This window comes from Mastacembelus armatus, chromosome 9, assembly GCF_900324485.2.
Source record: "Mastacembelus armatus chromosome 9, fMasArm1.2, whole genome shotgun sequence".
NCBI classification, from domain to species: domain Eukaryota; kingdom Metazoa; phylum Chordata; class Actinopteri; order Synbranchiformes; family Mastacembelidae; genus Mastacembelus; species Mastacembelus armatus.
The window spans coordinates 18376563-18443348 of record NC_046641.1 but is presented as its reverse complement, the minus strand read 5'-3'; the positions used below and the strand labels follow the sequence as shown (position 1 = coordinate 18443348).

The following is a 66786-nucleotide window of genomic DNA, read 5'->3' as shown; positions in this document are numbered from 1 at the left end:
CTCCCCCGGGATCTGGTAGAAGCTCTCTCGGAGGTGTGAGTTAAAGACCCCTCTGACAGTGGGTTCGGCCAAACATTCCCAACAGACCCTCACAGTACGTTTGGGCCTGCCAAGTCTGTCCCGCTTCCTCCTCCGCCAGCGGATCCAACTCACCACCAGGTGGTGATCAGTTGACAGCTCTGCCCCTCTCTTCACCCGAGTGTCCAAGACATACGGCCGAATGTCAGATGACACGACTACAAAGTCGATCATTGACCTCCAGCCTAGGGTGTCCTGGTGCCATGTGCACTGATGGACACCCTTATGCTTGAACATGGTGTTCGTTATGGACAAACTGTGACTAGCACAGAAGTCCAACAACAAAACACCACTCGGGTTCGTATCGGGGAGGCCGTTCCTCCCAATCACGCCCCTCCAGGTTTCACTGTCGCTGCCCACGTGAGCGTTGAAGTCCCCCAACAGAATTATGGAGTCCCCGGTAGGAGCACCTTTCAGCACCCCCCCGAGAGACTCCAAAAAGGCCGGGTACTCAGCACTGTTGTTCGGCCCATAAGCCGAAACAACAGTGAGAGACCTATCCCCGACCCGAAGGCGCAGGGAAACGACCCTTTCACTCTGGGGGGAAAACTCCAACACGTTGCGGCTGAGCTGGGGAGCTATGAGCAAGCCCACACCAGCTCGCCGCCGCTCACCGCGAGCAACTCCAGAGTAGAAGAGAGTCCAGCCCCTCTCAAGGAGCTGGGTTCCAGAGCCCAGGCTGTGCGTGGAGGTGAGCCCGACTATCTCTAGTCGGTACCGCTCAACCTCCCTCACAAGCTCAGGCTCCTTCCCCCCCAGTGAGGTGACATTCCATGTCCCTAGAGCCAGTTTCAGCCCCCAGGGATCGGGTCGCCGAGGTCCCCGTCCTCGACCACTGCCCGATCCACTGTGCACCGGCCCCTTATGGATCCTCCTGTGGGTGGTGGGTCCACAGAAGGACGGCCCCACGTCACTCTTTCGGGCTTTGCCCGGCTGGGCCCCATGGGGGGAGACCCAGCCACCAGGCGCTCGCCTACGAGCCCGAACCCCAGGCCTGGCTCCAGGGTGGGGCCCCGGCTTCGCCATGCCGGGCGACGTCACGGTCTTCAATTGTCGCTCCATAAGGGGTCACTGAACCGCTCTTAGTCTGGTCCGTCACCTAGGACCTGTTTGCCTTGGGAGACCCTGCCAGGGGCATATAGCCCCAGACAACATAGCTCCTAGGATCATACGGGCACTCAAACCCCTCCACCACGATAAGGTGGCGGTTCGAGGAGGGGAACTTGCTTTCATGATATACTTATTTTGCAGTTTCTTAGTCTAACTCTAGAAGTAATGTAATAAATCCTCCTTTATGAATGTGATGAATTAATTGCTATATCATCTTGGAGGCTGTAGTTAGTGTTATTTGTAAAATGTACTGTATTATACTATCAGGTGTTGTCCACCCCGTGTATATCAATGGAGATTCAGATTCAAGTTTATCTTACAACGTATTTATTTATTTCTTCTTGAGAATTAAAACGACAGTGCTGCCGTGTTGTTATCAGTATGTCTTAGCCAACAGTGTGGCCAGACTTATCTATTCGTCTGAATACCAATTACTCAAATATACTATAAATGTTAATCTTTAAATTATTGTCCTCCATTGTGGCTGCCAAACATCATCTCATGTTTACATTTCATCATATCTATTATAAATGTATTGCACTACCTAGTTTTGTACCTTATTCACTACAACTCTGTACTGTACTGTGTCTTTGTCTTGTACATTGTCTAATGTATTGTCTGCACTACCTGCACATGTGCACTTCTCCACTACTGTGCAGTGTATTAATTAGATATGTCTAGTATAGTTTTTTTTAAAAATGTTTTTTGGTTTTTTTTGCACCATAACCCGTCAGGAAACGTTTTGCTTCCCATGACTTTACTTGACCATGACAACCAGCATATTGTATCATCAGGCTTTGTTAGCTTTGTTAGGATGCCAGCAGAAGTCACAGTGATTAGAATCTAAATTTCAGCAAAGCAAAACAAAATCATTATAACTGCGTGACAACCCCAGGTCTAGGAGGAAATATTTGTTTTCTGTCATATGAGTAATCAGATTTGTATCAAAGTGAAAGAATAAATGTGACTGTGGTAGGTGTTATATTCAGGATGGGCATGATATGCTTCAGGAAATGTTGCAGATCATGGATTAGATCACTGGAAGTTATTTAAGTTTAACATGGTTCGGTGCATACTCGTACACTAGTTGCATCACACTGCCTTTAATGGTGCTTATTTGTAAAATATGAACAGTATGAGGCAGAGAGGAAAATACGGTTTGATAATGAGCAACCCTCAAGTTCCCAAGATGTGGGAAATGATGTGATAAAGACCTATTTCACACAGTATCTCAGTACAGTATTCATCTGTGGGAAGAGTGGATAGGATAAATAGATTTAAGGCCTTTATTTTAAGTTTTTCTTAGACAGTAAGGCTTGTACTTGTTCACCTACAGTGAAGATGAAGGAGCCTCTAAGATCACCATTTGTGATCTAACTCATTTTATTGGTGGTTTTGTTACTAAGCAGAAATGTGGATAAACACTGATTTATGGTGCCTAGTCAAACATTTCTAGGAATTGTGATGACTACCCCCTTGGACCCAAATACAAAGCAATGACACCAGGAATTAGCTGCTGGTATTATCTTCTTCATAGTGGAAAATTTGCTACGAAAGTCAGAAATTTGCTATCAAAGTCAGACAACAGCGGAGGCAACAGGTACACAATATTCAGGTCAGGTGGGTAGGCTGGAAATTTAGACAGAGTCCTGATCAGAGAGCTGGGTCAGAGAGACAGGTTGAATATGGAGAGTTACCAAAGAAGAGATGACACAAGGCTGAGTGCAAGACAGATCGGTTCAGAATCAGGCAGACAGAAGACTTGATCAGAGGAAGGCAGGTTAGAACAAAATGACCAATGGGAATAGGCAGATTAGGATAACCAATGGGAACAGACAGATTAAGACAGGATACTCAATGGGAACAGACAGATTAAGACAGGATACTCAATGGGAACAGACAGATTAAGGCAGGATACTCAATGGGAACTGGCATATTAAGGCAGGATACTAAATGGGAACAGAAAGATTAAGACAGGATAACCAATGGGAACAGAAAGATTAAGACAGGATAATCAATGGGAACAGACAGATTAAGACAGGATAATCAATGACAGACAGATTAAGGCAGGATACTCAATGGGAACAGGTAGATTAATGCAGGATACTCAATGAGAACAGAAAGATTAAGGCAGGATACTCAATGGGAACAGGTAGATTAATGCAGGATAATCAATGACAGACAGATTAAGGCAGGATACTCAATGGGAACAGGTAGATTAATGCAGGATACTCAATAGGAACAGGCAGATTAATGCAGGATACTCAATGGGAACTGGCAGATTAAGGCAGGATACTAAATGGGAACAGACAGATTAAGGCAGGATACTCAATGGGAACAGGCAGATTAAGGCAGGATACTCAATGGGAACAGACAGATTAAGACAGGATAACCAATGACAGACAGATTAAGGCAGGATACTCAATGGGAACAGGCAGATTAAGGCAGGATACTCAATGGGAACAGGCAGATTAAGGCAGGATACTCAATGGGAACAGGCAGATTAAGGTAGGATACTCAATGAGAACAGACAGGTTAACATAGGATAACCAATGGAAACAGGCAGATTAAGACAGGATAGCCAATGGGAACAGGCAGATTAAGACAGGGCCAGGGAGATTAAATCAAGTGACCGATAGGGACAGACTGATTAAAACAGGATTACTCGTGGGAACAGGCAGTTACAAACAGGATGACCAGCGGGAACAGGCAGATTAAGGCAGGTGATGAATGAGAACAGGTAGATTGAGACAGGGTGACCGACAGTAACAGGCATATCAAGACAGGGTGACCGACAGTAACAGGCATATTAAGACAGGGTGACTGACAGTAATAGGCAGATTGAGACAGGGTGACCGACAGTAATAGGCAGATTAAGACAGGGTGACCAAGAAGAACAGGTAGATTAAGACAGGGTGACTGACAGTAACTGACAGATTAAGATAGGGTGACCGACAATAATAGACAGATTAAGACAGGGTGACCGACAATAATAGACAGATTAAGAAAGGGTGACCAAGGGGAACAGGCAGACTAAAACAGGGTGACTGACAGTAACAGGCAGATTAAGACAGGGTGACTGACAGTAACAGGCAGATTAAGACAGGGTAATTGACAGTAACAGGCAGACTAAGACAGAGTGACCAATGGTCAAGTTAAGAACACAGAATGCAGGTGCAAAGGCTGGAGGTCATAGACTGGAAAGAATAACTGCAGAGCTACATTTTATACAGGGGAATGTGTTGAGGGGTAATGAGATGCAGGAAGGGATGGGTGGAGATTAGACAGGGCCCAGAATGAGGACTAGGTCTCAGCTCAGCAACTTTTTCTGCACATCTGATTGACCCTTCACTGTAGTCATTACTGCAGTTCCCAACAAGTTTGAAAAACAACAAATATGTTGGACAAATCCATGCTCTCCAAAACTTGTTTCATGATCAGGAGGACATCTATCTACTCTTCTAAAGCCCTTGGATAAATGTAGCAGTTTTTCTTGTCTGACAAATGTATAGTTAATGTTTAATTGTTTTGTTTTGTTTTTTTTTTAGCTCTGGGACCTTTGTTTAAGTAAATAAATGATACTGATGCTGATCAGCACTCCATGTGGGTTTATTATTACTTCAGTACATACCAACTTTTGATTCATAAAACCTCAACATATTAACATTTGGCATCATTTTTAAACTACAGCCTGCTGCAATAATCCTTGCTTTCAGGCTGATAATAGTTCATTTGCATCAAAGAATTTCAGTTAGGTTTTCTAGGCTTAAATATATATTTTTATTTTCTCCTTTAGCAAGAAAAGTCTCAAGACAGGAGATGTTTATTATTATTACTACTCTTATTATTATTATACAAACAGCATCCAAGGCCTTGCATTATGTGACAAGAAACGGAAATGCCAAGAAAAAAAAAAAACATGCAGAAGCAAGATAAGCAAAAGAAAAAATAAAGTTTTTCTCAGCAGGAACTTGGAGGCACTTCCAGCATAACATTTCTGCTCTCCTTCCCTCCCCTGGAACTGTATATTGCTGGTGTGCAGTTACCAACCTTTGATGTCTTCTCAAGGGTGCTAGTGTTTGTGTATTTTTGAGCATCTCTCTTACCCGTGTTCAGTAGTTCAGCTGCCTCGTGGGGTACTGGAAACAGGGAAGGCAAGAGAGAGAGAAAGACAGGGAGGCTGAAGGAGTGAGGAGATTACCCTCACACGGTTGACTGGTCACTCACTAATCACTGAATAAAATGTTACATAATACTCCTGGGTTTGGAGAAACAATTGATGAAGAAACTAATGATTAAAGAGATTATTGCCAGTGGATGGATTTCTACATCACAACATATAATTTTAGCAGAACAGCAAATCAGTCAGGGTGTTTGCTGGATAAAATAACTGCAATACTCAACAATACAGAACAATGGCCCTGTGTTTTAAATACATGTATGAGGGCATTTCTAATGGCTTGGCTGCAAACAGTTGCAAGCAAAGTGCTTGTCGGTTTATCTAACAGGGTCTGTGAAACATGCTTTCTTATTTGAAATAAAGAGCCTCTGTCTCATCACCTCTGCACCTCAGATAAAGGTGTGAAAGGTACAGTTTGAAACTTTGAAGCAGTATACTTCAAGCAGATAATATGCATCCTAAATACAGGTGAGTCCTGTGTGTGCGCAGTGAACAAATCTAAACTGATGAGCTATTTACAACTGGAAAAATTCAATGCAGTTTTGCACCCTGAAAAACTTGGAAAACAAAAAATAATAGTAAATCTTTTTAAAAAAAGCATCTTTCCTTCTTCAAGTTTAACTGAGCAGTGTTTCAAAATTGCAACTTGACATCATCATCTTCCTCTGCTCCATTATTGAAACACTAACAGTGAAGCTGACTAAAGTTTTCCAAGTCTCACAAGACATTTTGAAATTGGTTGTGAAATATTCTTACTCAGTGGTGGTGGTGGTGGGCGGGAGGGGGGTCAAAAAACTAGTTTTGGCTAGCCTGAAATGAGTTATTTCTGGTACAACATGGCCAAAAACACATCTGAATTATATATAAACAGATTTGACTCATAACTGAATAAATTACATATCTCATATCTACAGCAAAGTAACATGACATGACATGAAAACTAAACTTGCTCAACAATCATTTTCCTATAAATACATCTCTTAACGTCTTGCAAAGGATGAGTACATTGTTCAGGATATACGATTTATTAAAAATTAGCTTATATTTACAGTTTAGTATCAAAATTACAAAATTATATTAAAAAAAATAAACATTTGGATCATTTCTAATCAATCACGTTTTTGTGCAAAAAACATTTTTTTTAAAAAGATAATCACCTTCAGAGATACATTAGTCAAAAAGTATAAACCCCACCCCCAGTACCAGTGCCAATACATCAAGTATTCTAGGAAAGGTTCACTAGTCGTGTCTTTGAAAGTGATATGACAGTAAGCCTAGTGATAATGGTGAGAGTAATTTCATATTAGGCTCTGAGACCAACTTAAACATACCAGCAGGAATAATAAAAAAAAACAGAATCAGAATCAGTTTTATTGCCAGGTTCACCAAGAACAACTTACAGTACTAGGAATTTGTCTTGGTGTCTGGAGCAAGCATATATACAGGAGTATGTACATCGTTTTATAATAAAATAGAAAGAAGAATAAGGAATAAAAATAAAATAAAATAAAATAAATACTATGTATGTACAGAAAAGTGAAATGTGTGTGAAGTGTAGTGCACTTTAAGACTGTTAAAGTGAAAAGTGACTAACTGTCTTGATGGACCGGAGTCTCTTATACACATATATATATATCAAATGAAAAGATAGGAAGCAAAGGGTCCAGTATTTTGGAACCATTGGACTTATTATTTAAGCCATATTACAAAATACAAATCTACATTAGTTACATATATATCAATAAAAACATACTATATGTATATAGTAATTAATACATTCTTGTACAGAATCATTTTTTGATATCCCTGACACCAACACACTTCCCTTTGTCCCTAGAAAGGATGAATCGAGAACGCTTGGGCAGCGTGGACAAATACAGCGTGGGTTTCCCTGCATGTTGCACTTGCAGGCCGTAGTGTTCACCGGTTTTCAGATCTACCTTCTCAAACCAGTGATGGTCACGTAATTGTTGGCGGTCGGGACAACGAGGAACGTTTTCCAACTGTAAACACAAGAAAGTCAATGTTTAGATCCATGTTAGGTAAAAGAAAAAAACCATGGACAATAATAATAATTGTGACATTGCACCCATAATCTCACTATATGTATGAAAGCTTATATTTACTTTCAGGTTTTCTCCTTCCACCTTAAGCATATAATGACTACTTCCATTTGAGAAACAGAAAGCCATCTTCGTATTGTTTTTCCAAGCAATGTACACCACAGGCACTAAAGATGAGAAACAAAAATGATTATTTTGACAATGAGTCACTAAATTTACCACAATAATTCAGAGCAATTCAAAATCAAATCAAAAGCAAACATAGTCACTCTAAATAAAGAAGATGGAGTGTAACACGTAAACCAATGGGTCACCAAATTTGTGCAGTTAAAGTTATTTTGAAATAAGTTTTTTACCCGCTGTGCCTTCTTCATCCTGAAAGTCAACAGCATGCAGATGCAGTGCATCACTGTACCTACGGGCTATCACAAATTTCCCATCCTTACACTTCAGAAGATATTTCCCATCAGTGTGGATCATGTTGTCTCCTCGGTGGCTTTCTGATGAGAGGAATAAGTCAGAAACACAATCAGAAGCGCTCAAGTAAAAATGATATAGTTTATGTCATCATCAAGAAACTTTAAAAACTTTAGTTTTCCAGATCATATTTGAATACTGAAAAAAAACATTTGCATGCCTTTCATTTGGTGAGATTTCCATGTAGAATGCTCTCACAAACTTTCTAAACAGTGTTTATTTTTTCATCGCCTATATATTAAAAAGGCCCAATGGGCGCGCGCACACACACGTGTGTATATACATATATTTATATGTGTGTGTGTGTAAAATTAACTTCTAAAATATGATGCACCGCTGTATATTATCTTACACACCTTAACCAGTAAAACCCCACTGGCTGATTGATTAGTGTTAAAGTCATATAATAAATAACAGGAGCCGTTTTCTGCGTAATGATTATTTTAAGAACATTTTGAACATTTTTCCAGAAGGGCACGTTCTCACACTGTGGGCTATTTCTGACCACTTCTTATCATTGACGAGTGTCAACATAATAATCCTGGGGAAGATTAAAGTACACTGTCACAAAGATCAAACTAAAGATTCATGACTAAAACTAGACACTGTAAACACCTATACTTACGACATATAGGTAACTGTGAAACGCATGCAAATTTTATTGTAAAGTAGTTGTAGTGGTGCATACACCCTATAGCTATAAACTATAGCGCAAAATTTAGAAAGAGAAACGCAAGAATAACGTTAAGCAAATGTGCAGGTATCACTTACCCTCAAGGGCAGTGTCGTGAGGCTGTGAAGTCGAGCCTTTGGATGTGTCGGTCTCCAGGAGAGCGGTTTGCATTCAGACTGCAGGCATGGAGACGCTTTAAGTAGCCAAGTATGCGCGCAATGACGCAGGCGCCTGTGCAAGTAGGATGCGGTAATGGGACGGACCGGAAACATATTTGGAATGAAGGGGTAATATCCCGCTTTGTGATGCCGTTTCCATTAACATGCAGTAGCATTTCATTCGTCTCTGCTCATTTAACATTTACCATATTAGAAAACGAGGCTAGATTGTACATTGAGCCCATTTCTGCTCCAAAGCATTACTGAAATCATCACAACACCAACCACCAGGGTTTTCCCACAGCAGTCAGGATTAAAACTTGTCAGATCAAAGAATGGATTAGGTTTTCACTGTAGACACATGAATACAAATGCTCATCTACTCAAATATCAGCACACCCTGGAGGAGCACACTTCAGCCAACAAACACATCTGGAATTGCATTTCTTTTCATGGAAAGGGAAAGCTACCTCACATACCAAAATTACTCACCTGCAAGGAAACAGGGCTAAAGTTAGGCAAAACAAAATCAATATGAATGTGTGGTTTTAAAAAGTTTGGTTTAGATCACTGAGTTCAGCAACAAAACCACTTCAGTTTAGTTTAGGGAAAAAGCTCAAATCCAGTGTGATAAAATGATAAATATGTCTAATGCTTTAAGCCACTTGGACAACCAAGACAATTATCCTTTTTTAAATTTTAAACAAGTCTGCAAAAACAGAGCCATACACTTTTATCATAGTTTAGTTGCAGAGGAGCTACTGTAAGAAAACATGTTTTAAAAAGTTTATATATTTACATATAAAACATGTTTAGCTGTAATTTAATATTAAAGCATGAAACAAAGTCAACATAAGTCACTTATTAAAAAATGTTGCCATTTTAATGTTTAAAATGTTAGATACAAGGATACAAGGTATCCTCTTATACTGAGAAACTATCACACAAGAATAAGTTACAGTAAAAAACTTAAAACCAAACCAGCATATAAATGTTTAGTGTATAAAATGATGCTAATTTGTTGTGAAGCAGTGTTATTTATATATTTACTAATTACTTTCGTTGTCAAGTTGTTATGTGACGTCATTTATCCACAAGTGCGTACTCAGGTTTTAATTTTTTCATAACTGATCGCTTACGTTCCCTTCCAGCTGGGAGTCACTAGAGTAACGCATGACTGGCACTTAGAGGTGTGTCGAAACCGTTCCCCAAAGTTTCATGCATGTTTTGTAATTAAGTTCAGCTCTGTGTAGATTCCCAGTCGTCCAGGGGAGTTTGAGTCATGCCAACTGGGCGTTCTGTTCTTTAAAGCTGAAACGTTTTGCCACCCATCCAACTGGCCGAACGTCTAGTTGCCATGACTCAACATCTATATACGTTCAATTGTAGTCAGTCGTGCATGACTTCAGTTACTCTGCTTGATCTAGCACATCTGAACATAGAAAAAACATTTTTTACTGATGTATAGTGGAGTCCACATTTCAGATAAAAATTGATAAAGTGGAATGTATGTATAATATGGTTCAGTTTTTTTTTTTAAATTAGCAATTTATTTTAATTATGCACAGAATATTTAAAGGCATGAAATAAAACAGGAACCAAAAGGAAAAACCTCAAAACTCCATAGAGAAAATTTAATATATAATGTTCAATGTGTAAAACGTCAGCCTCCAGCTGTTTTAACGAGAGAAAGGCTGAGATTTGACAGCACATAAGCCATACCTTCTACTGCCACTTGCTGTTGTATTTCACCTATAAGCTGACCGGGGACAATTAAAGCACCTAGAAAAACTAAAAGCCTTCATCTCAAACTAGCTGGACTGAGACCTTGTCATCAAGCGCCTCGTTATGTCTGTAGATATACATTGGTGTGTTGTTAACTGATGGGCTGGTGTCCCCAACCTTCTGCTCCTCACTTTTGTCTTTATCCTCCTCAGAGAGCAGGTCGTTGTATGAGGCCACGCAGAGATCGTGGTCCTGGAGGGACTCAGGGTATCGGAGTGAGGCTCTCTCAATTCGCACTGAGCGCCTAACTGGGGTAAAGAAACGGACCTCCTGACCGTTGACCCGTGCTGGTTCTCTCCTCTGGCTTGAAAGACCACTGAGGAAAAAAAAGACAAAAGTCAATCCTAATTTTCAACTTTAACCGTAGAAAATAACTACCATTTTTTAAAAGTAGTTCTTAGCTGTCATCACTAACTGATGGAACAATAGTAAATTAACCTAAAGTCAGTTCAGGTTGTGACTACTTCCATGTCACGTATGTTTAGATGAGGTCACTTTGGTTAACGTTAATGATAAAGATAAGATTTTAAGTGTTAAATATATGTCTCATGCTTCAAGTCATTATGACAACATTTAACCAAGACTATTTCAAACACATAGCCAAGTTTCATCACGCGTTAGGTGTTTGCGAGTGAGAACTTTCAATGCTAATACAAGCATCCAAATCACATACTGTCACATAAAATTAAAAAATGCACAAATATTGCTTAAGGTACTACCACAACTTGTCAACAAAGTTAATACCCATTGTTAATGCATCTACTGTATTTTCTGGACTATAAATTGAGCTTTTTTAGTGCTCTGGCTTGTAGTGTGACTTATAAAGTGAAGTGAAGTCCTGTCTAATTCTTTTATGAAGTTTGTCGAGATTTTTAAGGGGATACAATGAAATAAAACAAACTTTGGTAATAAGTTCATCTTGACTGCATTAATCCTACCAATTAGCGACAGAGGCAGATCTACAGATTTACACCATTTAAAGCAGAAATGCTTTTTAACTTTGCTGGACTGAAAATTGTTGAATTTAAATTTAGTTGTTGGATGTTAATAATGTCTCAAACATACCCAGGAGTTGCTGTGATCTTGTACTTCACTACTGATGAGTCTCCTTTCTCCCCACAGATAAGGGCCCTAACAGGTTTAGGAGTTATCACTGGGTTGTTGCAACTCTCAGGAGTGCTTTCAACTGTGGAAATTTGGTCCTCCTCCTTCTCGTTCTCAGCAGATGCTGGTGACAGCATTAAAATACTTGTAAGATGACTGCCGAAACACAATCATGTTAGATACTGATCGGAAGACACACGACACACAGGCAAACTACCTTGGATCTCGTCCTTCTTCTTCAAAATTTCAAACACCACAGTCCGCAGGTCATCCACTGGCTAGAATAAAACAGAATAAAAAGAAGTATAAATGCATAAAATCTAAACTACTATGGCAACAATATCATTATAAACAGTTCTTATTGTTCAGGTTTTGACCTGAGGTACCCTGCACTAAATACGTCAGGGAACAGATTTTCCCAGAAATAGAAAATTGCACCGGGAAGGAATTGCACTAAGAAGATGGGACTACACTGTGCATGTCCGTATAAAAACAACATCTGTGAAGGGGAAAGTATAGTCACCTTTTAAATAATCTTTGTTTTATTGATTCTGCAGCTGTAGCAGCCATGTGCATCTGTGACCACAAACAGCTGCTGAAACAAGTTTCTTTTCTTCTCTTTGCATCTCAGGAGCACACAAACTGAAATCCAGTCTGCTAATGGGACAGAACAGAGCCAAACTCTCTGCAGCTCTGGTCTAGCACTGGGGCTAATGACTGAGCTGTTTTTGTTGGCAAGTAACACTAAATGTAAACTTAACTTTTGTTGTTTACAAGACAACCCAAAGATTTACAAAGTTTAAGCATAGATGGTCTTACCTCCAACACAACACGAACAGCTTCCTCAAACATGGGCAGAATATCCAGGTTTCCCTCTTGCTCCATCAAACGAGCCTGGCAGATCCAGTATTTGGCAAACTTTTTGGACACTGCCGGAAGCCGTGACACAATTTCCTTCACCAGGTCTGGAAGGCAACCCTTTGTATGCAAGGCAATCTAACGTCAAACACTTAAACTGTATGGTCAAACGGACAATGATTTCAAAAAACTTCAAAAAGGTAAAGTAAGCAGGATGCAAACTTTTCTGTCAGGCTCTCATTATTCTTTATACTATCATTTTCTTTAAAGTACAGTGGCCTTTTCCTTATTTTCGCTTAATTTTCTATTTGGTTATACAGTGCCCATCAAGCATTGCTTACATATTTCAGCTTCACAGAACTTGTACACCAGAGAACCTCCACTGAAATGTAACATCCCCACCATATACCTCTCCAAGCAATTTGATGCAGTCATCCAGGGACCTATCCATGGCACTGATGAGGGAGTGAGCTTCATCTTCCTCTGTCATGGCGGTCCAAAAAGGCTGGGGCACAGCCACAGTGCGCCTGACCTGAGGTTTTACTGGCATTGGAGGTCGCTTGTAGGAAATGCCTTTGGCTTCCCGCCATTCTTGCAGTTTTCTCCTTGAGCCAAATAACACAGCAGAGGGTACATTTTAAAATCAACACATTAGGGGCTCTGAGAGTTGAGATTTTCTTTAGATATTTATTGCCTCAATCTTGTAATTAGATCATTTTGAGTTCCCCGTGGTACTTTAATTGAATCCAATGGAAGCTGAAGCACACAGTTATTTAGCAGTCCACTTCACAATGCAAAGAAACATTCATCTTTAAACAAAACAGAGGAAAATCAGATTGGCAGGGTCTTTCGCTTCCCAATTCTCTACACCAGATCTTTAACAAGCCACCAGGAAAACCCATGGAACAGAGTGTGTAAATAAAAGGCTCAACACAGGACCTGTCCAGAACTACAGATTCAAGAGAAACAAGATACTCCCAAATACTTTGTATCAGTACATGTGAACTCACTGTAACCCATGAATATCTACAGTAGGTGTTGAAAATGGTGCCATCATGCTATGCAAGTTTCTGTAGTTGATTTGTTCTACTTACATTCTTTCCTCCTGGGCAGCAGTCAGTTTCTTTCCCTCAGTCTGAGGAATGACCGTAACTGGGACCTTTGGCATGTTCATGCCTGTGGCCTGGCCTTTACAGCTGGTGGTTCTGGTTGGCTGTGGAACTGTCTGCGAAGTCACTAGTGCACTTGCTCTTTGTGTTTCTTTTTTTTGTGGAGCAACATGTGATGCACTCTGTCCTTTCTTGCTTTGTGTCTCTTTACATGTCCTGGTTTTCCTATCCTGCTCAGACACAGCAGCTCGTGTAACTTCGCTGACTGCTCTGGAACTGTAACTGCTTGCTGGCCTCAACGATGTTTGGGGGATGATTTTGCAGGGTTGGCCATTCTCATATCTCTGCTTTGTGGACCTGTCTGCGGGCTGACCAGCTGACCTATTAGTTTTGGACATCCCTACCATCCTCTCTGGCTTAATAGGTGCTACTGTGCACTTGGAGTGTATAGATGTTGATTTCAGGCCACTTGATAACTGATTCTTACAAGGTGGTTGGGAATGTTTACCCAATTGTGATTTTGAGTTTGACTTTTTCTGACCTTGAACATTAATCCCAGCTCTTGAAGTTGAAGAACCTGGGTTGTTTAGAGCTGTAGCAGGAAGTGTTCGTCTCTGAGCCATGGCAGACCTCTGGGAAACACATGCTGATGGCAATGTACTTGGTCGCACCTTGTTTGCAACAGAAGTAGTGCGTAGAGTGGTGGCTTCAGTTGCTGTAGTACACGTCTGTGTTAAGTGTGGCTCTGTGTTTCTTGGCTGGGTGACAGCGGGAATGAGTCCTGTTTTTGTTTTAACAAAAGGGCCAAGACTCATTCGGACACTAACTGTCTTCATGGGACCTGACGAGACAGCATTTGAGCTTCTGTTGAATCTGCTGTTGGATGTTACTGCAGCTGTACGATTCGCCTCTGAAGACTGAATTCCTGTATTTGCCTGCTTTTTGAGATGACTGACTGCGCTCAAGTTGGATTTAAAGGACACAACAGTGTGTGTGTTTGTGAGCACCAGATTTTGATTAGGTTTAGGCCGTGCTGGGCCACTGCTTGCAGATGGACAATTGGTATTCTGCTCTCCAATCAAGGTTCTGCTTTTTACATTCGCTTTGTTAGTGACACCAAATGCTTTTCTGGCAGGGTGTGTTGTGGATTCAGCAGAAAAAGTGAAAACTTTTGTGCCCTCATATCTGGATCTGTCAGCTGGAGCCTTGTTCTCTTTTCCCTTCACAACCTGTGAAAACAAAAAACTAAACCAGTCAGAAAATTAGGAAAATTAGGAACTGAAATTAACTAGGAACTAGGAACTAGTTAATTTCATGAACTCTGATTTCATGAACTCTGAGTCATCGGCTTTATAGGAAATCGAAATATTAATTTATATTAAATATTTATTTAATTTGGGGACTTGAAGGAGCCTCTACCAAACGCAGCGTGAAACAATGCACGAATCCCAAAAGAACATAGCACTGTTATACATCAAATTTCATTTATAACAAGAATATATAAACCTTTTTTTTACACTCCCCAAACACAACTCAAATGAATTACTTAAATATAAAATTTCACACTGCACTGCTCTACTGCTACAACACTTTACGTCTGTCAAGATTCAAGGTCATCCAGGTGAAGTCTTTCTGAAGGGCTTTTCGAGCATAGTTCTAAAAATCAGCCTCTGGCTGAAAGGGTTAAGCAACAAATTGTTGAGTCTGACATTCAGGCCAACTCTCAACCACTAAATTAATGATGTCATTCTTTTAAAATGATCCTATTACTCAAAGAGTTGACATACCTGACTCTTTGGTGGGATGGTTGAGAATTAAGGTAATCATTGCACAGGGTAAATATGCAGTTCTTACTAACTGAATTACACTGAACTGATGACAGTGTGAAAAAATACTGCAAATTTATTAAATATCAAAAACAGAAGTCTCTCAGTTACAATTATTATTATTATGGCCTTAAGTTACTGGAGTCCACTTGAGGTAAACTGAATGACTGACATAGTTTAGCAAGACCACATCTGTTTATGTAAGCCCCTAATTCATAGTGCATGTCAAGACAAAGCTCAAGCTATGAAGTATTTAAAATTCCACAATAGCAATCCAGTGAGGCATAGCTCAAGGCAAGAATTCAAAACCACTTCTAAAGCTTTTTTAAATGATACCAGCAGCATAGTGCGCACCAGAACTCAAAGGCACTACACGGGTCAAACTGCTTATCATCTGACTAATAATAGTAATAATACCGACAAGCCTTGCTGTGGCAACAGAGTTGCTTTTCAGTGGCAGATACAAATACAGAAGTCTTTCAGGAAAACCTGCTCTAGACTTTACATGACCTGACACTGAGGTTCATCTTTCAGCACAACAATGACCTGAAGCAAACAGCAAAACAGTATCAGAGTGTTTCTTAGACAAGTCACTCTCCTTGAGAGCCCCAGCTAATGTCTACATGTTAAAACTCATATAACATCTGTGAAAGGACTTAAAGATGACAGTTCAGACACTTCTCATCCAGTCTGACTGAGCTTGGGAGGCGCTGTCAGGAAGATAAACTGCTTAAATTCAGGTAATGCTTACAGACTTGTCGGTACAACTGGTGCCAAATAGACTTCTACAAAGTACTGAATTAAGTCTTTGAAGACTTTCATAAATGACATATGCTTGGTTCGAAATTTGATACACTGGCAAAATTTTATTTAAAACATGTTTTCATATTGTCATCTGGGCTTATTAAATGAAGGCTGATGCAAAAAAGACAATTATATAGCTTTAAAAAAAACAAAAAACAAAACAGCATAATAAAAAGGGAAGGGGCTTTCTGATAGTCTTGAACTTGTATGCATTCGCATACATGCCTACCTTTAGCGCAGACGTCACAGGATTTTTGTACTGATAGTCATCTTGAAGGTATGGCCTGAGGATGAAAACTTATGAAATAACTTTGCCCAAGAGAAAACAAACAAGGGCATTTGATGAAATTTAATGGAAACTATCATGTAACAAAACATAACATCACATAACAAGCTTTTTTTCTTACTTAGGATTGGGGAGTTTCAGCTTTCCTTTTGCTGCCAAGTATTCCATCAACTTCTGCTTACGCAGCTCTGCGACAGAAAATTACAGAAAACTTAATCACATGTACCATGACAGTCTTTCCATTATCTTTAACTTGAAAATCTTTTTAGATTCAATATCAGAATCAGAATCACAATGAGCTTTATTGCCAAGTGTGTGCACACACACACACACAAGGAATTTGTTTAGGTACAGGGGGGTACTCCAGTGCAAAGAGACATAAATACAAATGCTACAAAGGATCAAACAGTAAACATAAATGCTACAGAAACAAATGCTACAAAAAACTAAAGAAAAATGCACAGATAACCTGAAGACAGAAGTAAGGGGAACTAATTGGTGTGCAAAGAGCAAAAAGGTGCCAGTGACACAGTGCAGGTGGTAGGAGGGAATGGTGGAGAGCTAAGAGTTGGATGGCCTGAGGGAAGAAGCTTCCTCTGTGCCGAGCTGTCTTGATGTTTGGAGCTCTGAAGCGCCGGCCAGAGGGTAAGAGCTGGAAAAGGTGGTGGCTCGGGTGGTTGGCATCCAGAGTGATTTTCTGAGCTCTTTTTCTCACTCACTCTTTTTCTCACATCCTGCCACATATTGTGCTTTGTAATAATGATGTCTGTGTACACTAAAACTACTCAGACTTCTGTTTAATTTGGACTTAAAAAAAAAACCCTGAAGAACAGAAGTCTTTCTATTGCATTTTATTAGTAGTAGTTGTGTCACCTTAATTGAGACTCAAGTCTCCACAGGAACTTACTGCCATCTGGCTGCAGGTTATAGAAAATCTAAATTTGGAAATAGGACTTCATACTAAAGCTGCAACAGTTAGTCAATTAAAAAGAAAGCCAGCGATTTATTTGTTCCAACTTCTCAAATAATGACACTTGCTGCATTCTATGTTAGAGCCTGACCGATATATTGTTTTGTCGATTTTATCTGCACATATGAGCCTATCGCAGATATATCGATATCAGCGAATATGCTGCAGATATTAACATTTTTAATATGCGTTTAAAATGCTTTTATGTATATATATTCTGTTTATGTATACTGTATTCGATATACAGTACCTGTCAAAAATTTGGACACATGAATTGAAATGCCAGATTTATCAATATCAGAATATGTTTTTTTTTTTTTTTTTTACTTCATAATATCGACATCTGTATTAAAAAAAAAAAAAAAAACGGTGCCAAAAAAAAAAAAACCCAGACCCAGAAGCCACCCCATTCGGACCCGGACCTACAGCCAAAACAAAAGATTGTGATTTAAAACCTAACGGGGCGCTTCTATTTCCACCGGCGCAGCTTTTTTAGACTTTACAGTAGTGGAAACGCACAGACCAATTGCATGCGAGTTGAGCCATCCCATGTGATACCACTCAGCCAATCAAGTCTGTGCATCCCAGGCGGTAAACATTACGACTCTACAGTGTAAACAGCGCTAGAGGCAAGTTACACATGAAAAGACAGTACATAGAAAAAGAAAGATAGCGATACATGTATAAAACAAAGGGAGAGAAACTGTAAAGTGAGACAGAGAAAGAGAGAGAACTCAGTTAATGGGAAAACATTATACATATCTACAGCCATACATATATGTTCAGTTGTATGTTACATGACAATAAATATTGTCATAAAGTATTTGAATTGTACTGAATTCATTTGATTTGACAGTCAATTATTGATTACATGCAGATGTTGATAAAACTACTAGGCTACTTAAATATATATCACACTAACTAGTTAGACATTATGATCTTGCTTCAAGAAATTTTCTCTAACTGGACCTCTTTAAATTTTAGTTGAATACCCCTGATCTAAAATGTTCTAGAGCTTTGTAATATGGCAATTTAATAATTGTACCAAACAGTTACATATCAGGGAAAATCAGTCTGGAATTTATTATAACACAGGCAAGACCAGGAAAAGCATCACAAAATACAAGGATGAAATGTGAATTTAAATTAAAAATTACTTATTTTAAGCCCACAATGACACACACATAAGAATTTTTTGCTGCTTAAAGAACCAAATTTTAGATTTGAAATGAATATTAAAAATTTAAAAGCACCATCCAAAAATTAGGAGCACCAAACAAATTTTAAGAAAACACAATAACTAAAATATACAATGTTGTGCAGAAGTTTTAGGCATTTTAATGTTTTAGGCACTTTAGATGTTTTAGGTTCTTATCACACAACACCACCAGGTGTCAGGCTGATCCCAGGTTCATTGTGCAGCCCATTGCACTAGAGTTCATGAGAAACTATTTTCAGAGGCAAAAAGAACCAGGAATCCTGCAGGAGATGAGACAGACAAATACTGGGACAGTCTGAATCTACAGAAGAACTGCAGCAGCTAATTAAAAAATTAATTTGTAATAAAATGGACTCCTAGTTACTGTGGCTCTCAGGAAATAGGCGCCACCTGCCTATTAACCACTGTCACCCCATCTTCTTGTGAGTTAGTTTGAAGATGCATGATGTGTCCCAATAGCCCACAACCACTCCAAAACAAATTTTGCTGCTTAAAGAACCAAACTCAATGTCTGAACCTAATGTTACAGATGCAAATAATAAGGCACAAAGAGATGCCGAGCTATAACATATCTTCTCCCGACATTCCTTTGATAACAAACTCAACACTATCGGGCAACTAGCAAAACACACAAAATAAATAGTTATCTTAGGATGAGTTATAACAGTCTAAAGCCTTGCTCATAAATAGCTACATTTAATGATGCTTACGCGTATAAACGGAGTACTAGCGCTATACCGTGAATTTATTTCGCTAACAATGAAACCATTGCTGCGTTAGCATTAATCGACGCTATATAACGTTAACGCTGCTAACCTGCTAATGCCAACTAAGCTAGCCTTAGCTACTTCAGCAAGTTTTTAACGCAAATTAATAGCTCGCTAACCTTTTCTGGAAATCGTCGATACTGTTTCTCCTTCTTCCATATTTATTAAGTTTCTCTCGACTTTGTCCAGACTCGTCATAAAAACACGTCGCTGGACTTTTTTTTAATCGTCGTTGCTCAACAGTTGCAAAACAACTAACTAGCTACCCAGCACATCCGGTTTGAATTTGCCGGGTGTACCCGCCTCCTGTCTTGCGATTGGACGATTTGAAAGTTTGAAAACTCAGCACGTGTGCCCAAAGCCCTGCGCTGATTGGAGCAGAAAATGTAAACAACAACAAAAAAAAGCAAGTAAAAAGAGCTAAAGTGTAAAAGGGCCAGAGCAGTCAAAGGAGCAACATGTATTCAAAAACAATAACAAACCTGAAAAAAAATAATAATAAGAGGTCGAAAGTTTAAATTAAATCTAAAACAATTTTAGAAACATCTTAGACTTTTTATTCACTCCTCAATGCAGATCTTTTCATGTTTTGAGATGATTTGAGACATTCTTGCACATATAACTTATTTAAAGCTCTATCTACAGAACTTCAATGATGTTCATTTTCAGGGAAGTTTAAGGGCCATTCTGTGTTTTTTTTTTTTACTTACTTACTTTTACTTTTATTACTTTATAATTTATAGATTAACATGGCAATACTTGTGCAAGCAAATTTAAAATGTCCTTACAGCGTATAACTTGCTTTTCTTCTACAATGATATAAAAACTATAACCATACTCTAATAAGTCACATACCTCAATAAAAACATTGAAATATCTGAAATATAATTATTAGCCATAGTCTAAATCACTTTATTAGGTTATTATTATGAAGGCACCTGCTAGTTCAGAAATTTTCTGTGTAAAATCTTATTCTGATATTTACACCATCAGTATCCTTTAAAAATTCTTTACAACTGTGCTATAGCTAATATCTAGAGTAAAGTCGTTTATTCCTGTTTGACATGTAAATTCTGCAAATACTGTGAGAATATAAAACATAAACCCAAGTAATTTATCAAACTTTATTCAAATTCAGTGCAAATAAAATTTTTAAATATTTCAATGTTATAATTGACCATAAATAAATAAATAAAATGCAATAGAAAAATATTAAAGTCATACAAATACAATGAACCTTGTGGTATGGTAACTAACACACTAAGTGTTTTACTTAATGTACTTAGTACATACAGTTACTTGCAGAAGTCTTTTTAGTAGACAGTGCTAGTGCTTTTTATAAATTATATCTTTGCTGCAGATTGTCTGAATCAAAATATATATAGTACTATATTTTAGCTACACCTTTTTCAATATCCAAATGTTCTTGTTGATGCTAAAATGCAAACAGACATTACACTTTGACACTTTGTCTTTGGCAGGTTTTAACTCTGACGCTGGACGTTGAAGGTTCTGTAGCGGTTAGCAGACTCCATGCACATCTCTACCGGCTTGTTGTCCTGCTCTGCAGTGCTGACATACCAGTCAGGGAAGCGGGCAGACATGATAGTGCTGATGTTCAATCCAGTGTCACGTTTGTAGAAAAGAAATCGCATCATTTCACTTTCTGAGCTGATGCTGGACAGAGTGTTTTTGTCCCCCACCACCTGAGAAAAGACAGATGTCAGAAGGTTTAACCATGACACTGGAGAAAATTACTTGCTCACATCAAATGCAAAATTTTCTATAAATTTGCTGTGTCTTCTTTAGATGATAATGAAATGCAGCACATGTGTGTAGCGTGTAAATTAATGTAGGAACTTTACCTCCAGATGCAGGGTTGGCCTGCCATCTTTACTGTGGCACGACAGGTAGAGATTTGTGCCTTTGATGGCCAGAGCCACAGGTTGGGCTTCAGTAGTGGGTGAAGGGTGCACGTAGGTCGACATGTTGAGGTTAACTGAAGATGTGTTAAAAAATATATTAGCTTCGGTCAAACTACCAAGCGCAAAGTTGCCAGATGAACTAAAACTAACAATCTAACCATCAGACTGAATTGCAATATGCAGGTACCTTTGCGGCTGTCACTGCCTCCCTGCAGCATCACTGCATTGAGCTCCATGCTGTTTTCGTTCAGAATTAAGTTCCTCTTCTGGCTGTCTGTCATGCTGCACTGGTGCTCGCCCGTTCTGCTGAACTGATCAGTTGGTGCTGAGCCACATGGAAACACAATTTGTTCTATGGGAAAAAAGATGGATACCCAGTTAGTTATGTTGTGAAGCTATTTTTCATCTTTCCCTACAGCCACAGGTCTTGTCTTGTTTTTCAGCACAAGTTGGAAGTTAGAACACCTCGCTGAATAATTTACTGCTGTTTATTAACAACTTCATCACTACAGGCGGCAGATTTACAGTATATTATGGTCACTGTAGTTTAAGGAGTAGTGTCCCTACTACACAAATTACAAGGATCATTTTCTGTAGATTAACTTCATATAAGCTACTAATAAAAAATGAAGTGTAACAAAGTAGGTGCAACAAAGCAGAGCTCTGATGGGCCAAATAAATCCAAGCAATCAAGGACTCACAAGGCAGTATTTTCATGTTTAAATAAATACTGTGAAACTGTGATTTCTATAGACCAAATTGTTGTCTGTGCGATTACCTTCCACTATGCTCTCCAGCATAATGCTGAGCAGGTTTTCATCTCTGAACTCAGTGCACAGCACTGATGCTGACTTTCTGGACTTCAGCCTCTCTATTGCGATGACAAGGTTGACCAAACTCTTCATTCTCATTGGATGATAGATAATCTCCAAGTCCAGACCATTGGGCATCTTGGCTTCCCGAATTTCACTCATGTCGCATGTCATATTAAATTCCATCTTTTTCTGAAATAAAGCTGCAATAAGAAACAAAGCAATTTCCAGTGTTGAAATCATTCAAGGAAATACACTTGTATTGTCTAGTTTACTTCTAACCATAAGTATGATTTTTGTTTATGATCTATCAGACAAAAAAAAACTATTACAAGAAAAGTCCATTTACCACTTGAAATCAGTAGAAGTAGCTCTGATAAGATCCTAGCAGTTGTCCTGTCAGTGTTAATCTGCCTCTAAAGACCTGCTGGATAATATATATACTCACTGGCTGGGAATTTCTTTCACTGATGATGAAATACTGGGTTTGTGACACAATCACGCATGGCAAGCCTAGTATGTGATTGAGACACTTAGGACGATCAGTGATTCCCATGCTCTTTAGGAATGAGAGACATATGACAAATACTATACAGTACTTTAGGTAACTGTAGCTTCACATTTAGCATATTGATTTAGTGGTATTGATCCTCTCATATACTACTGCCTGAAAGAAAATAGACATGTATGTAAAAATATTGCCCCTTGCTTGTACAATACACACTGCACCATACTTGTTAAATTAAAAAAGTGTGCTGCAGTTATATTGAGTCAAAGTCTTTGGGGAGAAGCCTGCTCCAACCGTGAGACCGCCTCCATTCAAATAATAATAATAATAATTTATCACAACTGGGTAAAAGCAGTTTTTTTTTTATCTTAAGCAATGCCAAAACTATAACACATACCCTATACTCTACTGTAAATTGGTGAAAGCTCATTACATGAAATGCAAAATTTCCTGTAGGCTGTTTCCTAATTGGTTTACGTCTTTGACCTGGATCTTTGTTTTTGTGGTTCTTTTGAAGTGAGAAAAAAATTCCAACAAATATAACAGACTTCCTCCTTGTTTGTATTGCATAACGGTGGCTTAATCTGATGTTACTTCACTTCCCTGGGAGTGTCATTCAGGCTGGATTTAAGCAGTTCTAATAGAAAACAACAGCACTCTGTATGGGGGGAGGAGTAATATAATAATAGTGCTAAGAAGACTCACAGTGATACTGGCAACAATATGTCTTAGGAAGCTCAAATGTGCTCATAAGCATTAAAGCATAGCTGAGGTTTCTGGGGAGGTGGTCTGTACCAAATTTTACACCAATCCAAATATGTTAAAATATGTCACTGGATGTGTGAAAACTTTAGTAGTTAAGCTGCGTCAGTCTAGACCTTCAGAAGAAGAAGTAAAGAAGCATGACTAAAAATAGAAAGAAGCTAAGATTTCAGTTTCATCATCTCTCCTTACCAGCTATTCAAAAGAGCAAGCACATAGCCATTGTGAATAAAATCATGGAATATATGTAACTGTATTTTACATTACATACATTGATATTATGAAGAAAAAGACATTAAATCAATTTAAAACTAAATGTCTAAGGTGACACAATAAAGACAAAGGCATATTCACATTGTGGTCTCCAACAAAAAAAGTCCACAACCAATATGACATCAATCAGGGGGAGTCGGACTTGTAACCTGAAAATTGTAGGTTCGAGTCTCAGGTCCGGCAGGAATTGTCGGTGGCACAGAGTGACTAGCCAGTGCCCTGTCCACCTTCAATACCCCGACTGAGGTGAGACCCTTGAGCAAGGCCCAGACCCACTGCTCCGGGTGTGTGTTCATGGTGTGTGTGCACTTTGGAATTGGTTAAAATGCAGAGCACAAATTCTGAGTATGGGTCACCATACTTGGCCATATAAGTCACTTTCATCAGTTATCATCAATGAACTGCAGACAACCTGTACAACACTGATAAATTTACACTTCCAGGTTTCACGTAAGCCATAATTTACCTTATTTTAATGACATTAATTAAAACCTGGTTTAATTAAAACTGACATGCAGAGTGTAAACAAAGATCCATATAGTTTAAACCACCTCAGACCTATGTTGTTGTTGTTGCTTCACTTGGATGTTTGAGTCATACACTGCAGTCATCTGTTGAAGGTGCGGTCAAGTTAAGATCATCCATCCACAGACATAAAAAATAAAATAAAAATAAAAAGCCAAAGAATGACATACAAATACAAAGCCAATCAGTCCACGTACTGTGGATTATAACATCCAATCAGCTCAAATTGTCACAGCTGGACTCAAGGTCTCATGGATTGTTGGAAAGAAAACAGGGACCACAGGGTCCAAAAACGTTTTTTTTTTTTTTTTTTTTTTTTTGGTTTTTAATACAACTGCAAACATTTCTTAAAACATGCTTTACTTCACTTCAAGCATTTTTTTTACCCTAACTGTCACTATGTGGTACTATGTGGTACAGATTTGTGGGCGACAGTGGCAATTTAATCCTCTTAAATTTAAGATTAGATTATATTATGTTACATTACATTAGATTAGATTACACTTCACTGATCTCCTGGCAGGGAAATTCAGGATTAAGTTAAATAAAAACTACCACAGAATGAAATGTACAAAAGGTTGAGGTCTAAATATATTTGAAGCCATTTGTACATTTACAACCAAAGTAAAGCAAAAATCTAAATAAACAAAAAGACATAAAACTTTAAGAAATTAGAACATAACTATGAAGATTTTCTAGTAGAAAAAATGGAAATCAATTTTCAATAATACTGTACCTACTACACTACACTGTCATTTCCAAAATGTTTAGTCTGAAGTTATGTTTGGTAAATTATTATAAAAAGGTGGGTCATCAGGAACATGTGTTATTGACGTCAATTATTGACAAGTTAAGACTTGTTTAGGTTAAAAGATTTGTTGGATGCTGATCTGCAGCTGTGTGTCTGGATCAACTCGAGGTTTAGGAATTTCTGGGAAAGAGATGACATTTTGTCACTTTCCCATGTACCCAGTGTTCAGGGGTTAGGGGATCATTTGTGTCAGCGCTCTCACTGATAAGTGTAAAATCGTGCTGCGGGGCATGTGCTGTGTGTGCATGTCTATGTTAAATAATTGGAGGATGTGGTGAAACTGTACTGACACGCTCTTCCTGTGTGATTCACATGCCTATAATTTACTGATGCTCTCCTGTTTGAATCAATGCTGTTAACATCACATTAGAATTTTTATTTTTTGAGAAAGTGAGGAAGTGAGCAAACGTCAAAATGACACAGCAGAGTTACAAACATTTTTAAAAATACATATTATGTAATATTCTCTCTGCTGAAGTTCTAAATCAAAGTTGGTCACAATTTTGTACTTTTACAGCTGGGGCAGATGTCAGAAAACACTAAAACTGAAGCACTTGAAAGAAAAAAATGTGCATCTTTTACCCCTGATGAGACACAGTTTTACTTTGGACTTTAAATAGAAAGTCATCCAGTTCAGCTGTGATGGACTGGTGACCTGTCCAGGGTGTACCCCTGCCTTTCACCCGAGAGAGAGCTGGGATAGGCTCCAGCTGATCCCCGTGACCCTGGCTTTCAGGAAAAAGCGGGTATAGAAGATGGATGGATGGATCCAGTTCAATAAACTACAAATATTGAACTATTTTGTTGAAATGAAAAAATTCTCAAATTAAAAAAACAAAACTTAACATGAAGTCCATTTATTATAATTTACTGTATACTTTAATCAGATGCTAATGCTCTTAATGACTGGTCACTTGTTTTTTGACAAAAATAACAAAAATGTCACAGTATAATCCATCCATCCATCCATCCATCCATTTTCTATACCCGTTTTTCCTGGCTCAGGGTCACGGGGATCTGCTGGAGCCTGTCACAGTGTAATGAAGAAAAGAAATTCAGACTATGAAAAAAAGATGACTAATGAAGAAAAAATGATTAATAACCACATCCAAGTGTACTGCTGTGGTCCATTTTTGAAATGATTGTTTTGTTGTAATGATATATGAAAGTAGACACTAGACGTGTTTGCACCCTCAGTAAAAACTTTAATATCCTATAAAATTTGACAAACTATAATGAGATAACTAATGAGAAACTAGCATTTTGGTATTATTGATATTTTAATAATGAGATAGCTGGAGGCTAAGACTGACAGCTTACTGTCTCCCCTGTGACAACACACATTATATTTGAGACTATAGTCTCCTCTACCCTTTTATACTAAAGCCAATGTGACTTTCTCATCAAACATGCTAATATTTGACTGAGAAATTATAAACAGCGTTTTTTGCTGCTTCACCCATTTAACTGAAATATACTTATATTGCTCTTATCTCTGTGTCTTTGTGCATTATTTAGATCATTAATATTAGTAGTAGTAGTAAGACCTAAACAGCTAAACAACTTAAACAATCCATCCCTGGGACTTTCTTAAATTGAAGGATATTTCAAAAGAAATTAAAGAACTGGTGTAAAAGTGGATGATTTCTATCACTTAAGTCTAAAATTTTATAGATGTATAAATATGGGAACAGACCACATGAATGTTTGGCATGGAATTGCATCATCCATCCATCCGTCATCTATATCCGCTTATTCCTTAACCAAAGTCACAGGGATCTGCTGGAGCCTATCCCAGCTCTCTTTGGGTGGAAGACAGGGGTACACCCTGGACAGGTCATCAGTCCATCACAGGGCCACATAGAGACAAACAACGTCACACACTCACACTCACTCCTATGGGCAATTTAGAGTCACCAATCAACCTGACATACATGTTTTTGGACTGTGGGAGGAAACCAGAGTACCTGGAGAAAACCCACCATGCTGCCGGAATTGCATCATAGTTAAATATCTAAAATCCTGATGAAACCTGACTGCAGCCCTAGGATTTCTGACATTCAGTGCCAGAAGCGCTCTCAGTGGAACTCCTGCAGGTTTTAACATGTTTGCGCTCTGCAGTAGCCTAATAAGGTTGTTTCTTCCACTGGTGTGCTGATGACTTAGATCCACCCTGGTGAACTGGTCTGACAAACAAAATTTCCCTGCTGTAAAAGTACAGGAGCAGCTTTGGGATTTCTCAAGATAAAAATTCCAACCACTTCCCACATATTTCTCAATTTCACTTCCTCATCCACACCTAGCTCAGGTGAAATAACGTCTTCCAAACCTGCCGCCGTGGCAGCAAAAAGCAGTGGGTAGATGTATGCAAGATATTTAACAGCAGATAATATTACCTGGTTTTACTGACTCTAGGGTGAGTAAACACTGTCTTAAATGACACACACAAGGAAAAAGGAAGTAGAAAATACAAGTGACGTCCTTATTTAGTAAAGAAACATTTAAACGTTAAACTGTAAAATATATGCAGTCTATATAAAATACAGCACAATCACCATCGATAACTGTTGATTAATTAAAGATAAATAAAATACTTTAAAATGAAATTAGATTTTTAATGTTTTCATTAACAATCAATCTATAAAATCCACATTTAATTTTTCAGCTATTTTTCCTACTTGTTGTTCTAAACAGCATGTTTAATTTTCCACACTATTTTTTGTTTTTTCTCATTTTTCTTCTATGATATTGACCAAATTGAATTTGGAGGGATATACATCTTCAACTACAAAAATTCTAATGGTTTAAAGAATAGTGCCCAGAAGAAAAGCTGGGGTTTCATTTATTAAAGACCCTGTGTGACCTACTTTCATATACTTTATAACAATATGTTGTATTTTTCCAGCTACGATAGCTGCCAAATAAATCTAGTTGATTGAAAAGTACAGTGGTTCCTTCTATGGAGTGTAAAGAAACATATGACAGAAAATAAGTAGAATCATGTCCAAATACACTACTTGAGTAAATGTACTGCTGAAAACTTAGTTAGTTTAGAAAGTTAGCTAGACCTATATTTCTAATTATAGCTATCCAGGATATTTACCATCTTTATGTAAGTGTATTTTGCCCATTATTAAATAAACGTGTCACTTTCCACTTTGTGTCATTGTCATTCTGGTCACTCTGAAACAAAGTTCAATAGAGAAATATATCTCAGTTTTATTAATAACTTTCTTCATCTTCAAAACTCATTAAGACAGAAATTATAAAACAGTATTTACACCTTGTTTCTTTGTTTTGAAGTTAAAGCATGCCAGAGAGAATGAGGGTCACTTTCTTTTTCTCTGAACGCAATGGCAAATAAAAAAACAACAAAAAAATGACAGTTTACCACAATTACCGATAGAGTTTCTGAGGTACAAACAAATGAATGCACAAAGGCTCACATACACATTTACCCAGTACACTTTAAAGCAGGAGGCGGGGATCAATCATAACAATTTACAAAATGAACAAAAAAAAGAGTCCTTTACCAAGAGAGTGTATGTGTTTGTTAAACATAAAACAAGAATGAACACAAAAAATCCAGTACAGGTAGTACAAGGTAGTGAAAGCATTTAAAAGCAATGTCATGTTAAGAAGCCACTGATGTAATGATTACAACATCCTGGTCAACAACGGCATTGCAACAGGGCTACAAACCAGCAAATTTGTGGCCTTTGGGAAAATTCTTCCTTCCGTATTAAAGTGCTTTTATTTTTGATCACGCAAGAGTCTGGGCTGTTTTCATTTTCTTCATTCACAAGATAGAGAGCATTGGTGGAAAAACAAGCATTTCTCTGAAATAGAGAAATGCTTAGAAGTTGTATACAGAAGAGTTAAACATCAGTGGGTGAAGCTTCTTCTTGCTATATCATCAGCCATTACTGAGGTTTTCTCATAGGTTTCTTCTGACTCTCTTACTCAAAATATTAAACATCTTGCTGGTTTTTAAAGAGAATAGTATCTATTACTACTAACATTACACCAATTGCAAATTTCTGAACAACTTTTTTTTTGAAGAAAGATTAAAAAAAAGATCATTTAATAATACATCCCATCATTACTGTCCAGTGCTAGCTCCATTTGTGGCCTCAGCACTTAATGATTGAAGAGTTTCCTACAAAAACCTGGGAGAAAAAGGCAAAACCTTTTATTGTTTACCTTACCATACAGACTGCTGAGGTCAAAAATGGCCTTAGCTGTTAGCATGTTAACATTGTTTTTAAGGGCTTATAATATAAATTTTCATTCATCCCAAAATGATGTGATGCCCGAGCTTTACAAACTAGTACAGCAGAATCCTGATACACTTAAGGACATGTGAATATGGAAACTCAAAATGATAGAATTGTAAAGGGACAGCTTAGCTGATTACAAATTTAAAAGAGCTTTCTTAGGCTAATGTCTATGTATTTGGTATACTAGCCTCCTGAGCTTAAAATAAAAGTTTTGGACATTTAACAAAAAAAGAAAATTACATTTGATTTTACATGAGTTTCAGTTTGGTTTTATTCTGTCACAAAACACCTAACACCAAATATTCACCACATTGGACTTTTTAATTTACACCATAACATAAAATTGGCATTTCACTACTGAGCTAATTTTGTCTAAGAAACAAAAATCTGTATTCCTGTCTTCACGCACTGACATTTAACTCAACCAGTAGTATGAGCGAAAATTCAGTCTGCTGCTATTTAGTGTCATGAATCTCCACAATGAAATGTAATTATTATGATTAGGAACTTTTGACAATAAAAACAACAAAAAAAAAAAAAGGACCGTACCACTGTGTAACAAAGGATCAGATAAACTGGACAGTGTTTTAAGGCAGTGTGAGGCACACTGTGTTACACCATGGTGTAAATCCTACCTTCTGTAACAGCATTTCTCGTTTAGGTCAAATTACCTGATCACGGCTTGAACAGCTCTGATTTGTACATAAAAGATTGGCAAAACAAAAAAGACACAACATTAGAGGAGCTCACAACCATAACTCTTCAGCCCATAAAACAATTAATCTAATAATTCTTCAGGTTATAACCACATCTGTCTCATACTCGACAACATGACATATAGTTTTCTACTTTTTTCTTTGTTAAGAAAAATTGACTATCTATGACGACTCCTGGACACACAAAAAAAGTCTTTGGCTGAAATTTGCATACTTAAAAAAAAAAAAGACTACCTCAGAAATGCAATGAGATCATTTTCTTGGTCTGACACCCATGATGTTTCTTGTGATAAGTTCAAAATAACTTTTCCAATTAATTTAAAGAGAAATGGTACTTGGTAAGGCTTTGGTGTCAGATTTATACTGAAAATAGAAATACAACTGTTGGAGTTCCTCTTTCAGGACCACAAGAGAGTAGGATTTATTAATATCTGGCTCTTTTTAGCAGCAGATATAACTATAAACAAAACTGTTCTTCAGTTGTTTTACTTCCACAAGATGATGTTTGAGTTTGTTTACTGGGAGAAGGGAAATTAAGTGATCTCACTGGTCTCAGCACAGACTTTAAGAGGAAAATACTTCACGTCAGAAATCTTCCATTTAGGATGATCTGTACTTCTGAGATCATTAAAATAAATAAATGCTTCAGCGTGTGTCGTCTCCTCCTACTCCTGATTGTCTACATTTCCCAGATTACCTTTTCACAATATTTAGAGGAGCTCATTAATTTCACCTGTAATTTATGCATAGCAACACTAGAAACAGATTAGACAACAATGCAACATACTAGGGATGAAAAGCTTGCATTGCATTCTGGTATATGTGGTACTTAGTGTAGAAATCAACTTGCTGCGTTAACATTGAACATTTTCACAAGCGTGATGAGTTTCATGTTGTATATCGCTGAGATCATGGACAGCTAGAATTCAGACAAATACAAATGGAGGCATTTTCTGACACATTTCTCTTTTTAAATGTCCTCAGAAAGCACAGTAAAATATAACTGGAGTGTGTAGAGTTCTTGTCATAATCACAAAATATACACCATTTTCTCATAAAGCTGATTTGTGGCAGTGGAGTTTGATTTCCCTGTGATGACCTAAAGGGAAGAACTGACAGCCAGAGATCGGTTTTATGGGATGGCGGTGGAAAAAGCCCAGGAGAGTCTCATGTGCCATCCAGGTGGGCAGGGGAGAGTCACCCTCTGTGGATGCCGCTGTCACACAACTAAAGAACAGAACAGGGAGGTCTGTACAGGCAGGGGGTAATGACAGAGACAGAGTGACTTTGATGGATGACAGCTGGAGAAAGGGCTGCCAGCTCAATGCCAAAGGAGTAAAAAGACAATTAAAAGTTTTAATAAAGACATAGGGACTGCTGGATGGTGTCTGTGTCTCTGTGTCGGCAGGGCTGGAGGTCCCATGGTGTATAGGGAGAACACCACACTGACCCAATTAGGTTGATGCCAAGGCTGAGCTGTAAATCAATTTATGTTTGGCCACAGATATACAGACAATAAATGTTGAAATTGTTCAATAAGCTGGAAAGAACCTCGTGCCCCTAGATCTAACAAAAAAAGGGGGGGGGAGGAAAGAAACATTTAACATAAAATCTCACAATGATGCAAAATAAAAAACCCATTTCTTGCCTCCAATTCAAACAAAAATATATACAAGCACATGTTAAACTAAATAAATAAAGTCTCAAATTTCTTAAAAGTATTTTCTAGTCAGGAAATTGTGTGTTTCTAGTCAGAAGATGATAAAGCTTCCCTCTTTTGCTTTCTGTTCCCAGTCTTTCGATGGCCATTTTGGTCACGCACGCACACACGCGCACACACACACACACAGACAACCTAACCTCTATTATAAAGCAGAAAGGATTCGACAGGTTTTGGTGTTCTCAAACATCTTCACCTCTGTGAAAACTGATTCCTACATGACTGGATTTATCTGAAAATGCCCATCAGGTCTTTTCCGATATGTCATCGAGACATGAGGAAGAATGCTAAAGATTTCACTGGGGGGAGGCTGTTTGTCAGCAGGGCTGCCACATTTAACGTACCCTACATCTAACACATTCATCATAGTCATTTTGATTGTCTTTATCACGATACAGACTGGCTAAATCTCTTAACAGCTCTGGCATAAAGGCTACTTACTGCTTCTCTTTAGGAAACAAGCTGGAAAAATAAACGCACCAAATAAAAACAGACTCAGTAGGAGTCTTGTGTGCGCAGATTTTGTCAATAAATATCTCACTATACATTTTTATAGAACATATATTACTTTGTGTGAGCTCCACTGACATGCTCAGGTCGTCTTTGTCTTCTAGCTGTATGGATGTTGTTGGCGAGGGTGGGGGCATGCTACACACAAGGCAACGGGTTGGTTTGCAGGTTCCAACTGCAACTGTATGTATGTATGTACTGAATATCAGGAGGGTGGAGTCGAGGGCGGAGTGTCCCTGAGTCGCTGATTAGGGACTTGGAAGCAATGCACACACATATAGGAAGAAACGTACAAATGCTCAAGGTCTCTGAATGTTAACAGGGACAAGAGGGAGGAGCTTTCTGGTCCAAACAAACACGTCCTTCAGATCAGTTAATACATAAGAAGCATGTGCACACATCCACAGAAACACACACATACAGATGTTTCATGCGTGCAAGTGTTGGATTTGTGGTGAGTCTGTTTAGGAAAAAGTGGATGACGCAAGTTTCCATAATACACTTTGGTATGACGGCGTGTGTGTGTGTGTGCGTGTGTCTCTTGTTTAATTCTTGCATATTTACACAATATGTGCGCACATGGCTTGTCTCTTTGGGCCTTGTCAACTGTGCCAAGGCTTGTGTGGAGATTCCCACTCACACACACACAGTCCTCCCCACCTCAGCATACGTCTGAGCACAGGAGTATGCAGGATCAGGAGGTGAGGAGGTGTCAAATGCTGTTTTCCAACTGGCTGTGGTGGTTTGCTGTGTGTGGTGAGTTCTGCTCGTTGAGGAGAAGCGTCGTCTCATCTGGACCGTTCTCCGTCGGGGTAGAGTCCGCGCCCAGGTTTGTTATGTTGGTGCTGGCAGTGGCAGGGGGAGTGGGCTGATCCAGGCGAGCTGTGCTGTGTCCGCTCTCTGGGGACTGAGGCGTGCTGTCCAGCCGAGACGCCATCAGGCCATTCTGGTACTGAGCCCGCGTGATCTGAAACAGAGGGAGAACCAGAGATTACAATTGATGTTTGTCGTCTTTGGTTTAGGTGGGAAGGAAGACATTTTTTCTTTTTAACCAACAACTGACATCATTGAGCACTTGTTCCTTTACACATCCAGCATTTACAGAGCACAATATCATATTTTTTACAGCCACGTAGTACTTTTTAAATAGTAATATACTTAGATAACATTAACACCATTGTCACAATAACCAAAAACAAGAATTACTGAAAACAGCTTTCTGCACTTACTGCCGTACATTTATTTTTCTTCTACTATACTTGCTCATCTGATTATTTTCACAAATGTAGATACTTCCCCAGATGTACCAGATGTATAGGAATATTAGACAAGGTGGAAAAGACACCTTTATTTCCTTTTTCAGGACGTCTCAGTGAAACGTGGCTACGTTAATGTACCTTGATCACTTATCTCAGGAGACAGTTGAAAGTTTTAATCTGCTGTTGAATATACTTTATGCACTAAAACAGCTCTTGTGCTCTATGTTATAAATGCTCATGCCACACTATACTATGGAGTGTGAGTTGTGGGACATCTACACCTGGTTTTCACTCACTAGTTCTAACAAGAGGAAACTTTATAGCCAACCTTTACAAACTGCAGGTCGCTGAGAGCTCGCACATTGAAGTCTGGTGTGTACTGCTGTGAGGGGATGCTGCTGTTGAGCTGGCTGTTGCTGCCGCTGACGGAGAGAGACTCAGTCCGGTCTGCTCCGCCCAGAGATGCTGTTCGGTTCAACCCACTGAGGTGGGACGGTGAGCGAAACTCTGCAAACGTGTGCACACAGAAAAGGTCACTAAGAGCTCCCGGTAACAGTTAAAAGACAGAATTATGTGATGCATCTAAAAGGCCATCAAACATACATACATAAATCGGAAACACAGCTTATCACTACAAAAAGCTGTGACATGGCGTTTACGCTAATGTTTCCAAACACAGATCAATGCACAAGATGCAGTGTTGGTCCGAGTGCAGATTAATAATAAATGAATAAAACTAATTAGTGACACACAAGGTATAATAATTGCAACAACCATAGTGACACCAAAACAAACGTTAAATTACATCTTTGAGAGCAGAAGAGGCAGAGGGGCCTTAGAAAGGAGTTAATGTTGAGTTATATCATCCATTCAATATATTCAATATTATATCATCCAAGTTCAATACCATTTGCACTGTACATACCCTTTGTTTCCGTGTAACAGCAGCAAAGTGGTTTGTCTCACACCCAAAGACAATGACACAAATTTTCCACAAGCAGTGACTCAGTTTGTGTTTCTGAAGATGCCTTACACTAACCTTCTCCTCATTTACTCACATTTTTACAAGCAGCGTGTTTTCATTGAATGTTGGACACTGCAGGTTGTAAACTAACACACGGCTTATTGGCAGAGGTGGAAACTATCACACACAATTAATATTAACAGAGATTAAAACTGTACTTCTGTTCTTCTACAACCACATTATATTATGTTATAAACAAATTTTAAATGTTTATATAGTACATACCAAAACAAAACATGGGGTTACAGTAAATTCTACGATAAAGATTCACAAACAAGAGAATAAACAAAATCCTTAATAAAAAACAGAAGAAAACATTTTACGACAATTGGATTATGTAAAAAACTCTGCAGAATATGATTCATTTATGATGATTAACTTTATATTGACTTAATGCACAACTCAAACATTAAAAATGTGGTATTAGGTGTCAAACAATTAAGACCCAATATCCAAGTGAAAATACTGAATGAAAGTAGATGGGAATAAATTTGTAGTGAAAGTGTAGTAGTAGTGAGTAAGTACCTCAAGTCGGTTGAGTCATTTACCGGTTACTGTCAAAGCCGTTAATCAATTAACCGCTTCTTTTCAACACTTAACTGTGCTAAATTTGAAGTTCAGTTGACATAACTTTCAGACAACCTCACCTGGATTACTGAGAATCTGAACAAACAGTAATTCTTAATAATTGGCACAAAGACTCGTGGAGCTTGTTTTCCACCTCCGTTCCAACATACAGAAACCACAATGTAGTTCATCTAACTGACTGTTAGGTTTAGCTTTTATTGGTTCATGCTGATTACATCCAGACAAAACCATAGACTCAGGTGTGTCACACACTCAAACACACACAGGGACGTTTCCGGCTGTGTACTATTACCCGTAGGCATGAGTCTTCCAGCAGGGGGCCTCAGTGAGTCATAGGAAACTGTTTTACCTGGACATGTCAAGTGTGTTAGCTTTCAAAGGAATTAAATTAGGTAGTTAATCCTGCATATCTACAGCTGATGTTCCAGTTAGTGGTTAGATTTCACTTTGTCATGATCTCTATTGTGTTGATACTCAACACAGTAACTTCAGTAACTAAGCAGATCCAGTAGTGAGCTTTTCTTTATTTAGGTCAAGTTGTGCTTAAAATGAATGCAGGGCTTAAACACTATGAATAACCAAAGTGCTGATTTATCTTTTTCTGCTACAAGTTTTTAAATTTTATCAGATGAATTAGACTGATATTCAAATGTACATGCCTGTGATTTGAAAGGCTGATTTCTGATAGTTTACTCTGGTTGATTTCTGTAGATAAATAAAAGGTTTGCACTGGTTCACTTTTTTAAAAAAAACACTTCAGGTTGCCTTTTAAAAAGTGACTGGAAGATTAGGTTTAAGGGCATAATCTCAGGACTCACAGCAATATATAATATAGAACTTTACTTTCGCTTTACTTTATTAAGAGGATATAAACATTCAATAAGTAGTTCATAGAAATCAATAAAAGAGCTGTGCGTCAATAAAAAGGAAATTTTAAGTGTTTATTTAATCTGTTTGTTTATTTAATCTGCTACAAACCATTTTTGAATGTTTATGTTATCAATAAACACTAAACAAAATTAGTATTATCATATTTATATTTCTTTCTTTCAGGTTTCTGTATTTTATGTCATTCAACTACTGTTAAAACTAAAATAAAAGTTCACTACTGGATCTTTCAGGACAATGATCAGCAACCAATCCTATAACAGTGACCTGGTAATTGCTGAGTGAATTAGTGTTTTTAAGATTAAGGTGGACAAAGTGATGGAACCCAATTCCAAACAACAATCATTTCTCTTACCTTAATCCCAAATCTTATAATGAAAAGACAAATATCAAAACATTTTCATTCGTAATTACAAGACTGAGTCGGTACATGGATTCAAGTTGGAACTGGGTATTTTTGATTAAGTGGATGAAAGATTTTGGTTGCAGGTCTAAAATACTTTTTCAAAACCATTTGTAATCTATTTAAGGAGTTAATACCCTTTAGTCTATTCACTACAGTTATACTAGGTTATAGTGTAGGGGTTATACTAGGGGTACTGTGGACGTGAGGAACAGGACAACACGAACCAAAAAATAAACATCTGAATTAAAAAATCCCAGGCTGCATCCCAGTAGCTCCAAACCATCTGCAGCTATTAGGATGCTTCCAAAGTTGACACTGCAATGTGCACACAGCTGACCCCCTCAAGGGGCTTCAAGTCCCATATGGATGCCTCGTGATGTTGTCCCATCCTTCTCGATTTTATCTTAGATATGTCATGTGACCATGTGTCTGTCCTCAGTTGCCCTGCCAGTTTAAAAACTGTGCTGACATGTTGGCAGATAAACTCTTTGCTCAACATTATGACCGAGCAGAAACCAAAGAATCAGTGTCTGTTTCACCTCTGCATCTCCTCTGTGCCTCTGTTCCCCATGTATATGCTGCCACACTGGGTTTTTAATTTAATTTACAACACCCAAGTCAAAGAAAAATATTCTATTTTACTGCTTAATCTCACGATAATCACTACCAAGGCTTTGGTGCCAGACATTTTAAACTATTCTGAACTATTCTGAGGTGAAACTTCTCCCAAACATCGTTTACACCTGGTAATAAAATGTTATCAGTCATCCGAACATTTTACGTGCTTAAAAAAAAAAACCCATGCTGAAAAACAATACGGGTTCCGACCCAAACTTGAGTTCAACATGATAAATTGTAAGGGTAGCAGGGTGCGCGGAGGTAATGGGATCCAGTAGAAAGTCTTGATAAATGGCAGAAACCTCGACACTGAATTAATGTAAGAATTTGACTGATATAGTTTTCAGGCCAAATCTGATCTGAGGAAAGACTCTCAACAGAGAATTGTGCTTTGGACTGCATCCACCTGATCTCACCACTAGATGCTGCTAATTTTTTCACGTTACACATTAAACCTTTAGGTTTATCAATTATGACAATTTTTGCATATTATTCTTCTATTAAACACTGTATTAGCTGACTAATGTGAAAAATTTGAAGTTGAAAAATAAACTTGTGGTTGCTCTTATGTGTACAACTTATGTAACACCCCAAAAAATACCTAATGCACTTCTCACTTATTAGTAAACAAGTAAAGGCCATTGAGGCACATTTGTGATACTGGATTATATTAAAGAAATCTAATTTGGCACTTATACTGTGATAAGGTAAAACTGTCTAATAGTAATCAGTAGTGTCTTCATATTAGTCAAACTGTAATTACAACTGGTTTTCTAAACCACAGATCATCATCACTTTGCCTCAGATACTGAGCAGACAAACTTTGAGAGACAGGAAATATCAATTAATGTTGTGCAGTAACATGAAGACTGACCTTCACCTACAGGTGTTCACTAAGAAGAGATGGATTTAGCACCTCCTCACTGCCTCCTTCTCACCTGCTCTGCAAAACCGATGCAAATAAATCAACTCAATAAAACCAGGTGTAAATGAGGTCGTTTTGGAGACAAAGAGCTTATTTGCCAAAAACATAGCTGTCATCTTGTGACTCTTTGCTGTCCTTAAAGGGTAACTCTACACTAAATCACAAGCAGAAGAAAAACTGCTTCTGCACTTCAGATATTTTAATAGTCAAAAGACATCACTGTTGTAAGTGCAACCCATAATTCACTGCTCCAACCCATTAGAAGCTCTGCAAGAGCAAATTTCTGTCCTCTGTGATTAGGTGCCGATTTACCCTTTTACAGATTTCTAAGCAAACGTGTACCAAATTTTCGAAGTCAAAACTGGTGAATCAAGAGCCAGGTCCACCCACTCAAGCCCCACATGCCCACCCAAGAGGCCCACCCATCCTTGGTGTTAAAGGACCCAGACATGCCGAAGTTTACCTGGCAACCGAGAGAACAGAGAAAACCTCTTTAAGGAGAGGTGGCGAGGACGAGGTGCAGCCACTGAGAGGAGATAAGGGAGAAAGGAGGAGGTGATTGATGGGACAGAAGGAGGGAAGGAGGAAGGGAGGGAGGCAGAGTCAGTGAGAGACAGAGACAGGTCTGTTTCCAGACTGGATGAGCACATGCAAAACCGTGAAGAAATCCTGCTCCACTCCAAGAACAACATGAGAGTTTACACTGGTTGAAAGTGAAGTGAATTTCTCAGGGCGTTACTGAGCTGCTTGGACAGAACAGGTGAATGAGACAGAAGGAAGGAAGGTCAGAAAATGAAAAAATATGATGCTTTACATATCATCTCTCCACCTGAAGCACCTGAAATCGTAAGAGTCAGGATGAAAGTGAGACTTCAAAGAAACAAAGGCTAATGCAGGAATCAAACAACAGTTATATCTTTGCAGGTAATTACTGTGTGACAGTAGGTGTGCATGCCACAGGACAGTGTCACACACACTGAACCTCAGTCAATTCTGTAGGTTTTTCACAACCGGCTTGACACAGGAGGGAAACCCTTCCCCTTTCCACATTTAAATGGATGCACCAAACATCTTGTTCCCATTTATCAGCATCACATGATAATTTGTGCTGATACAGTTTCTGTACTAAACATGTAAATTTTATAACTAACTTAGACACAACCCAGCACCTTAAATGAATTGGGCCCAAATTTGCTTTGGACGATCAGAGTCTGGTTGAGCCTCAATCTTATGTGTCAGTTTGACTATTATTGATTTCAAGTCAGTATTTGCTGTAATCCTGTGGTATCTAATAGGCACAGCACTATGTGTTTTTTATTTTTTGTAAAGGACCTTGAGATGACTCTATTGGGATTTAGCGCTATACAAAGAAAACTGAATTGAACTGAATTCAATCTAATAATGTTTGCTATTTGATGAAAACTACTTTTTTTGGAATTATTATGAGGCCTGTTAAACTGGTTAAAAAAATGTGATCTCTCTCTATCATCAATTAACTACTGAGCATTTTATTGTTATTGTGAAAGCATAACTTTCAACACTTTAAAGCATTAGAAACAAACTGTTGTTGTTCCACCCCATGACCTGAGCTACTGCTGACTGTACATCATACCTCTGCTGTCGGTGTTATCGCCCTATGGGAGTCTGTATGAATGGGTTCTCATTATACTGAGGTCTGGGAAGGTTCGCCATGATGTTGTTGCTGATTGGGTGCAGGAGAACATAACGGCTGTACTTATGACTCCATGAAACAAAATGTCAGGTCTTTTGGTCCAGCCACCCACCATCTGTCAGACCCAGCCATTATCAGGACGATATACTGTGGTTTGGTCCCAGCGTAAGAGTGAAAGAGAGGGGGAAAAAAAACAACAAAAAAAACAGCTTGAAATGGGAACATGAACAAAAGCAATGAAGTGACATTGGACAGCAGAGAGACAAGTTAACAGCTGATTGTCAACAACAGAAACAACCAACACAAAACCGAGCAGAACTGATAGAAAGAAACGGATAAAAAGAAAGAAGAAGAAAGAAGGAGGGAAATGAGTCCTGCTCATTGTTCTTCATCCCACTGGTGCTTTTGAAGTGTTTTAGGACAAATCTAGCTGGACTACATTTTTGCATTTAAACTTATAAAAGATAACTGGAAGGTCTTGGCCATGTGGAGTAATGAAGACTCAAAAAACTAATTCCACACACAGCTTTATACAAGAGGATCTAACATCAATAAACTAAATAATACTAACTAAATACGGCTATACAAGCAACTATTTACAAGTTATCAATTATCAAACAGCTTGTTTTATTTAGGACCCAGTGAGGCTGCACTGTTCTTTTTAGAGAAACTGTATTGTGTTAAAATCGTCCACCAGATGCTGCTGTTTGACCATGTGAGATCAACCGTATCTGGGTGTAAACATTTCCTCCTTCCTGCAGGAGTGTTAGGTTCGATCTGCAGCTGTTGTATGTCCATTTGCTATTGATAGATGGCCGCTGCAATAGCAAATTGAAGTTTAAATACCCTGCAATCAAAAACTTTTTTATTACATGCATAAAGATTATACATGCTGGACAATGTGCAGTACAAGCTCTAAATAGCCAGACTTAAGCAGCACTAAGAGAAAACCAAATGTGCCAAAACAAGAAGCCATGTTAATGATGCTGCCTTTCTGCATAAATGTAACTGCCACAAATACAAATTGTGTGGTTTGCTTCATACTGCTGCAGATATCTTGGTCTAATTTATTCAGAATGTGGGTAAATAGAGTATAAACTAAAGACAATATGTGGAGTCAGTTCAAATTCTTCTGTTTATTGCCTATTGCATTTGGTGTGTTGTAACTTCCTTTAGTGGTCACCATGGCTGTGTCAGTTTCAGGCTGCAGTCTCTTTTAGAGATTTGAAGGAGATGGAGATGTAACTTCCTTTAACTGGGATTAACTAACTACATTTCTAACGTTCGTAAAGAGATTCTATATTGTATTTCACTATCCAGTTCATATAGATGATATTTTCATGGTTTTCTAATATTTAACCAATAGGTGGGAGCAGATGTATTTGAACCTGACACAGTACATGGTAAATTCAAATTAAATCCTAGTAGGTAAATTGTGCTTGCATAAACAATGAGCTAATGTGTTTACAGAGGTGATCTAAAAGGAGAGGACGGAAGATGAAAGATGGAGATGTTGAACTCACCCAATGTGGGAGCACTGAGTGACATGATACCATAGAAGGAGAAAGGTCCCGTTTCAAACTTCATGTTCTCGTTTCCGGCCTCCACTTCCACTCGGCCCTGACAGACACAAACACAGACGATGTACAGAAACGGCAACAAATTTATGTTTCATTTTCGTTTATTACAGGTTTATACACTGCAACTCATTATTTTAGTGAATAAAAGTTACACTGAAGGAACTTTTTTTTTTATTGTTGTTGTTTGCACTAACTCGCTTTCTCATTAATTCCAAAAAAATCTGAAACAGTCACAAATGAAGAGCAGCCTAAAATATCTGTCAGTCTAAACTAATTAATCAATTAACTATGGCAGACTGACTAAATGAAAAAGCATCAAATCACAGAGAATCTGTAGTAAAGTTAATATTTGCCAACTGTGCTTAAAAACTATATTAAAACAGTTGCTTATTTATTTTCTGTGAGTCAACTAATTGATTAAATGGCTAATCCATGATTCTGTCTTGTAATTGTTTCTCCTGTAGAGGGTAGTACAGCCACAGGTCAAAACAAAGCGACATACAGGATTTATTAGTCATTGTCCTCTGCAGAGTGTGCAGCTCTACTGGGAAGACATACGTTTACTTTGGCCTTGATTTGACACTTTTAAGCACTTTGCAAAACAGACGTCACATCTGACAGTAGCTGTGTCTGCAGAGTGAAGAGGTGAAGGAGACGAGAGGCAGAGTCTCTGGTGTTTCTCAGTAAAATGAAACACAAGGACAAGGATGGAGAAATCAGAGAAACAGAGATGGAGGTGAAGGGATGACAGGATGGAAGAAAGAACAGGCTTCTGCATTGGTACAGAGAGTTGGCCCGAGTCAGTCCGCTGGAATGTGTGAACTGCAGCAACAACACAGCACAGTTAATCCACACTGTCATCCCTCCATCCAGCCAACCAACACACACACACACACACACACTCAATGATTGAGTTGATGAAACCAGAACAGGTGGCAAAATAGAATACAGACAAAAAAGAAAAAAGTATACTGAAGACGATTTAGGGAGCTTTAAATTTGAGGTCGAATAGTTCAGTCAATTTAACATGAGTTACTGCTCTGCAGAAGCTTGATTTGAGGAATAAACATCAATGGAGTGGTTAGGTTTTACAATGTCATTCTGTGCTGCCAAGTACTAAATTCAGGATTTTAAGACTTCCAAACATTTTAACTATGTCCGGATGGGCTGCAGGGACATGCATTTAAAATAATGAACAAAGCTTCAAAAATATCTCTACACTGCAGCCATAAAATCCATTACATCTTAGGCCAAAATATCACTGATATTTAGTTCTAGCTGCATATAGCCCAGGAACAAACAGAACATATAATGTCCTAGAGGGGGCAGGTTTTGAGGTTCAAAAGCTTGTTATTTAACTTAACTGCATATAACACAAAAAGAAGAAGTCACTGTAGTTTACATAAGGTCAACAAAATTATACAGTTATTATCAAATGTGTGTACATTTCTCCCTGAGACATCCTGGAAGGGGTGACAGCCACCACCCCTCATGCTATTTTAGATTTACGGTGTGTGCCAACTTAGACACCTAGCTTGGATATTACAGGAGAGTGGGGTGTGAGTGTATCTGTCACTGAAGCACCAAGTGAGCTGCTCACATCACAAACACTGTGCTGATTTAAGCTCGTAACATCTCCCTACGGCTCAGCAGCGAGCGCTTCACAACTGATGTCAACACTGATCAGAGCAGCTACGGCACTGTTAATCTGACACTGCAACAGCTATTAAAGCACAATTTGGACTATTTTGGTGCTTTATTTTTCCTCATCGAAATAAATCTTACACGAGTGTGGGTGCAAATGTCTTTAAGGCTCCTTGTTTTGGTAACATGAGGACCAACTGTCCATCATCTGTCCAACAACGCCGTGACTCCTCATTCATGGTTTCTACACTATCAGAAAGACGGGAGGAAGAGGGCAGGAGTGAGAGGTGAGCAGGCTGCCAAAGCTCCAGTCAAACCTGATTTCTCAGACCTGCACTGACGGTACAGACTGCCTGAAGCAATATGCTGCACCAACAATGGGTTTTAAAAACAGCCCTTAAGTGGGTCACTGTGTTTCACCACTGTTACTGTATTAAAAAGAATTAAAAAGAATCAACCCTGCTCATAGCCTCTGTAGTGTCAGTCTAAACCATCTGCAATAAAACTGCTCCAACCCTTAATTATGAAACTAAAGCATCTCTAATGTGACAAAAGGTCAAGCTTTGCTACAGCAGTGTAACACACATCAGTTGAGACAACAAAAAAAACACCTGCTGTCATGTGGCTGATTAAAAGACACGTGCAGAATGGCAGCAACACTGATTTTATTATCCGTTCATAATAAATTAAAAACTTTCAGTGTATACAGGTTTGCATGACGGTGCAAAATCCAGTGAGAATATGCCATTTGAATAAATTCTATTTGTAATGCAATTACCACAAACCAGTTTATAAAGTTCACACAGCGTTCCACCCTGTTGGAGTCAACTTTTTATTATTCAGTATTTTAATTTGAAGATGACACCACAGATAACAAAGTGCTTCATTATGCTGGATGTTAACGCCTTAAAAACCTTTTTGTCTCAGTCAGCTTGTTACTGAAATTAGCACAACAGTTACTTCACATCAGATCTGTGTTTTTATTTTTCAACAAATCTGACCAAACCGCATTCACACAGGGGGCGATGTGATGAACTATGTGTCACCGCTGACGTCTTCATCCATCAGACAGACGTTCAAGACGAAAGGTGTTTGCACGTCTATTGGTGTGAGGACCATCTGGAGTATAATTCTATAGTATTGAGGACATTTTGGCCTAACCCTGGCCCTCAGACTCCTGTTTGACAGTTAAAACTTATCTTTAAGGTTAAGGTTAGAATTAAGTTAGGGTACGGGGTTGAGTTCAGATATTTAGTTGGGTAAGGACACTGTAAGGTGCTAGGGAATGGCTTATGTCAATGAGTGTCCTCACAAAGATGGAAGCACAAGCGTGTGTGTTTGTGTGTGTGCGTTTAACGCTGATGAGGGGTTGATGAGCTCCTGCAGAGGTCTGTCACAGGTTTGTTAATAACTGATGACAACACCAGTGGGGGGCCTTGTGTGAGACTAAACACACACACACACACACCCTGATAGGGTATGTGTGACTGTGGTTGGGGGTGTGTGTAAAAGGCTGTGGTGTGTGTCGTGCCAGCATCAGTGTTTAGCGGTTTGTGACCATATGGTTGTCATAAAATGAACCACTGAGTTCAATTAATGGTCAAACTGAACAGTTCCATTCAACAGTTTTTGTGAAGTCACTGAGTCACATAAGCTGCAACACACACACACACACATCTTCTGTGAGATCTAAACAGTGTGAGTCAGTGTCATCGAGATGAGCTCCGGCCAGTCTGAGACTGGTTTTGTGACGTCAACATCTGCTTCCTTTTATATCCAGGAATAATTCTTATTCTCACCATGACAGGTATTTTTCCAGCTGTTCCACAACAGGAAGAGTTGCTCACAAACATGTTGCAATTATCCTGGAACACATTCTAATTTAAACAGCAGTGTTTGAATGATCCACCACCGCATTCAGACAATTAATTGGTGACAATGTCAATCGTTGGCTCCAGCTTCCTAAACATGCAGTAACTGGAGGTTCAGCCTCTTTCACGCTGTTTTCACATTGTCAACAGATTCTTATTTAAAAACATTATGACTGCTTTAAACTGAGTTTCTCTTTCATATTATTAAAACTTACAAAGATAACTGATAGACTCATAATCCATTAGCTGGAGCCCTGCACAACACCAGAAACTACCTGGTAATAAATTAACCCGACCTACAGCAAGTTGAGCTCATAAGCTAAACATTATTCTTTTCTTGCTTCTAGACTTGATCTACTCAAAACATCTTTCAGGACCGTGAAATGACCCAAGTTCAAACTTCTGAACCTCTGAACACAACAACAAACTCTGCTTGTGCAGACTCTGTTTTGTGAGAATCACAGAGCATCTTTAAGGATGCATGAATCACACTGGTCATAAACAAACAGCCTGTCTGGTGACAGTGTGGATGTGTGCGTTTTTAGCAGGAAAACGCACACATACAAACATACATATACGCAGATGCTATAAAAGGAGTGGAACAAGGACAATGAATTATCTGTATCTGAGGTTTCAGTTCTCATGACTTCACCAAACTCCCACATATCTGATGTAAACACACACAAAATACTGAAAGTACAACAAACTAGTATGAAACTGTGCACACAGAGTCCCTAACGATCTGGTCTTTCTGCTTCATTAATTCACCTTTGTTGTTCTACCCAGTAAACCTCTGTCTTATTAACATCATTTCCCAGCAGTCATTGTGTTTTTCAAACCACATTCATTCTCAGTGTGGGAGCAGTCAAGGGTTTTTGAAACATTAATCCACCGGTTTAGCTTTATGCATCTATAAAAATGTCATAATCATGATAGAAACCTTTAAAAATAGGTTCAAATCATTCAAGCAGAAGCACATATTGTTTTTCTGTTCCACACATTATCAAATCACGGGACCTACACGACTCTCAATAAAACTGCTTTGTTTGGAGAATCGCATGTGACATTTCAGTAGAGGCTAACGTCACCTTGAGGAGCAGGTTCCATGTTTCTGGTAAGCTCATTTCTTTTTATCTTTTCTTTTTTATCATTTCCAAACTGACATTATCAGGAAAGATTTATCAAACTCCCTCTGGAGCCCTTGTTGCAATTTAACACAGTGATGTGTCGATTTGTTCAAAGGAAGCTACAATCCTAAAAAACTATAAATGAGTTTTATACTTCAGGAGCTTTATTTTCTTAGCAAATAGAAAAAAAATGATGGAGCCACACACAGGTTAGGATGTAAATTTCAGCCTATATACAACATTCGACATGTAATAAAAATGTATTTTTGTCTCTGTGCCCATCACATAGACCGTCATTATCTTGACCCAACAACATTCCTGCAGAACATGAGAAACCTGCCTGTAATGTCTACTGTAGAGGCACTGCACGACAGATTGAGATAAATATATCCAGCGTCTACATGCAAGAGAGCAATTCTTTTTTTTTTTTTCACTCAGTTGCAGTAACTGCTTTCACACTAACACTCTCAGGTAGATTTTTTTTTTTGTGTCAACAAGCTATTGTCATACATCCAAAATAACTACTGTCAAACTAAAACCACTTCTCTGCGTCTTTGGCTCCTTCATTCTCTCTGTTCCTTCCCTTCTTCTGTTTCCAAACAAGCACTCCTGGAATGTGAGTGTATAATTTTGTTTACAGGACAAATATGAACAGCTCACAAACTCACAATCTACACTGCACACAGACAAGTCCAAGAGACTTCACAGGACTTTTCAGACAGAATTTATAACGTATTGAGCCAGTATTTATCTAAAGATAAATACTGTTCTTATATAACTGATAGACTCATAAATAAAGTTCTTCTGTCTTGTCCACAAACTGTCTGTACCTGGAACCATGAGGATGTTATTAAATAGCTCCCCCAAAGTTTAAACCCAACCTTGTTTACCTAATCTCCATATTATTTGACATACCTGTTCTGGCAGACAGCAAACAAGGAACAAGTAACATTTTGCGTCAGGACTGAACATGTCAGAACAGAGAAATATAATTTTGCATACTACTTCTAAAATTTGACTGAACCCCAGAGGATTTTCCACATATACACACACACACACACGTTTGCTGTATATTTCGCTTCACAAAGCGATGGTGGAAAATTCCCTCCCTGGTATGCTGACAGTAAGTGCCTCTCCCTCCAAAAAGGTCTCAGCAGATTATTCCACTTGTGGGGTCTCCACAACAGCCTCGATATCCGGCCTCCCACAGTTAAAATCTCCCCGTGATGAGCGGTGGGTAGAAAGCCAAAATAGATCCCTGAATTACTGAACCCAGCTAATGACTGTTTGGGGACAATGACATAAGTTACGTGTGGGAAATAAATGTGTGTGAAAGAAAGAAATTAAGACAATGAAGTGTAATTTTCCCACCCTGTGGGATTTGAGCACACGTGTACATGTACACAGTGGGGATACAGCAGACATGCAAAAGCCGTTTTAGAGATTTTTGAGCTTACAGTGTGTGAACGTGCAGCTGGAGGTAGAGATTCTCAGGCTGACGTGTGTGAGTCCAGTGCCCTCCAATAAAATCATTTCTAAGATGGGGATCAGTTAGTTAAGTGTGTCCGTTTGATGCCAGAAACATAGCTCCTCCCATCACTGTCCAAGGTCACTGCTATCTGAAACCTCACCTGTCAACTTTCTCCCATCTCACTTTTTAACCAATCACTGAACACACTTACTGTATGTTACACTGCATAATTATGATAAAAACTGATCTGTGTAACAACGTCCTCACCCACCTTGAATTTCTTCTATCGAAGGCTTAACGCTGCCAGGCACGCAGCTCAGTGAAGCTGCTCTGCAGCACAGCACTGCAGCTAATGTTTAGCAGGTACCACTGGCTGCTTAGCACAAACTACAAAGTGCACCTGAGGCAGATGAGAATATTACTTATTTTGTCCTCAAAAAAAGTATTGTACAACATGAAATCAATGCCTGATTATGTGAATGTTTAAAAACATGCTTGTTTAAACAAATTCCTCATTAGGAGAACATGAAGGTCAGGACAAAAGTCCAGTAGTTGTGGAGATATTTTGATTTGGAGCAAAGTTACAGCTCTTCACTGTGAGTCAGTATTTTTCTCTGAAAAAGTGAAAATGAAAACATTACTACAAATCATCATGTTTGTCTACATTCACTCCACCGCTGTTCAACATGTTCTATCCAATGTGACAGTGACAGTTCCATGACAGCCTCAGTGCATTAGGAACTGGGTTCAGCAGTTGCTCTTCATTCATTCACAGGCTGCCAACTGCTTTCATTGTTTGTTTGTTTTTTTAAATAAAGCCACAAATACTTGTTTATTATATTTCTCCCATTAAAGAGCACCAATAAACACAAAACAGCACCAGTGGTTATGACTTTTTCAGAGGTCCAGCACAAATTCCACAGTGATCTGCACATTATTAATACTTCATTCTGTATGTAGATTTATGTATTTTTTTCTGCATATTATACTGTTAATCGCTCACCATCTGTAAATCTTTTGTGGTGTTTGGAAACATACCATGTGGAGCATGACTTTAACCTGGGCCTCCACCAAATCATGCTAATTAAATCTTTAAGGTAGCTGGCTAATCCTCTTGTCAAATTAAATGGCTTTGGATCAGATGTGATTTCCAAACTGTTGTTGTTATAACAACACACAGACTGACACTGTACGTCTTCTTGTCTGCCTGGTTATAATTTCTATGAATAAAGCTTAATGAAAATGAATTACTGCTTTGATATGATACTATATACTATAGTTTGACAATCACAAACCTTGTCAAACCACAGCTTGGTGAAAAAGCAGCTTTGAATCCTCATAGTAATGAATTAGTTAAAACAGATGTACTGGTCCAGAAGCTTCAGGGAGGAAGAGAAAGAAGGAAAGTTGTCTCTGGTGCTTCTTGTCTATTCCAGCATTTTGTTTCTGTGGCTGACCAGAGCTTTGTGTCTGGGAGAATCAGTACAGTTTTCACTTACTGTTTGCAACAACAGGAGGTGGCAGTTGGAAGGAATGACTAAGAGATGTCTGTTCTGATAACATCTTTGTGGAGTGTGTAGCAAACACTGCTGCACCTGTGAATCACCGCTCTAACATCAAATCTTGATGTCCACATGACCAGACCAGTCAGTTATATGTTTTCATGTTAAGAGATTAGGTCAGCTGACCAATGCAGAGCCACACACATTTAAAACTGTGGAAGACAAGACTTTAATTTGATTCATGAAAGTTATTAATCATTGCAATATTAGAAATGCCAATCCTTCTTTACTTTTACTCTGCTGTGGTTCTGAAACTGTCCCTGACTTGCTCGGACACAGGTTACAGCGAAGCATCAGGAATTTGGCAACTTCTCATCAGTAATGGAGGCGAAGTTGGAAACGTTTTTTGAGCACTAACACTACTTGGGCAAATTGAAGTCATGGATCAGTCTCTTTATTGGCTGAAGGACTGGAATCAGGGTCTGAGCCAAAAAATGTGTTTTCAGGGGAGCTCAACTCATTTTAGGGAAGCTGAGCCCCCTGTTTCCCTTTTAACACAAAACATTGTGTGTATGACTTTTAATCAGCCATTTAAGGCCTTGAAAGAGTATTGAGCTCTCCCTTCATGACAATAAATTTTAAAAATTATTTTAAAAAAAAGTTATTCTTGAATGATAATTCTGTTTTTGTCATGTCATGTCGAATTACTCAATTTTTAGTGTGGTACACGCACATACTACGGCAAACAGTAACTTTCTTTATCAACTGGACCCCTGTCGGGTCAGTGCTGTGTACGAGGCCTACCACCATCTGTCACAGGCTGCAGCTTTAAGTCGTGTTTAACCACAAAGCAGATCTCTCAGTGCTGCTAAGCTCCATATACACATGGTGAGGGGGATGACTTGACAGGTGGAGAGAAGAAGAAGAAGAAGAGGAGGAGGAGATGAAAGTCAAATAAAGAGAAGATGAAGAGTATGTGTAGAAGGTCAGCCTCATAATCCAAGCTGCTTTCATCACAGTTGAAATAATGGCAGTGTGACATTTAGAGGGCAGGATGTGTCCATCACAGTGAGTGAGAGGGTTGTACATATATGTACTGGCAGTACTGTATACAGTATGTAACCGGTTTTTAGAAAGTATTCTGCTGTCAGGCCCAGGAGGAGCATGTTTTCACTATATGTCCACACAAGGAGCTGACAAGCACTGTTATGTTTCTTTTGCAGCTGTTGGAGATCATTACTCTTTTCTCTTCCATTATAACTTTTGATGAACTTTTTCTGATGTGCTAGAAAACTATGTCAAGCTCAGATCCCATTTTAATTCAATGACAAGAAAGAAACTTTCCACAAAAGTCCTCACAAGAAGTCCTCAGAGTGATCAGTAACAACACATACTTGAATATTTACATTTTGTGACAAATAGGGAAACTGATAAAAATCTGATGAAGATCACGTGATGATCATATGATTCAAAACTCCAAAAAGCTACTAAAAGGACCCTGTGTCCACACTCCTTCACCAGCTGTTGTTTCCAAGCTAAAAAATGAGGTTCAACAGCCATTAAAGTTGATATTCATTCATTGGAGACAGCTGAATCTACAGACACAATGTAAGGGTTGTGTGTCTGGTGGAGGGACTAGATATTGTCACTTGTGTTAGAGAATCTCCTGTTTAAGTAAATAATAAGAGAAAAAATAAAATAATAAAAGACTGAGTTTACCTGCAGGATGAGAACGAAGAAGTCGACCGGTTTGCCCCTCTGGTAGATGTAGTGATGAGGCGAGCGCTTGTCACTTTCGTTGAACTTGATCTCCTGGATGACATCAGGATGGCGCAGGATTCGCAGCAGCACCTTGTCTGAGATCTGAGACGGACTGAACAAGCTCACCTCTGTAGGAGACACTGAATTTTACTGGTGGTCAATCAACATTTTACAGCCCATCAACATAAAACTGTAACAACTGTGATGACCAAAGCTCAGTACATACAGTCAATAAATTTGCAGACACTAAAATATCTTTATTTTATCACTGTAATTAATGTCAACACCCAACTGTGATCCGGGCACTTAAATTATTCATGTCATTAATGGTGTTGTCAGTTACATAAACAGGTGCGTCAAGTATGTGCTCTACAGCAGGAGATCCTGTACCCTAAAATGCAGCATAACACATGTACAGTCATGATTGTGCCATGACAGAAAATATATTGTGCTTCTCATGTTAAAACTGAAATAAAAGGTCAGAACAATAAATTAGTATCAATTACAGATTCAAAATGCATTTAATTAAAGATCAGATCTTCATCAGGATTATTTAAAGAGTATTAAAAAGTACTAGGTTGTATTCTCAGTTGCTTAACTGTGAGAACATTATTCTTATTATTCTACAGCAGTATTTAAGCATTATATCATCTGAGTTGCAAAGGGACAGTCAAAATAACCATTGCAACAAGTGAAAGGTGACTCATACTAACGACACAGTAGAGGTCAGATCCCTTTCACAGTCTATAATGGTTAACAGGCTGGTTTGGTAATAACTTCTTCCAGTTCAGGAAAAAACCCAGACTGACAGACCTAAATGCTGTTAAGTCCTCGAACTTATACAGCACCTGTAAAAATCACTATTACTATTAGTCCCTGATTTATCCAGTCTTGAATAAATCTCTCAAGGATGATTCATGTTCCACATATTTCAGATATGAGTTTCAAGAATGGCTGGAGTTCAATCCATAAACAGTAAAGATCACTCATGTGAACAAGAAATGAAGTGAAACAGTAACTTAATGACCAAATCAGATAGAACCATTGGGAAAAATGCAAAACCGAATAGCTGTGAAATGAATCCTGAAGAAAAAATAAACCAACATGCTGAGAAACAGAAACTAAGTTAGCAGACACTGATGCTCCTGTACCAGTATCAGTGTCTGTGTGCTGGGAAAGTGCTACGTCACGCGAGCAGCGACTAGTGCTAACTGCTTCTGGCAGAGCTTATCCACTAACGTTAGCTAACCAGACAGATTGCAACATGTTCTCAAGAGATTTGTAGCGTGACAGCATCACATCCAGCTGGCCAAAGTCCAGACTCTTCTTGTAACGGTAGACGTAGGCATACTGCCATATAATTAGACAAATTTCCCCTATTCACTGAAAGTATGGTCTTGCTTGCGTGTTAAATGGCAAGATGACAGCATCCACCACTGACTGACATCCTGAGGATAATCACACAACATATGTTCAAATATATACTTGGCTTAGAGTTGCCCAGGCTGCTCTACGGGCTATGTGGAAAACTTCTTGTAATAAGTGACTGTGTGGGTCTGTGTGTGTACGTTGTCAGTGTTCTCCCCACCTGTAGCCAGAAAGCGATGAGCTGCCAGCAGCAGCTGAGGAGAGATCTTCACTTTGGATTCACTCTCATGTTTGAAGGCTGAGAAGTCCCTCTTGTTCTTATTGGGCGCCACCTTTTTCCTGGTGCGGTTATCAGCTGAGAAGTGACACACCATTATTTATCATAAAATGTACACAAACGTAGTGCAAAGTAACAGGAGCCACTTATCTTTTAAGCCTATCCTAACTTCTAATTACAATAAGATAACCAATTTACATGTATCATTAGGGTAAAACAACAACAATATTGATAATGAACATTAAAGTAAATACACGACTAACAGAACAGGTTAGTGAGGTGTTGAATGCTAAAGAGCGACAAACAAAATTAAAGCAACACTCACTGTAAAGGTCAGATTCATCCAGAATCTCAGATTTAATTATCTCCTCGATCACATCTTCAAGGGTGACCAGCCCTAACACTTCGTAGAAAGGATCTCCCTCCCCCTCGTTGTTCACCTTCTGCACAATGGCCAGGTGGGATTTTCCTGAGTGAGACAAAGACAAGCGTTAAAGACATTATCAGGTCAGTCCTTACGTTAGTCAGGCCTTTGAAATCAACTACAGAACCTGTGGGTTGTTTGGCCTGATGACACTTCGAGATGTTGTGACCAAAACTCACACACAACTGATGAATATGTACCAGCATCTAAGTTATTAAAATCTACCATGGACACACCTGAACACCAGAAGCATGGCAGTGACATGATAAAACATTTCAGCCAGTGCAGAAGGGACAGTAAAAATGCAGCAGGGTTATGTAAACATACAGTACATACAACTAACAGCAACAGCCAACAAGTAAAATGGTTTGTAATGGCTGCAATATGACTGCAAAATGCATTACAGAACTTCTGACTAGACTTTTGCATTCTTGACTTGTAAAGTAACCACATACAGACCTTCCTCTCTGGTTACATTATCAGCAACAGTTTCTGAGTAGACTGTCTGGAAAAAAGTAGCATATCCCATATCACAGTACTGTGCATTTGGATGTTTACATTCTTTTCCATCATGCAATACCATCCGCGAGGTGTCTCAGCAACATAACAACAAGCCCAAACAGGCAACCAGAACTATTTTCAGTGTTGAGCCCTGCAGCAGATAATGCAGCCCCCACAGAGCCCTGATTTCTACATCATTGAGTCAGTGTGGGATTAGATGAAGAGCCAGAAAACACTGAGACAGAGTAAATCCACAGATGATCTGTGACATGTTCTCTTAGATGTGTGCACCTGTTGAGGAGCAGTGAGAAACTGTGAGCAAATGTACACATATTTTCTAACAGGATTTTTACCACATTGCCTCCTATAACACAGGTCTTAAAGCCTAATGTGAACATATGGTACATTTGATGAAAAAAATGTTTAACAATGAAAACCACATAAGGGAAGCTGAAAAGCTGCCATAAATATTGTGAACTAAAACAGAGAAATGTGGTTACAGATGTTAGTGTCTAACAATAATGGCATATATTACACAAATCAGAGGAAAAATGTTTGATACACTGTGTCACCACTGCATTGTATGTGATCCTCTTTCTTTTTCTTAGCTCCTGGTAAACAGATGCTCAAACACAGAGTCATACTTTTTCCTCTGTAAACAAAGCAGAGATGTGTAATACAGTAAAAATGCACTGATCGTCAACATTAAACGTTCATGTTGATATGTGAGACAAAAGCCTCCTTGATCACTGCCAGCTAAAAAATATCAGCTCAGAGTCAAATCACATGCTTCAACAATTATTCCGCATTTTCCTTCTATATAATACAATGAGCCCTGATGGCAATCTTTCAGCAGATCATGTCCTAAAGACCTTTGGCTGGTATGAAGCCCTGGTCATAAAGTATCACTTCTTTCCTTCTCTTCGTCATGTATTTATTGTCATTGGGGTATAGCTGTACAATTACTGTTACCTTTCTCATATTTATTTTCTCAGTCATGAACAGCCCTAACAGGCCATGTAAAGCCGATTCATGCCAGGACCATCACACTGCTTTATGTAAATGTGGCCAAGCCTCTTGATTATAACAATCGTATCATGTCAACAGGCCTGCTCTAACATTGACCAACCTACCCGCTCCCTCTGCTGCCACCACAAATAGACTGTTAATGTGTAAAGGTCACTACAGTTATGGCTGGGTCTGTACTCTGGCCACAAGTGTTACTGTAAAACAAAAACGCACGTGTACACACACACACACACACACACTGCAGGCTGAACTCTTATCTTGACAAACACTTTAAAGTGCAGATGGACGTTGGCAGGGTGCAGTGCCATGCCCAAACGAGTGCAATGTTGATCCCCAGAGATGCTCCGAATTATTAATGACGCTGAGGGAAGCACTCAGAGGTTATGAGGGGTTTAGTTCTCAGGTCGATCACTTCCTGACACCAGCCCAGACAAACACACAGCACGCATGTGGGGATAAACATGTAGGCAACTTATCTAAACTACCCTCTGTCCAAACACACACACACATTTATGCAGAGAAATAACAAATAGGTCAGGTGAGGGCAGATACAACACATCTCTTTACTATTGGTCAAAACATAATCCATAGGTGCTTATTGTACTACACGGACAATCTCCTCTCCCCAAAGCTACAAGCTATCCAGGTGTGTTAAAAGATAAAACTAAAGAGAAGATGTAAAGCTGCGTCGCTGTGTTTGTTTCCAAAAAGAGAGCAGCAGATCAGTGGGATTCACAAAGAGCTCATGTGACCCGCAATTAAAAGAAGACCAAAGGCTGTAAGTGTTTCTTCTGTGTTTGTGTGTCCTTGATGTCTGCCTGCAAAGTGGGTGCCGCTGGCACAGAGACACAAACACACTGCACTCCATTCTCAGTTTTGACCTTGCTTGGTTTTACTACAAGAATGGAGCCAAGGGACTTGGAAGAATCTGATTCCCACCAGTTTAGTGTGGGAGTCTGTGACATCACAGCGTGAGACGGCGAGGTGGGCGGCTGGTGGTCTGTATATTTAGTCTGGATGCCAAAGTCTTGACGTGAAGCAGCAACACTGAACGCTCATCGCTGGCTAAGCAGCCAGTCCCAGTTCAAACAGTCCTTTTCATGACACAAGGACGAATGGATCATTTGGCTTCAATGCTCATTCACTAGGCTCTTTCATTCATCATTTACCACAAAATAGGCCTGACATAGTTGACATTAGTGGATTTTAAATTGCTTTTTAGATTGTGTGAATAAATGATGTATTTATAACTGAATGACCAGAAGCCATGAACAGTTTTTTTTTTCATTTTTTCTAAATGATTTATATAACGGGGCAGCATGGTGGCTGAGTGGTTAGCACTGTTGCCTCACAGCAAGAAGGTCGTGGGTTCGCATCCCGGCCTTTCTGTGTGGAGTTTGCATGTTCTCCCTGTGCTTGCGTGGGTTTACTCCGGGTACTCCGGTTTCCTCCCACAGTCCAAAAAACATGCATGTCAGGTTGATTGGTGACTCTAAAATTGCCCGTAGGAGCGAGTGTGAGTGTGTGAGGTTGTCTGTCTTTGTGTGTCTATATGTGGCCCTGCGACAGACTGGTGACCTGTCCAGGGTGTACCCCTGCCTTCCACCCGAGAGAGAGCTGGGATAGGCTCCAGCAGATCCCCGTGACCCTGAACCAGGAAAAGCGGGTATAGAAGATGGATGGATGGATGGATTTATATAATTCAATCAACTAATCTATTAATCAACTCAGCACTTAAGCCTAACACAATAAACCGACTCAATAAGACTGCAACTAAATATTATATCCAAAATCAAATAGTCACTGGGTAATAAAATGCCAGAAAATAATAAAAACAAAATGCCAGTACAACTTCCCACAGAGCAAAGTGACATCTTCTGATGTTTTGCCTGAGCAAGAGTCCTGAACCCAAAGATATTCAGTTTACATCATATGGGATGAAGAGAGGTATAAAATCCTCATATTTATGGTGCAAAAAATATCTTTATAAAATGGCCACTGCTGTATTATCTTATTAGTGCTCCATGAGTTAATTAAACTGGTGATTTTCAGAAGCCGTGGTGGTTCCTGCCTTAATGGCATACAGGTGTATGGCCTCAGACAAAACATGATGCACTGAGTGTAACTGACAAGTCTCAATAAAAAAACAATCACAAATTTATCCAAATGTCTTTTTTAATATCCTTTCAATTCAGACTGTCTGTCTGTCTTAATAACCAGCAGCCCATTGGCTTCCACTTAAAATGAATCTCTTCATGTGTTGTGTCCCACACCAAAATCCTGTCTAATCAGTAAGTGCATCACATAAGAGAGGAAACATTTCATGGGATCTGTTTGGTGTGACTTTGACAGGATGGAGAACATTCGTCAGTAGTGTCCCACTGCACAAAAGCATCTAAATACATTAATTAGCTGATCATGGTTCTTTTCGCATGAGATCACTGTAGCAACACAAATACATTGTGTAATGGAAAAGGCACTTTGTGTGTCTGTGTGTCTCCCTGTGGTGCTGAGTCAATATTTCAAAGGAAGTGGAACCTCAGGGGACATACTTACCCGCAGCTACTAGAGAGACTTCAGAGTCTATTGACTCCTTCAGAGCATACGTACCAATACACGCACACACACACACACACACGCACGCGCGCACACGCACACACACACACACACACACACACACACACACACACACACACACACACACAAAGGCCACATACAGACTGCTGCTTAATGCACAATGTCTGACCACAGTCACCTGCTCCTTTGTATCTGTAGCTGCTTATTTTCAGGCAAGATGTGTGTTTGTCACAAAACATGAGCTAAGGTGACCAAATCAGGACAGCACACTCACCTCAGGTTCACAGAGTTGTCACTTATCAAATGGAGAATCAGATGTGACAGGGGACTGTTTTTCTTTTGTTAAAATCCATCCCTTCATCACTGCTCTGTTTGCACTGACACATTGTGAGCTGAGGTGACATTGCTGTACGTGTTTCTTGACTTTGTGAAATCTTTACGCTGGTCACCCCTGCAGTCTCTCATGAGGACCCACTCTGTGGAATCACCTTTTTTTAAACTACTCCCCACTTTGTGTTTTGCAATGCACATTTTTTCCAGGTTTTAGGTTGTAAAGTGCTTCACATTGTGCATCTTTGTCTCACACACACACACACACACACACACACACACACACACACACACACACACACACACACACACACACACACACACACACACACACACACACACACACACACACACACACACACACACACACACAGCAAGCTACCATGCAAGGTGATGGCCTAATTGTCAGGAACACTTGGACAAGTGGACTGTCAATTTGGGAACCCAGCGATTAATGGAGACTGCTCCACTCACTGATCCTTAGCCACAAAACCTGACGAAATAAAGTCACATCAGACAGAGGTTCAGAAACTATTGACTGTCCAGCTATTCTAACCTATGTAGCCATCATCCTATTATTGTCATTATCACTATTACAGCTACTTGCTTGTTTTTGTGGTGCATTAAACCAAAGTGAACATTTATTATAGGAAACAGTGGAACCATAACAGATAATGAAGGCAGCCTGCAAGGAAAAGGAATGATTAAAAAAAAAAAAACTTATGTCTCTGTTCCTCCAAACAACCAGTACTATTATGGGGGATTACAGGAATTTTGTGGTTAAAAAATGCCAACATTTTCTCCAAATCAAAGACACAGCAAACCACGTGAGAGCAGAGAAGAACAATTTACCAAAAACAGGAACCGAGAAACACACTGACCTTTGTTCCAACACTGAGCTGTGCTCAGCAACGGACTCCAGCTTCTCTTTCTTCTGCTGAACACACAGCACAGCATTTGCTACCAAATTAACAATAAAACACCTTCACAAACAAAATTCCCAACATTTCTGGGTTCACATTGCTGTGTGAAGTCATGGTTGAGTTGAGTGTGTCATTTCATTAGTTTATCACCTGTTTAAGTTTTTAATAGGTGAAGACTTGTTTGTTTTGACTTTTTGCACACACCTATATTCCCAACAGGTCTGGTGACCTTCTAGTTTGTTTCTCTGCCCTCTGGCTCGTCCATCACCAGCCTGCCAGCCCATGTGTTTGTTAACACGAAACATTGGTGACAAAAACACAAGAGGGAGAGTGATGGGTCTCTATGGGAAAGGAATGCTGCATGCATACTGCCCACGCACAAAGAAGCGGTGAGCCACATATCAGTGGCTCTAATGACAGCCACCAACTGCAAAACATGCACACTACGATGGGATAAAACAGAGATGCATGGCTGCAAATGATGATGAGCAGGCTCCTACACAAACACCCCCCAGAGGCTCATTGTGCGGGACAGGTCAAGCTGTTCTGACCTGTTTTTCCAGCTCAAGCTGAAGCCCTGGGCCGACTGTCTCTGACTTAAGGAGGGATGAAAAAACTACATCTCATGTCAAAGTAATTTGCCTGCAGCACATGCAGTAAAATGATAAGGCTTGGGCTATATCCTGTATTTACCACTGCTAAAAAAGAAAGTCCAATGGGTGAGTTTGTATTGATGTGCTCCCAAAAGGTATGCATAAACTGTCCAGCCCAAGTTAATGGTTTATAAGTGGCCAGGGCAATTCAAAGCAGTTTATTTATAACATTTCATTCAGTCATTAGAACAGTAACCTACAACTGCGACTCATCGTAAATCTTTTATTTTAATGATGAAATGACTCGTCCATAAAACATCTCTGAATGTCAGATATTACGTTTACAATATATAACACGTTACAATGTGTTTACAATACAATACGCACCAAATCTGTTTACATTTTGGTACAACATCACCAAACTGTTAAATGATTTAAAAGTGTATTACTTTCCAGTGACTGTGTAATTTTTAGTTTAAGTGTGGAGTATTTGATTTGTACACCTGTGATTTCCAAATAAGACTAACAGCATAAACAAAGTTACAGAAGAACTTATGAATCTCTCAGTCTTGCCCTGTGTTATGTCTAATGCAACATGGTAAGAAACCGCCCAAACAAGTAAAAGGGGGGAATACCAGTAACACATGAAGAGAAGTCAAAACACCCGTTGCCGTACTGGTTAAGAGATAAAGACTGATAACAGAAAGTGCAGCAATCATCCTCAGAAAATAGTGCCATCCATGAATCAGTATTTACACAAGCTTGAAAACCATACAGGCTAGTGTTTCTTACTTGGCACATAGATGCTGTGTGGAAATTTCTCAGTGTGAAGGACAATGTTAAAAACCCTCCTATGCTGACCACACCTGGCGGCTGTGAATTAACATGTGCGGCCCACCTCTGTATGTCTTGTGCTTCTTGTCTGTGTTTGTGAGATTACGCTGCTACTGTTGCTTTAGACAGGGTTAGTCACTGTAACATTACCAAATGTTCCTCGCCGATTATTGCTGCATTGTTAAATGTGTTGAAACCTGCCGCTTGTGCCTACTCAGGCCTTGCTTGGACTTGATTTATTGTCACCTTTTATGTTCATAAGGACCTTTCCATTCCTTTGTTAATCATTATATGCTGTGTTGTCCCAGGTCCTCATAGGATTAGGAGTATTGTATTTTGAGCTGCTTATTCATATATTGTTGAGGCTGACCAGATTGTTTTCAGATGTATTTGCACAGATCTGACTTCATTCTAGAATTTATTTCAGTAATTATTGCTCATATGTAGCTTTTTGTTGACATTGAGTACAGTGACTATACTTGTGATGCTTTTTTGGTGACGCCACAAAAACATCTCATCAACTTTTTGAACGACTCCTAGCCCTGTGACCAATAAGCCACAACGATGTAAAAACCCAAACGCCTCTTTAGCCAGATCTCCTCATCCAAAAAAGATTTTAATCTCACTACCAAGTTTATATTAGGCCCAATGTTATGCGATATGTGTAGCAAAACCTCAGTTCAAACAAATAGACAAGACAGCTGTGTGTCTGTCTTTGGGACATTAAGTTTTTTGTGCTGAGCTGTTCATTCCTCATGCTGACTGACATTACACCACACAATGTGGAAGTGTTGATGTGACACACGGCAAACACAGACTAAGCTGAAGCTGAGAGAGCTGCTGCTGCTGCAGGAAAGGAGAGAAAAGCAGCAGGCAGCTGATAAGAGCCCAAAGGAAAATCAGAGACAAAGTAACGGCTGCTGATTGTACAACTGTTAACGAAGTAGATGGATTCATGGATTCGGCTTCATCAGACAGATACATCGTGAACCAGTGACCAAATATGAGAAATGAAGCTCCAGACTGCTGAACCCGAAGCTGCATGACCGATTTTCTGCTCAAAATGTATTCATAAACAGGACAGAGTGAGGCACACCCCTGACAGTGAAGGAATCACATCTCCTCTGTGACAACCTTATCAGGCCGAGATTGGGCATCTTTCACTCCAAATCTGAACTCAGAATCTACATATTTACTAGCTGTGCTGTAATTACAAGTGCTGTGAAATCCTCACAACTCTCGGATTTATACCAAAAATTCAAACTACTGCATTTCATTTTTATGTTCTTGTTTTGGAGATACAGCTCCCCAACGGTCATTAAACCGTAGCAAACACAGCGGTGTTGTGGAGCCCGGGTGCGGTGGCCTGATAAGTGCTCAAACACTGATAAAGAACAGATAACAAAACACAAGCTGGTTCATTTCCTGTGTTGAATATGCTAGAAAGAAATAAAATCTTAATGAATCACTTTAAGCCAATGTGATTCATGCATCAGCAACTATCACTGATACTTAGAAGAGCATTATGGGGGTCAAGCTTCGTCAAGGTTCATGGCTGTTGGTTCAGTTTAATTTTTGCACATTAAAAATAATTAAAATCATAAGATTTAGATTTAAACATATTAATATGATGACTTTTGTCTTTTTTACTACAACAGCATTGTGCTTATATTGTTTCTTTGTTTTCACTAAGAAGGAAAATAGGTAACACATGCACAAAAACATACGAAAAAAAGGACCAGCGTTATCGTACACATTTAGTCTCCTTGGCGTCCTTATTCCACATTTTCCTTCCTCTTTCCTTGATGTGCGCAGTCAGCACGTCATTAAAATTTCATCTCAACTAATAAGGTCATTTCACAGTCCAACCAAAAGGTCACACCATGTTCACTGAAAAGGTTGACTAGTTCACACACACACATACAGAAGAAATGTCAGACTATGCAGTATTGATGACTGTTTTTGTGACTGTAAATGGTGTCTTAAAAGTCAGTGGTTCAAATCTGAAACTGATTCAGTAGATTTAAATATATAGAGAGAGCGCAACCTAAAGCAACCTATACACACACAGAGGCTGCTAGATGTCATCACCGTGGTAACTGATGCCAAGCTGCAGCTGAGAGGAACTTGAGATGTAAGCGGGGAGTCGGGTCAGTGGGGAGGCAGGGGGCCGTCAGGCAATCAAGCCTGTACATGAGCACACGAACAGGGCCCACCACCACAGGACCACAGGCTGCACAGTCACAGCATGGAGACTCAGAGGATTTTGAAACTTCTTTGTACTCAATGCTGTGTTTTTCCACTACTTGTGTGACTATCTGCGAATCAAACAGCATCTGCAAGCAATTATCATGTCTTTACGTTAAATTTCCACTTTCCAATTTAAAGGTTTTGTGGTTGGTGCTTTTCTTTGTTTGTTTGTTTGTTATAGTTGCTGTGTTTCAGAGAATTTCTGAAAAAAAAAAAAAATCCACCAGACACTAGATGAATATTTTGAAGAAGAATGTCAGGAAATACTCCAGATAAGATTTGCTCTCACATGCAAACAGCAAAAAGACTTTAAGATTACAAGACTCACCAGATACTACTTCTGTAATTCCTTAAAATAAATACATTTTGCAGTCTCTTGTTACACTGTACATGAAGTGCTAGTAATACCAACAGAATGGCAGTTTGGTTCCCATTCTTAGATCATTTACTATAGCTGGAGATTTGATGTTTTTACTATACATAATCCTTATAACAGGCACTTTAAGGTGCACTCGCATCACATATGGGATCATGCTCTTGACAAATTTTTACCCTTGTTAGTGAAACTCAATATTTGCTAAATTAGGAGATATTGTGTTCAGACAAGCAAATGTAAAAGGATGATGAACTGGCAATAACCCAACCACTGACCACATCTAGGCAGAGTGCAATAATCTATTATTAAAATCTGTTTACAGTAGATGCCTTTTGAACTATTCATATTCCTGTTCCACAGAATGTCACAACATCAGGCATTCCCGACAATATTCAAAACATAATTCACCAATGTGACTTTCTCCATGTTAATTATTAGCCCCCAAGCTAGTCAGGACTAGTGTGACAGCAAGTACTTAGGCTACACTGCCCAAAGCTTTGCAAAATGCAGCAGCAACATCATTTTCATCACCTTTACAGTGTTGCTTTGACTAACATGCGACTTGACATCTACGTTCAACTTGAAGCAATAATAGCGAAATAGCAAAACTCTGCAGTTAATTTACTGTGTTGTATCATTTCAAAATCTTTGACACAATGAAAATTTTATTACAAAATCTTTAAAAAATATATATTTCTCGTGTTTATATGACCACCAGTAATGAGGACTTTCTCTACTGCAACAACTCCCAAACCTAAGCCTGTATACACAGAACCTGAGCACATTCTCATAACTACTTACAATGAACGTCTTTGCCAAGGTTTGACCCAGTGTAGACGGTTTTCAACTCGACAGTTCTCAACTGTGTGTGTGTGTGTGTGTGTGTGTGTGTGTGTGTGTGTGTGAGCAATGCAGCTTGTTGCCAAACCCTCCCAGTTTGCCAGCCAAGCCTTCTAAAATGAACTGCAGAGCTGTGTCTTGGCCAAATGTCACATGGCACCGTGCACAAGCACTGCAGCAACTCAAAAGTCATTTTACACCTACTGATCAGTGCAAGGCAACGGTCAAAGGCGAGACTTCAGAGACAGTTACTCTGCTGAAATGCATTTAGTGAAACAAAACCACACTCGCTTAAACTGAAGCTGCCAACAAGGTCCAGTGGACTTTACCTTGATTACTACTGAGATCTAGACATAGCAAGTGTGTGTGTGTTTGTGTTTGTGTTTGTGTGTGTGTGTGTCTGTGTCTACTGTCCATGACCTTGAGACGAGATGTCTGAGGAGGGAAAAATAAATCTCCACAGGGGATGGCGTCAGTGTGTATACCTCCTCCTGAGAGAGGGAGTATGCACGTGTGTGTATTTGTGCATGAAAGTGTGTCTCTGTGTGCATGTCTGTGTCTGTTTTTGTGTGTGTGTGTTTGTGTGTGTGTGTGTGTGGTAAGAGGAAAAAAAAAACAAAGAAAAGGAATTAAAAGGGGGAAGTGTTGCTGATATCACTTATCTCAAATTTGTGGTCACAAAATCCACATCTCAGCAAAATTATGTTTGTCAAAACCACAGCTTTAGTGTTTTTACTTGGTTTTTATTTTAGGACTGTAAATCCTTCCAAGAACAGCTGAAAATAGAAAAGATAGAAAACAATAAAAATGGCAACTTGATTCACCACCCCTCCTGCACTTGGAGAAAATACTTGCAGTCTGGTAGCATGAAATTTGATATCAAATGCTGGTAAGACGAGGGAGTCTGAACAGACTGTCTCCTGACAGACCACAGCGTGTCAGGTCGTTGCATGAGAACGCACTTTATAATGACAATCTGAATAAGAGCATCAGAAAACACCACCATGATGCAGGCAGGACAAACCCATATGTCACTGAAGTTGAACATTAATTTTATTGCTTGAGCTGCTCCACAATGGGGTCAAAGGTCAAGCAGGAGCACGCTCTCTGTACGACTGCAGCTAACGAATACGTTGTTTACTGATCAAAGGTTTTGTTTATAAAATGTCATACGGAAAATTGTTTCCCACAGGCCGAGGTGAGGCCCTCGAACTCCTTTCCAACAAAGGAAAATCATCAGCACAGGATGCAAACTGAGGCATCAAAAATGAACAACTGGTCCAAAAAAAAACCCCGAGTGACTCAACAACAGATACACAATGAGCTTCACAACATCCTGACAGATGTCTGTTCTTTTAACAAACACCTGACTCTGCCGCCTGTCCTGCACAACAACAAATTACTTAGTGTCTCTAGTTTGCATGACACACATTGCACACATACCTTTCTTGAACTCCTCCAGCATTGAGTCCAGTTTGGTGTCGTGGAAGACAAAGTGGACCGGATGGTTGTAGAACTTCGTGATGGTCTTCAGGGTGGTGCAGTCGTCCGGGTCCACGAAGGCCAGGTCCTTGACGAACAGGATGTCCACGATGTTGGACCTCTCGTCCTCGTACACAGGTATCCTGGTGTATCCACTCTCCATGATCTCGGACATGGTGTTGAAGTCTAATACGGCGTCGCTGTGGATCATGAAGCAGTTGTTTATAGGTGTCATGACATCCTCAACTGTTTTGGTCCTGAGCTCCAGCGCGCCCTGGATCATGTTCAGCTCCTCTTTCACCAGATCATTGTATGGCTCGGTGACTTTTAGCATCTCCACAAGCTTCTCCCGGTTGTACACTGTGCCGATCTCCTGGCCAAGGACGCAGTCCAGGAGCTTACTGATGGGCCAGGACAGAGGGAAGGTCAAGAGCATGAACAGCTTGGTGAGCAGGATGGTGTTTGCTCCGACTGCGAGACCGTGTCTAGAGCACAGCGCCTGCGGGACGATCTCACCGAAAATAACGATGCCGATGGTGGAGGCGACTACAGCACCGATCCCGGACTTTGTGAGGTCGTCCAGGAGGATGGTGAGGGTAGTGTTGACCAGGACGTTGCCGAGGAGCAGCGAGCACAGCAGGTAGTTGCCTTTCCTGCGGATGGGTTCGATCTTCCGCGCGTACTTCTTCTCCTTCTCGGTGCCACAGCTCTGCACAATGCGGAGCTCCATCGGGTCCAGCGCCATCAGTCCGAGGTTGAGCCCGCTGAACATCCCGGACAGCACCAGGAGGAGCGAGATGATGATCACCTGCAGCCAGACGGGCAGCAGGGACGACTTCTCCTCCACCACCCGCAGCCTACCGTCTTTGTCGTCCAGCATGTACCACCTCTCCTCCTCCTCCTGGGGGTCGCGGACGCACAAGCCGTACACCTTCACTGCCTCGGACTTGCGGAGCTGTTTGATCTTAAGGCTGACCACCCCGGAGGTGTTTTGGTTGCTCACCTCCATGGCCCCATTCACCACTATGTCCTTCGTGTGCTCGGGACAAGTCCTGTTGGAGTGTGCACTGGCAGCATCCTTCTCTTCGGTACTCAAGGAAAGCTCCATGAACCGGATGAGCGCCGAGCTGTTGGGGAACAAGTGGAGCCCGTAGAACCTGAAGAGGATGTCGCTGCCCTCGGTCACCTGAATCTCCCCTCTCTCGGTGGTCTCGGCCGGCGTGTCGCTCTTCTCCAGCCTCATGCCGAGTATCCGCGTCCCGCTTTTTGACTCAGGAACCGCCGCCTCGGTCTTCATGCCCACAAAAACGCAAGAAAAGACGAATAAAGTCAGTGCTAAGCCCCGTTCGCTTGACTCCGTCGCCATGTTTGTTTCGCTCTTTGCGAACGGGGAACTGACGTCACCTATTCATTCCCACGAGCTCATACTCCGACGATGTAGCCAATCAGCGGCGGAAATATCACGTGACCGAGCCCCCTCAGCGCTACTTTTTGAAGGTCGACTGATATAGTTTGGTTTTAAGGTGGACCAGGCAGAGTTTTTAAAAAAATATATTTTACTTTTTATGGTTTTAGATTTAGGTTTTCATGGCCGCAGCATCAGGGCATGTTTTTGTTCACTTACCTCCAATATGCAGCATTTTAATGATTTCCACAGGTAGCCAGAAGCCAATCTTTACATTATAGCTGAAACCTTTAGTTAATTAATTGATTAGTTGATTAATTGACCACCTTTTTGATTTTTGACAACAAATACAGCTTCTCAAATGTGAATAGTTGAGTTGCTAAGACTGTAAACTCAATATCTTTGCATTTTTGACTGTTTGACAAAACAGACTGTTTGGCTTTGACTTTGACTTTGGCTTTTCTCAAAATGTTATGGCATTTTATACACCAAATAGCCAATCAATCAATTATTAAAGACTGCGATTGTCAGACACATTATACTAGTTATTATTGGTAGCAGCCTTAATGCTCTCCTACGAGGGACTTTTTAATCTTGCCCCAAGGGTCTATGTTTTAGTTATTTGGCACATAGAAAAAATCAAGCAAATGAACATAGCACAGCACATGAGCTCAATATAAGCTTAAATAGGCTTAAAACTGGATTTTGGCATTGGGGGATGGACTTATGCAAATTTCTAACAAATTATTGCTTAATCACATCTCTAAACTCGTACATGCCTCTGCGAGACTAAACAAGTCACATTTATAAACCAGTTTCCAAGTAAAAATTATATAATTATACATAATGGTTCAATTGGTTTTTATTTGTTAAGGTTATCCCAAAGGTATTTTTTTTTATTCTGAACGTCCCTTTTGAAATGTTTTTAATGA

General features: G+C 39.4%; 3 protein-coding genes across 7 annotated transcripts; all 3 read right to left on the bottom strand.

The window, feature by feature from the left end:
* Window positions 1-9596: 9596 nt before the first annotated feature.
* Window positions 9597-19734, bottom strand: ckap2l (cytoskeleton associated protein 2-like). The gene is made up of 9 exons (XM_026322346.1): window positions 19587-19734; window positions 16633-16699; window positions 16455-16509; window positions 13581-14824; window positions 12896-13091; window positions 12448-12606; window positions 11846-11906; window positions 11590-11752; window positions 9597-10840 (listed from the first exon to the last, which is right to left on the bottom strand). Exons 1-9 carry the CDS (start codon window positions 19663-19665, stop codon window positions 10546-10548), a joined length of 2319 nt encoding a protein of 772 aa, XP_026178131.1. The 5' UTR covers window positions 19666-19734; the 3' UTR covers window positions 9597-10545.
* An 843-nt stretch (window positions 19735-20577) lies between these two features.
* Window positions 20578-22643, bottom strand: LOC113138728 (interleukin-1 beta-like). Of its 2 annotated transcripts, XM_026321410.1 has the most exons (5): window positions 22554-22643; window positions 22171-22407; window positions 21580-21744; window positions 21333-21466; window positions 20952-21173 (listed from the first exon to the last, which is right to left on the bottom strand). In XM_026321410.1, the coding sequence occupies exons 2-5, from the start codon at window positions 22388-22390 to the stop codon at window positions 20952-20954; spliced, it is 741 nt and encodes a 246-aa protein (XP_026177195.1). In that variant the 5' UTR covers window positions 22391-22407; window positions 22554-22643. The 2 variants fall into 2 exon arrangements, with proteins under 2 accessions (XP_026177196.1, XP_026177195.1); XM_026321411.1 differs by lacking the exon at window positions 22554-22643 and having other exon boundaries at window positions 20578-21173; window positions 22171-22390.
* A 5634-nt stretch (window positions 22644-28277) lies between these two features.
* Window positions 28278-65833, bottom strand: LOC113138472 (metal transporter CNNM4). Of its 4 annotated transcripts, none has more exons than XM_026320937.1 (7): window positions 64411-65833; window positions 52616-52759; window positions 52234-52368; window positions 50604-50785; window positions 41213-41309; window positions 33897-34075; window positions 28278-33276 (listed from the first exon to the last, which is right to left on the bottom strand). In XM_026320937.1, the coding sequence occupies exons 1-7, from the start codon at window positions 65813-65815 to the stop codon at window positions 33022-33024; spliced, it is 2397 nt and encodes a 798-aa protein (XP_026176722.1). In that variant the 5' UTR covers window positions 65816-65833; the 3' UTR covers window positions 28278-33021. The 4 variants fall into 4 exon arrangements, with proteins under 4 accessions (XP_026176722.1, XP_026176723.1, XP_026176725.1 ...); XM_026320938.1 differs by having other exon boundaries at window positions 50604-50773; XM_026320940.2 differs by lacking the exon at window positions 28278-33276 and having other exon boundaries at window positions 33978-38543.
* Between the last annotated feature and the right edge of the window lie 953 nt (window positions 65834-66786).

Excerpts from the sequence above, each read along its gene's own strand:
- LOC113138472 (XM_026320937.1), bottom strand. The coding sequence starts at position 65,815 with ATGGCGACGGAGTCAAGCGAACGGGGCTTAGCACTGACTTTATTCGTC. Across the intron at positions 50,786-52,233 it reads TCATCGCTTTCTGGCTACAG|TGTCTCCTACAGAGGTGAGC; the intron begins GTGGGGAGAACA and ends AGTAAAATTCAG. Across the intron at positions 33,277-33,896 it reads GCGACCTGCAGTTTGTAAAG|ATCACGCGGGCTCAGTACCA; the intron begins GTTGGCTATAAA and ends CCTCTGTTTCAG.
- ckap2l (XM_026322346.1), bottom strand. The coding sequence starts at position 19,665 with ATGACGAGTCTGGACAAAGTCGAGAGAAACTTAATAAATATGGAAGAA. Across the intron at positions 11,907-12,447 it reads CTGTTCGTGTTGTGTTGGAG|CCAGTGGATGACCTGCGGAC; the intron begins GTAAGACCATCT and ends GTTTTATTCTAG. Across the intron at positions 11,753-11,845 it reads GAAGAAGGACGAGATCCAAG|CATCTGCTGAGAACGAGAAG; the intron begins GTAGTTTGCCTG and ends TGCTGTCACCAG.
- LOC113138728 (XM_026321410.1), bottom strand. The coding sequence starts at position 22,390 with ATGGAATTTAATATGACATGCGACATGAGTGAAATTCGGGAAGCCAAG. Across the intron at positions 21,745-22,170 it reads GCTGGAGAGCATAGTGGAAG|AACAAATTGTGTTTCCATGT; the intron begins GTAATCGCACAG and ends TTTTTCCCATAG. Across the intron at positions 21,467-21,579 it reads AGGCAGTGACAGCCGCAAAG|TTAACCTCAACATGTCGACC; the intron begins GTACCTGCATAT and ends ACACATCTTCAG.